The sequence below is a fragment of the Phoenix dactylifera genome, chromosome 11 (assembly GCF_009389715.1).
Source record: "Phoenix dactylifera cultivar Barhee BC4 chromosome 11, palm_55x_up_171113_PBpolish2nd_filt_p, whole genome shotgun sequence".
NCBI lineage: Eukaryota > Viridiplantae > Streptophyta > Magnoliopsida > Arecales > Arecaceae > Phoenix > Phoenix dactylifera.
Window position 1 is genome coordinate 19146024 of NC_052402.1, and position 71433 is coordinate 19217456.

At 41.0% G+C, this 71433-nt stretch overlaps 4 protein-coding genes across 7 annotated transcripts; 2 read left to right on the forward strand and 2 right to left on the reverse strand.

The window, feature by feature from the left end:
* Positions 1 to 5427: 5427 nt before the first annotated feature.
* On the reverse strand, positions 5428 to 6514 carry LOC120112558. Its single transcript, XM_039132137.1, has 2 exons — positions 5933 to 6514; positions 5428 to 5850 (listed from the first exon to the last, which is right to left on the reverse strand). Exons 1-2 carry the CDS (start codon positions 6512 to 6514, stop codon positions 5428 to 5430), a joined length of 1005 nt encoding a protein of 334 aa, XP_038988065.1.
* A 22534-nt stretch (positions 6515 to 29048) lies between these two features.
* Positions 29049 to 35756, forward strand: LOC103721939 (ADP,ATP carrier protein 1, mitochondrial-like). 4 transcript variants are annotated; one of them, XM_008812329.4, is made up of 5 exons: positions 29059 to 29177; positions 31308 to 31475; positions 33007 to 33520; positions 33607 to 33978; positions 34994 to 35756. In XM_008812329.4, exons 3-5 carry the CDS (start codon positions 33029 to 33031, stop codon positions 35291 to 35293), a joined length of 1164 nt encoding a protein of 387 aa, XP_008810551.1. In that variant the 5' UTR covers positions 29059 to 29177; positions 31308 to 31475; positions 33007 to 33028; the 3' UTR covers positions 35294 to 35756. The 4 variants fall into 4 exon arrangements, with proteins under 4 accessions (XP_008810549.1, XP_008810551.1, XP_008810550.1 ...); XM_008812328.4 differs by having other exon boundaries at positions 29060 to 29177; positions 31308 to 31480; XM_008812327.4 differs by lacking the exon at positions 31308 to 31475 and having other exon boundaries at positions 29049 to 29177.
* A 550-nt stretch (positions 35757 to 36306) lies between these two features.
* On the reverse strand, positions 36307 to 41727 carry LOC103721940 (3-hydroxybutyryl-CoA dehydrogenase). Its single transcript, XM_008812331.4, has 4 exons — positions 41489 to 41727; positions 40091 to 40312; positions 37250 to 37362; positions 36307 to 36948 (listed from the first exon to the last, which is right to left on the reverse strand). Exons 1-4 carry the CDS (start codon positions 41690 to 41692, stop codon positions 36582 to 36584), a joined length of 906 nt encoding a protein of 301 aa, XP_008810553.2. The 5' UTR covers positions 41693 to 41727; the 3' UTR covers positions 36307 to 36581.
* Positions 41728 to 56452: 14725 nt separating this feature from the next.
* LOC103721941 (protein FLX-like 1) lies at positions 56453 to 61271 on the forward strand. The gene is made up of 5 exons (XM_008812332.4): positions 56453 to 56974; positions 57087 to 57319; positions 57681 to 57844; positions 60690 to 60781; positions 60888 to 61271. Exons 1-5 carry the CDS (start codon positions 56612 to 56614, stop codon positions 60984 to 60986), a joined length of 951 nt encoding a protein of 316 aa, XP_008810554.2. The 5' UTR covers positions 56453 to 56611; the 3' UTR covers positions 60987 to 61271.
* The last annotated feature ends 10162 nt before the right edge of the window (positions 61272 to 71433 follow it).

Genomic DNA, 71433 nt, shown 5'->3' on the forward strand with positions numbered 1-71433 from the left:
GGATCGCCGCGAAACGCGTGGACGCATCGCCGGCACGTGATGACAGGTGCCCCGGCAACAACCCTCCGAGGCGCCCGACCTGCAGGCGCTCGACCTCCAAGCGCCCGACCTCGAGGCGCCCGACCTCGGCATCCCCAACTTCGGAAGGCCGAACCCAGCTCAGCAAGCCAAGCCGACCTTGTTGTCCACCTGCTGCGGCCATGCCCTGCAGCAGCTTCACCGCACCATGCTTCGCTCACTAGCTCAACCAGGAACCATGCCCTGCTACAACCGTCAGCAATTAATGCGCATGGTCTCCACAGATCTCCGGCTTACTCAACAATTAATGTGTATGGTCTCCACAAATCTCCTGCTTACTCAAAATCTCAGGCCATCCACGGCAACTAGCTGATTCACTCAACCACGCCCAATCATGACGGCGACTCATTAATTCGCCCAGTCACTTCTCAGGGAACATCGTATCCCTTCTATAAAAGGGGAACCTCTTCCCCTAGATCGGAAACTTTTGACTCTGAAACTCTGCCTGCAGTCTCTCTCTCTTTTCCCACAAAAGCCCCCTCTGACTTAAGCATCGGAGGGCCGGCACCGGAAACCCCGGCCACCGGCTTCTTGCAGGTCCCCCGGAAGATGCAGCCCGCCGACGTATCGTCCGCACCGGAGCTCCTCCTTCTCAGCCAAGTGGCCACCCCCGGGTCCAATTTTCATCAATAGTTGGTACTAGAGGAAGGGCCCGAGTCGTGACCATGAAGCTAAGAAGCAAAGGAGCCTCCAACACCTCCCGGCGTCCCGCACTAAGTCATGGACGTTCGGTCCAAAACTTACCACCAAGGCCCCCGGCGGACCCAGTCTCTCAGGTCCAACCAGAGCAGTTCAACACTCTGGTGCATCAAGTCCAAGCCTTGGCTGCAGTAGTCCAAGGCCTGCAGCATAGGGAGGCCCCTCCTACGCCTCCTCAAATTCAGATCCAATTGGTGCTCCCTCCAGGTGGATCGGTTCTCCACGGCCAGGATCCCCATGACTCCTCGCGGGTCAATAATGAGGAACGACGCGGCTACCAAGGTTCAACCCGGGTGTCTCCCCGGAGAGAGCCGCAAGGGAGAAACCTGGACAGATGGCCGCAGCCCTCAGAGGTCGAGTTAGCCCCGGGCGAACCAACACCAGAGCAAACCACCGTAACAGTCCCCCAGGGAGGGGAGCTCGACAGGAAGGTCGAGAAGCTCGAGCGTCAAATCGAGGCGCCCCACAGCCAGAAGGCAAGGCGTGAAGGCAATTTTGAGTTCACCACCAAGTCGCCTTTCTCCCGCCAGATCGAGAATGAATCGGTCCCACCCCGGTTCAAAATGCTCCAGGTAGAGCCCTACAACGGGACTATCGACCCCCTCGACCACCTGGAGAGCTACCGGGCCCTTATGGCACCGCAAGAGTCCTCGGAGGCCGTGCTTTGCAAGGCCTTCCCAGCTACACTCCGAGGAACAGCTCGGCTTTGGTTCTCCGGGCTGAAGCCGAGTACCATGTCCTCCTTCGAGTAGCTCGGCAAGCAGTTCACCACCAACTTTGCTGCCAGTCGACGTCAGCGGCAAAAATCGGACTCCCTCCTCGACATTAAGCAAAAGGAGAGAGAGTCTCTCAAAGACTACCTCGACCGCTTCACCGCCGTAACCTGGGAGGTCCGCGAGCTCGATCAGTCGATAGCCATGTCAGCGCTAAAGACTGGAGCTCGGTCCTACAAGTTTCTTTTCTCTATTGAGAAGAACTTTTCCGCCGACTTCACTAAGATACTGGCCTGAGCTCAGAAGTATGCGAAGGCCGAGGAGGCTATCGCCTCCAGATGAGGCGCGACCGAGCAGACCTCGAAAAAGCAGAAAAGACGCCGCGAGGAGCGCGACCGTCCGAGGAGTCGGTCACCCCGCCGTGAGAAGACTCTACCCCGCCTAAGGAGTCCAGCTCGACAGCGGGCACAGCTTCGACCGAGATCCCCGCCTCGACCGAGGATGCCTCTGGGGAGGTACGAGAACTACACTCTCCTCAACGTGCCCCGAGCAGAAATTCTTATGGAGATAGAAGGCCAAGATTATTTTCGACCTCCACCACCGATGCGGGAGTCAAGGGCCCGACGCCCCTCTGAGAAGTATTGTTGCTTCCATCGGGGCCACGGCCATGACACAGAGGAGTGCTTCCAACTCCAAGACAAGATCGACGCACTTATCCGCCGCGGGGTGCTCAACCGGTTTGTACAGAACCAACGGGAGGAAAGGAGGTCGGCAGGGAATGCTGTGCCACCCGAAAATCCAAATGATAACAGACCCATCGCTGGCACCATCAACACCATAGGAAGAGGCCTAACCGAAGGGAGCTCGGCCGGAAAATTGACCCGGAGAAGGACCCCTCTGAAGCATATATGCATTTCTGAAGCCATCTCGTTTTCGGACGAGGACTTAAAAGGAGTTGAGACTCCTCATGATGACGCTGTGGTCATCTCCATGGTCATGAACAAGTTTGATGTAAAGCGTGTTTTAGTTGATAATGGAAGCTCAGCAAACATTCTGTATTATGATGCCTTCCAAAAAATGGAAATGACAAAAAGCCAGCTCTGAAGAATGAATGCTCCACTGGTCGGATTCACCGGAGACTCCGTCCCGGTTGAAGGCGAGATCAGCCTACTTGTTACCATCGGGCTCGCCCCTCGAGAGAGCACTATGAGGATGGACTTCCTAGTGGTCCGCCTGCCCTCGGTCTACAATGCCATCCTTGGACGACCAGGGCTCAATGATCTCCGAGCTGTGGTCTCGACATATCACCTGCTCGTGCGGTTCCCTACCGAATAAGAAGTAGGCGAAGTTCGTGGGGACCAAATGACTACCAGACAATGTTACATGGCAACCCTTAAAGCAAAGCAACCGGCTGAAGCACCAAGTCGAGCAGAGCAGACAATTGAGGCGCAGGCCCAAGTTGCGGACCAGGCGCTGCCCATTGAAACCCTGAAAGTGCGGAACGAGCACCAGAAAGAACGGGTAGAACTTGGATACCCAGCCAAGCTCGGACGCCCCAGCCTAGTTCGAGATGCTCCATTGCGGCAACTTCGAGTTCGGTCTCCATCTCCATCAAAAACTCCGACCAAGCTCGGGATGCCCCGCTGAGCCGACAACGAGCCCAAGCTCCCTCGGTCTTGAGAAGCATCGTAGGGTCGATAGTGAGCCTCTCTCCCTCGACCTCGCGCATGATCCTCCGACTAAGGTCAGGATGCCCTGCTGCGTCGACCGTGAACCCCGGCTCCCTTGACCTTGGGAAGCATCGCAGAGTCGACAGCGAACCCTAGCTCCCTCGACCTCGCGTATGATTCCCCAACTAAGGTCGGGATGCCCCGCTGCGTCGACCGCGAGCCCCAGCTCCCTCGACCTCGGGAAGCATCGCAGAGTCGACAGTGAGCCTCTCACCCTCGACCTCGCGCATGATCCCCCGACTAAGGTCGGGATGCCCTGCTGCGTCGACCGTGAGCCCAAGCTCCCTCAACCTCGGAAAGCATCGCAGAGCCGACAGTGAGCCCCAGCTCCCTCGACGTCGCGCATGATCCTCCGACTAAGATTGGGATGCCCCGCTGTGTCGACCGCGAGCTCTAGCTCCCTCGACCTCGGGAAGCATCGCAGAGTTGACAGCGAGCCCCAGCTCCCTCGACCTCGCGCATGGTCCCCCAACCAAGGTTGGGATGCCCCGTTGAGCCGACCGTGAGCCCCTGGCTCCCTCGATCTCATGATGCCCCGCTGAACCGACCGCGAGCCCCCGGCTCCCTCGGCCTTGGGAAGCACTCCTGGGCGCTGCCAAGTCGACTCCGAATCAAGTCTCCCTCGACCATGAGTTAAATCTCGCTCGTTCTTGTGGCGATATCTCCACGACTCTTCGCCAACATTCAGTGCTCCCTCGACAACACGCCTCGAGCTGAGTGGAGCCACCGTGCTGAGTCAACCATAGGTTGCTGAAGTCGACCTCGAGGTAGAATCGCTTAGCTCAGCTCGGACAACCCGACCCGAGACACTTAACTCCAACTCCACGAGAGGTACACCCTGCTCGGCACAAATATCTCCCTATGCTTACCTGGTTATATTACAGGATGATCAACGGGCGAAGCTCGCCTCCTACATGTATCTCCAATGAAGCCCCGACCAGGCTTGGGGCCCCCCGACCGAGGTCGGGATACTTTGCTGAATCGACCATGAGCCCAACCTCAATCGATCTCGAAAGGCATCGCAGAGTCGACTGCGAGCCCAGGCTCCCTCGGCCTCGCACGCGAGCTTCCGACCAAGCCCGGAATGCTCCATACCATCAATCTCCGGCTCGATCTCCACCTACTTCGGACTTCTCCAAATGAAGACCCGGCTAATTTCGAACGCCGACCTAGGTCGAAGTGGCCCGCAATGACGATCTCGAGCTCTGCCCAGTCCCGACCGAGCTCGGGGATGCCGAGTCATTGGCCACAAACTCAAATTCCACCTCATGGCGCGTCGACCAAGTTCGAGATCAAAGAGCGTGAGAGCTCCGACGACAGCCCAACCTCATCCTACGCTGCCACTGAGCCCGAGCTCAAAGTTTTAACAAGGTTCTTCTGAAAGCCGAGCCCAAGAACTTGGCGAAATTTTCTTGAAAGATAAACCTAAAGTTTTAGCAGGACTTCTTCAGAGCTTGAGCCCAAGGACTTGGCGAGTTCTTCTAAAGTCTAGGCCTAGAGCCTTAGCATAATTTCTTGGGGAGCTGAGCCTAAAGGCTTAACGAATTCTACCGGAACCTAGGTCTAAAGACTCAGCCGAGCTCGAAGACTTGGTGAGATTCGCCAAACGGGGGTTCAACTCAACCAGCCGGGATAAAAGTTCATCAATTATGCAAATAGAAGCAAACACAAATACACACGGAGTCTGAAAGGAAGATGCTTCATTAATTGAAAGCCCGAAGACTGTGTACAAGTTTTGATTTTGAGGACCGACTCGTCTGGCCGCACAATGGCCGTAGAGGCCGACCTCATTTACAAAAGAAAAAGAAAAAAGAAAAGAAAAAGGAGGCTAAGTCCTCAGGGGCAGCAGCCGCTTCGGCATCGACCTCAGGGTCATCCACAATAATCATGTGGGGGTCCTCAGCAGAAACTGCCTTAGGACCATCCGCGGTAGCCTCGGACGGGGCTTCACCAACAGCCTCGGGAGCGCCCCCAGCGACTTCCGTAGAAAGAGCCTCTTGTGCCGTCTGTTCGGCCGCATCAATCTTGGCCTCAACGGCCTCCTATTCGGCCTCGAGAATTGCGAGAATGTTGCCGATCCCATCGTCGGAGCTTCCGGGCTCGCTCTCGTCTTCACCGACTTCCATCCTTGGCCGAATGCCCTTGAGGTCGAGCTGGGGGCAAAACCGCTACATTTGCCTCCGGAAGTTCTCGAAGCCACGGATGAATCAGTCCACGGCCTCCTCCTCCATTAAATCAGGAAACTCTTTCGACTCCTGCAAGAGTTGCACCGCGTCTCGAGCCTCCTCCAGTGCCCTTTTTTCTCGAGCCTCGAGCTGCTCGATCTTCAGGCGAAGGACCCCCTCCTCATACTTACGGCCGGCAATCTTGAAACGAGCCTCGACTAGACGCGCCTCGGAGGCGCGCAGCTCCGACTTCGCCAAAGCGTGCGAGGCCTTCTTCTCCTCAAGTTGGTCGATCGCCGATCGCCGCTCGTATTCTGCAGCCTCCATCCTCGCGACGGCCTCCCTCCGCGCGGCCTCGGACTCGGCGAGCCTCTTCTCGGCCCCCTCCTGCTGCCTTTGGCTCCTTCGAGCCTTCTCCTGGCACTCCAACGCTATGAGCACCAGCATGTTGATCTCATGAAGATGCTGTAGGAAAAAGTTGATGATAAGTAAAGGTCAAGGAGATGCGAAAATCGGGGCAAAGAAATAAAAACAAAAAATAACTTACTTGGATGGCAGTACAGTAGATCTGATCAACAAGGCTGTCGGGATCGATGGTCTCAAACTCGGCCCAGTCAGCTGGGAACAACACGCGGCGAAATATTTCGCGCGCGACATTGCTATCATGGAGGGCCGAATCGCCCTCACTGGTCGGAGACTCCGGGCCATCAGGCCCCCTCTCGGAGCGGCCTCCGACCTCGGGCAAGCTTGGGACGTCAGCCCTCGATGAGCTTGGCCGGCCGGAGCTCGGAGCAGAAGGATGAGAGGGGCTCGGGACTCCAAGGCTGTGGCCCGGTTTGGGACCCGAGCGCCGCAGGAGGACAACTTGCCGACCCGGCCGCTGGGAGATGGAGGCCGGGCAGGCTGGGGGCACCGAATCCCTTGCCCCCCTAGAGCCCGAGCCCGCGTGCTCGGCAGATGGAGTTTCCTTCTGGACGAATCCGGAAGTCCCGGCTTTAGGACCCGCCCTCTCGGCGGGAGCGGAAGTTGAGGCCAACTTGGCCTTCTTCTTGGGCTCGGGAGGAGCCCCACCAGCCTCGGCCGCCCTCTTCTTATATCGGGCGAAAAGAGCCGCATTACTGGTCACCATCTGAGCGACATCTGAAAAAGAGAAAAATTCCCAAATATCAGGTTAGCAAAAAAATGATGATAAAAAAGAAGAAGGAATAAATAAGGCAAACGATGACAAGACAGGCGAGGAGCAGTGCAGCTGCCCTTACCCTCGGGGGGCGCCGAGCTCAGGCCAACATTCACCAAGGCCTCCTCGCTCAGGCCAACATTCACCAAGGCCTCCTCGCTCAGAAGGTCGTTCAGAAGAATGTCTCCCCCGAGGCCGTGAAGAGCGTCAACGACCCTCTACTCGTCCGCCGAAAGTATGGGGGGCTTGTTAATGGCCCTGAGTCGGGGATGCCCCCATCTCGGGTCAAATCCCCACGAATGCTTGGAGGAAAGAAAGAAAAATTTCTCCTTCCACCCACGAATGGAGGAAGGGGCACCTCGGAAGAACGACTTACCGCCTCGAAGAGCGAAGTAGAGCCATTCCCTATCCACCGGGCTGGACTTCAGCATGAAGCACTGGCGGAAAACATTCACCGAAGTCGGTATCCCGTGCGCGAGGCAAAGGGACAGGAACCCCGATGATGGTTCTCCACGAGTTTGTAGCAAGTTGTGCTGGTACGAGCTGATACGCCACCAGGAGCTCGTTCATGGACTCGTGTAGAGGGAACCGCAGGCCGGCCCAGAGTGTCTCTATGTACACCCCGATCCGACTCGGAGGAGGTCTCGTTACCTGGTCCTCCGACCCTGCGGGCTCAAGACGAAACCCACTCTAAGGGAAGAACCGGGAGCAGATCAATTCCAACTCCTCCTTGGTCAAGCTGGACCCAACTTTGTTCGGGCCGTGATCCATCCCCAAGAGAAAAATGAAGAAGAAAGAAAAAGAAGAAGAAGCAGAAAAACAAAAACCCTCCGAGCAAACGTGGGTAGAAGACCTACTATGGGTTCCACCGAAAATGCCGCCGACCACAAATAAGGGACCAAAACAACCGCCGGAAATCGCCTTAAGGCACCGCCGGGAAGAACTGGGCAACGACTGGAAGAAGGAAGAGAAAAAAAATGGAGGAAAGAGAAGGCGACAGCAGTGGCGGCCAAATAAGGGCTTTTAGGGCCAAGTCTGGGGTTTATATAGACCCTTCTGACGGCCCAGATCGGTAGGACCAGATCCCGCCTTCCATCCAAATCGCGTCACGTGTCAGCTCCGGAAATCGAAGCGGCGTATCAACCTGGATCGACGCTTTAAAAGCAGAATCGAGGCGGCGTCCTCTCAAATCCCAGAGCCTCATCATGAGCCCACGGCCCGAAGCAACCTCGAGAAGCAGAAAGGCATCGCCCCATCGTCTCTCATTAAAGATGCCCCAAAGAGCATGGAACGGCGGAACGATTTAAAGCTGCCTGGCCCCACCAGCATAATAAAGGCAACTACTTCCTTCGTCCGAGCTCGTAAGCGGCTCGAACTCGAAAGTCGGAGGGTAGTGTTGGAGGAAAAAAAGGATCGCCCCGAAATGCGTGGACGCATCGCCGGCACGTGATGACAGGTGCCCTGGCAACAACCCTCTGAGGCGCCCGACCTACAGGCGCCCGACATGCAAGCGCCCGACCTACAGGCGCCCGACATGCAAGCGCCCGACCTACAGGCGCCCGACCTGCAAGCGCCCGACCTCAAGGCGCCAGATCTCGGCATCCCCGACTTCGGAAGGCCGAACCCAGCTCAGCTGGCCAAGCCGACCTCAGAAGGCCGACCTTGTCGTCCACCTGCTGCGGCCATGCCCTGCAATAGCTTCACTACACCATGCTTCGCTCACTAGCTCAACCAGGAACAATGCCCTGCTACAACCGTCAGCAATTAATGTGCATGGTCTCCACAGATTTTCGGCTTACTCAGCAATTAATGTGCATGGTCTCCACAGATCTCCGGCTTACTTAACAATTAATGTGTATGGTCTCCACAGATCTCCTGCTTACTCAAAATCTCAGGCCATCCACGGCAACTAGCTGATTCACTCAACCACGCCCAATCATGACGGCGACTCATTAATTCATCCAGTCACTTCACAGGTAACCCTGTATCCCTTCTATAAAAGGAGAATCTCTTCCCCTAGATCGGAAACTTCTGACTCTGAAACTCTGCCTGCTGTCTCTCTCCCTTTTTCCACAAAAGCCCCCTCTGATTTAAGCATCGGAGGGCCGGCGCCGGAAACCCTGGCCATCGGCTTCTTGCAGCTTCACCGGAGGACGCAGCCCGCCGACGTACCGCCTGCACCAGAGCTCCTCCTTCTCAGCCAAGTGGCCACCTCCGGGTCCAATTTCTAGCAACAACAACATTTGTTCGTTGTTCTAAATTACAAAAACATCACATCTCTTTCTCTAAATCCAAAACTGTTTTTCTTAATCATATCTTGCTATGGAGCTTCTCTTTATTAAGCATTTTTGGATCCTTGTGAGTAAGAAATTTGGAAAACGGAGATCCTTTCCTTGTTATTCTTTTCTGATGGTGAATCTGACCTTGGAGATGGTGCGGACACCAATGCCCAGATGGAGGAGTTTATTTGGTTTGTCTAAAACTTGTAATTACTGGGGGGAAAAAATAAGAAAAGAGAATTGTATTTCTGCCTGTCAATTACAATGTACGGGAATAGCCTTTATATATAACTAGGAGGCTGACGAAGTTTGGTAGGGCCGACTAAGTTTGGTACAATCAATCAATTAATAGTCCTACAATAATTTCAACATCCTCTCTCAAACTCAAGGTGGTAAAGTGGATACCATTTTGAGTTTGGAAACTGGATCATGAATGTACCGAAAAACTGACGTACTAGATAAAGAGCTGACACTACAAAAAAAACCATCTTTTCCGACTTTTGTCTGCCGACGCCAAGTAGAAGCGTCGGTAATTTTTTTGGAAGTCTGGCTTCCGCCGACGCTTATAAGCGTTGACGAACCCCGTGGCTTAAGCCGACGCTTAAAAGCGTCGGCGAAAGCAAAAATCCTTTTTTTTAATTTTTTCTCCCAGGAAGTCTGGCTTCCGCCGACGCTTATAAGCGTCGTCGCATCCCGTGGCTTTTGCCGACGCTTTTAAGCGTCGGCGGAAGCAAAAATCTTTTTTTTTAATTTTTTCCTCCCAACGACGCTTTAGAAAGCGTCGTCGGAGGCCATTATCCCCCCCCCCCCCCCCCCTCTCCCTGCAAATTCCTCCCGATCCCCTCCCCTTCTCTCTCCGCCGCTCGCCCCCTCCCCCCTCCTCTCTACAAATCCCCTCCCCTCTCCCGATCCCTCAAACCCCCTCCCGATTCTTGATTAGGTTCCTTCCAAGAAGCGAGAGAGAGAGAGAGAGAGCGGCCACCCAGGCCCCCGATCCCTCTTCTCCGGTTGCCATCCCTCGAGCTCCAAATTAGAGGTTTGGCTTCCTTCCTCGCAATTCTTTTTTCCTCTGCTTTGGTGCGCTTTCCTCTCTTCTCCCTTCGCCATAAACGTCCCCTATCTCTTCTTCACCCCACAAGGTAAGCCTCTGCTAATTTCTTTTCCCTGGAATCGATTTCTTTCATGTCATTGAAATTGTGGTAACGTGGATCAGGAAAGGAGAAAAATCCCAAGTTCGTGGAGCAGGTCTCGTTGGTTTGCGACAAGGATGATCACATAGTTGTGGTAGCTCATCTTCAATTTTTCCTCTCTTTTATTTCCCTTTTCTCCTTTCATGTGGAAATAATTTTTTTTCCTTCTTCCTGAATAGGGATGTCTAAGCGGAGTGCGGTCCCTCCAAGCTGCTGTGGATCTTCTCGACGTTGTGAGTGGTTTCTTCCCTTCTTCTTACAGATTTCGGTGATGAAGGAGCGAAAGGAAGAATGGCCGCGGCGGATCGGGCGCAGCAGAGGAGGCGACGGCCCTCGAGCACTCCGCGCACTCGAGCGCGCCGACCTTCCCGCCCTTGATCTTCTTCACCGCCGCGTACTCCATGGTCGAGAACGACTCCAGCACCTCCGGGTCGAGCCCCCGTCCTGCTGCTCTTCCGACGGCGCCTCCATCCACGGCGGCGGAGACGGCGGAGATGTCGTCGTCGCAGGTGTTGAGCAAGACGGCGAAGATGCCCACGAGGAAGAAGGCACAGATGAAGACGACGATGACGATCGCCAGAGAAGAGTTGATGTTGGTGTTGTGGGTGCCAAACGAGCCGTCGTCGGTGGACGCTAATTGTTGGGCGTCGGCGTAGCGGGGGGTGACCAGAAGCACTAGCACGACGACTAATGGCATCGGGAGGAGGATGGATGGTGGCCTGGTGGGGCACTGATCGTCATAATTTTTTTTTCTGTAAAAAAAATTATGACGACGCTTTAAAGCGTCGCTACTTGAAGGAATTTTAGCTACGCTTAAAAGCGTCGCTAAAAATAACTTTAGCGACGCTTTCCAAATGCGTCAGAAATTTTTTTCCACTCCGACATAGCCGACGCATTGGTGACGCTTTGAAAAGCGTCGGGAAGAAAATTACCGACGCTTATAAGCGTCGGTAAAAGCCTCAAAAAGCGTCGCCAAAGCTCCTTTTTCTTGTAGTGTGAATTAGTAGCTCAAAAGTTGATGTAATAAATTAGGAGTTGAGAGAGAAGCCATGTAGATGTATGCCTCCATGATCGAGAGTAAGACCGTGCCTGTCGAGTTTACCTTCGCCAAGCTTCTGACGATACGGTGTGGCGTGCTGCTCCATGCTCATATGGTCCTGTGGGGTTTGGAGCAGAATCGCGCTCTACCAAGTTCTTCTTCGCCAGGCTTCTAACGGTACGATGTGGTGCACTCCATCATCGCCTCTATGGAGGAACAGGAGCACCGGAAGCAGGTGCTTAGAGAGCTTACTCTCTTATCTCCAAAGAAACAAGAGCACCGGAAGCGAGTGCTCAAGGAGCTTAACTCCCTCATCTCCAGAGGAACAGAAGCACCAAAAGCTAGTGCTTATGGAGCATAACTCTCTTATCGCAGGAGGAATAGGAGCACTAGAAGCTGTGCTTAGGGAGCTTAACTCCCTCATGTTTGGAGGAACAAAAGCACCAAAAGCAGGTGCTCAGGGAGTTTAACTCCCTCATCTCTTGAACCCCAACAAGGTGCGCGGCAAAATTGTGCTCTGCGATTTGGAGAGATTGGATCCCGTGCTCACCAAATCACCATCGCCTGTAGCCACAACAAATCCGAAGATTCCCCGAATTAGCACTCCGATCGAGGAAATTGGGAAGAGAACGAAGAGGTGAAGAGGTGGCTCTCCTTTTGTTTTTGCTCCCCATGAGCAGTGTGAAGTAGAAGAGCACTCTAAAGAAGAACCCCCAGGCCACGGTTACCCACAAACAATTCCACTTGCTGAGGTCGGTAATCCCCTGCTGCTTCAATATATCAGAGCCGATCGTGATGCATGTGTTGCCGGTTAAGCTATATCCCAGAGTGTTGTTCATGGCCTTCAGAACGTTTAATTTCACCACCGTCGGCAGGCTCCCCAGCAGTGTGTTGTCGATACAAAGAAGGACGCAAGCGAGCTCGTCGGTGAAGATGGCGTCGTTGCGATCAAGGTTGAAGACGGAGAAGGCATGACGGAAATCCTCGAGGGCGGCAGAGTCGTCGACGGTGCAGACCTTGAGGTCGACGAACCCGTCATAGCTGATGAAGCGCCACGGATCAAGGGACAAGCGGCACCGTGGAGCAGCGGCGTGGTCCCCGTCTTCATTGAAGAGATCGGAGATGGGGCATGTGGAGAGGTGCCACCACTCGTCTTCATCGAGGAAAAGGAAAGAGCACGAAGAGGAGAGGAGGAGATAGATTCTAGCTGAGTCAAAGGTTGGTAAGAAAACGGACAGATGGTTTTAATATAGAGAGGACGGAAGGGTTCATGAAAGCGGAAGAGGAAGAGTTTTGTATGGTATTAATATAGAGAGGATAATTTAAGAGAGAGTGAAAGGTCGGGACAATTTAATGGCAAGGCCACGGAATACGAGAAGAAGTTGAATACGAGAAGAACTCGAAGGCTATGGAAAGATCCCGACGATGGAGGTTTTTCCTTTCTTCCATGCGGAAGCCTAGATCCGATGAATCGCGCTAGTCGGAGAAAGATCAAAGCGGACGAAAGGTGGCCACTGGCCAGGGTCGCCGCTGGGTGGACAAGCTTGCTTGCAGTACCTCCTCTCCAAAAAAAAAAAAAAAAAATCAGAGAATTGGAATTTAAATACCTGTCTTATTATTTTTTTTTTTTTTTGATTTGGCTTGGCTCCGATAACATGTTGAAAAAGAAGAGCGGGAGAGAGAATGTATTTCTAAAACTTGTAATAATGACAAATCATGTTTCCCTGTCAGGGATATAAAAGAAAAATATAAGTGAAACGAATTGCCCTTCAAGGTACAGAGCTGTAATAAACATGCAGAACCTTTTCGCTGCAAACAGTCCGAGCAAGCATAAAGCCCACCTCAAAATTCAAAGATTAGGTCCCTAAGCTGTACGATGTATTAGCCCGCATGCTGGGCATGCCCCTCACGTGAGGGTCGACCCCGCGGATATATATATATATATATATATATATATATATATATATATATACACACACACACACACACGTACGTATATATGTATGTACATATATATGTACGTATATATGTAGGTACATATATATGTACGTATATATGTAGGTATATATGTGGGGGGGGGACCGCGGATATATATATATATATATATATGTACGTACGTATATATGTACGTACGTATATATGTACGTACGTATGTACGTACGTATATATGTACGTATATATGTATGTATATATGTGGGGGGGAATGGACCATCCCACAAATACAATCAGAGCATCCGAATCCGATGACAAGCATGACCCCGGCAAGCATGATCTCGACATGCACGACCTCAGCATGCATGAGCTTAGAAGGCTGCCAAGCTCAAAAGGTTGCCGAGCTCAGAATGCAGAGCTCAGAAGACCGAGCACATAAGGCTACCGACCTCAGAAGGCCGACCTTGTCGTCCACATGCTGCGGCCATGCCCTGCAACAGCCTCACCGCACCATGCTTTGCTTTTCGGCCACGCCACGACATATCAACTAGGGACCATTCCCTGCTACGACTGTCAACAATTAAATGCGCACGATCTCCACGGACCTCCAGCCTGCCCAAAATCTTAGGCCATCCACGGCAACTCGTTGACTCACTCAATCTCGTCCAGTCATCCACGGCAACTCATTAATTCACACGATCATGCCCAATCATGACGGTAACCCATTAATTCGCCCAGTCACATCACAGGTAACCTTGGCACCTCTCTTATAAAAGGAAAACTTTCTCTCCTCAGGGGAGGGAGGACTTATTGACTTCTGACTTTGAGCTTTACGTGCCATCTCTCTCTTTCTCCACAAAAGCCCCCTCTGACTTAAGCATCGGAGGGCCGGCGCTGGAAATTCCGGCCACCGGTTTCTTGCAGGTCCTTCGGAGGATGTAGCCCACCGATGCACTCCCCACCGGAGCTCCTTCTTCTCAGCTAGTGGTCGCCCCCAGGTCCAGTTTCCAGCAACAATATATATATATATATATATATATATATATATATATATATATATATATATATATATATATATATATCAATCAGTCATTTTAGACTTTTAGTTGCGTGAAAGACAATATATTATAAAGTTATATTTTATTTGGTAAGCGCAAAACTAATTAATCAAATGATGAGTAAAAAATATTTAAACTAACCTCATCACATAGATAGCTACCACCAACTTACGCATAGATAGCCTCTACGAGTTTATGCATAGGATAACCTTAACAGACTTACGCGTAGGATTGTTACCACAAGCTTACATATAAAAACTATATTTTGCTAGTTACAAACTAAGATATAATCTTGGTTAGTTTAAAACCAGAAAGTTAATTATCACTAGATTCAAATCGTGATAATGGGAAATAGAAAATAAGACAAATGAAACCATTGTTGAACAAGAAGGTTTTATTTTATGATATTTGTGATATGTATTATTTTCGAATAAAATGAATATTTGATAACAGATGATGTACATTTATGTATATATATGTATATATTGGTTTATTTAAGATGTGTTGGATAGTTAGTATGCGATTTCATAATATTTGCATTTTTTTTGTTATTAATATTTTCTATTTTTTATTCTATATTATTTATACAGGAGTGGATGTATAGGAATTCTTATGGAGTTGTTAGCTCACACCATCTCTTCACCTTTTCTTTTAGAGTTGTAGGATACTTGGTACCTAGGTACACTTTGGGATCCTGATAAGAGGATTGAATGGTCAGAACGCTATTGATACCAGTCAAATAATGAAATTTGTAATTGGACAAGTCATATCACTTGTGCATAATGTATCATTTTATCTTTTTATAAAATGAGGTTCATATTATCTAATAATATTGAGGTTGTATGAAAATAAGAATATGTGGAAGAAAAATATTATGGAAAACTTTTTCTACTTACCTCATGAGATAGTCATCATGTATATTTATAGTTGAAAATATACAAGAGATTACAACTAGGATGATACAAAGATAGAAAAAAATAATAAATGGATCCCCAGAATCAATCCTAAATTTATGCTATTTAAAATTCAAAATTCAAAATTCAAGATTTCTAGAATCATAGATCCTTGATATGAGGTTTGATATGGGGCTAAGATGAAGATATTGTCAATACCTCCTCCGCAAGCCTAAGTGGGTACCACTAAGGGCTTGGAGCGCAACTATTGAAAATGTTGGGAGGCAAGCCCTTTAATGAATTTATCAGCGATTTGGTCGTTGGAGGAGATGAATTGGACATGAAGCTGACGACGAGTCATTTTCTCTCGAACAAAATGAAAATCAATTTCAATATGCTTGGCCCGAGCATGAAAGACGGAATTGACAGTAAGATATATGGCAAATAAATTATCACACTAAAGTATAGGGGCTTGAGAAAGTGAGATACTCAATTTTTGTAGTAAAGATTGAATCCAAATTAATTCAGCAGTAGCATTGGCAAGCCCTTCATATTCGGATTCGGTACTTAAATATGCCATAGTGCGTTGTTTTTTAGCACTCTAGGATATGAGATTACGCCAAAAAAAAATTGAAGCCATTTACATAACACCAGTCATCAGGATCACCGGCCCAATTAGCATTGGAATAGGCATAAAGAGAAGAGGATAGGCCTTTGGTTAAATAAATACCATAGTCAATAGTATGCTTCAAATAGCGAAGAATACGCTTGACTACAAGCTAGTACATGAAAGTGGGCCTACTCATGAACTGACATACTTGGTTGATTTCAAAGACAATGTCAAGACATATAAGAGTAAGGTACTGAAGCACACCCACCACACTCCAATATTGAGTTGGATCAGAAAGTGGCAAACCAACATAATAACAAAGTTGGGACGCAAAAGATATAGGTGTCGAGATAGGCTTAGAACCATTTATGTTGGTTTTGAGAAGAAGATCAGAAATATACTTTAATTGGGTCAGATGAAATCCAAAAGTAGTAATCTTAGCCTTTTATCCCCTTGTCATGCATAGTCCTCCACCCAAGAACATTCTAATCTAAATTACCATAGAAAATCCATCAGCACTAAATTGTTGCTATAAGAAGAGGATAATCACTGTTGCTGGAAATTGGACCCGGGGGCGACCGTGGGCTGAGAGGGGAGGAGCTCCGCTGCTGGAACAGTAGTTGGCGGCGCGTCAGCTGGTGGCGTCCTCCTCGGAGAGTCCTGCAAGAAAGCCGGTGGCCGGGATCTCCGGCGCCGGCCCTCCGATGCTTAAGTCAGAGGGGGGGCTAGTGTATATATGGAGTAAAAGAGGAGAATGTTTGTTTTTGTGTCCGTCCCTTTTCTTTCCCCCCAGGTTTCCTTTTCTTTCCCCCCAGGTTTCCTTTTATGGAAGGATATTATGTTACCTGAGAGGTGACAGGGTAAATTGTCTTTTTTTGTGATAATTGGGCACGATCATGCTCATTAATGGCGTTGTGGAGAATAAGACTGGATCAGACCGGAGTCAGCGAACTGGCGTGGTTGATCGGACCTGTTGGAGTGGTTGAACTGCCGGCCGTGATGGGCCTGGGGTTCGTAGATAGCAAGTGCATTAATTGCTGAGTGAACCGGTGATCAGGGAGAGTCATACGCTTTGATAGTCTAGTGATCCGGAGATCATCTTGAGCTGTGTTCATTTAATGGTTGAGTGCATTGGAGGCCCGCAGGGATCACACGCATTAATGATAGGGCGTGCCGAAAGCCTGCTGAGGTCACGTGCCTTAATGGCTTGACAACAACAGAGTACGGTGGAGTCAAGTATCTAGTTGTCAGATTCTCTAAGGGATTAGGCTGGGGTCGAATATTTGGACAAGGCATGGGCTCGGCACCTGGTCGAGCCGAGCCGGTCGCTCAGCGGAGTGCCTCCAATTTGAGCGTTGAGGTCGGGCGCTTTTCTGGTCGGCGCTCCCTGGCCGAGCGCCTTTGGGCTGGCACGACTTGGGTTTTCCCCCAACAATCACAACCAACAATTTTATTAACAAGAAGTTACAAGAACCATAAAAAATGCAATTTGGCATACGAGGCCTTAAAACAATTCGGAGAACATAGAAATGATAATAAAACAAGAGCAAACAGAAACAATAGAAAATATCTAAAATAGTGAGATGAAAATGAATTGGAAAAACAGGTTTGGTCCACCCATGATGGTTCAACCAAACCGGTAACCAAAAGACATGATCTCATGTCGAAAAGAGATGTCTTTCCATAGACATCTCTCCAATCCTGAAACTGTCTATTGACAGTTATACATAAGGCTTCATTTAAAAAGTGGGTGGTTATGAGATTCTCACAGAAGTGACTTGGGCATTTAGGTTGTGGAAAACAGTAGATTTTCATTGGTAAAATCCACTCCTTGATCAGTGAATCGAATTCAAGAGAAAATCTGTAAGTGATCCGAAATTCTTGTTTATGTTAATGTGTTTATCCTACATTGGTATCAGAGCATGTTTGTTCGATTTCTGAAATGTTTTGGAGTGGATATTACATGTTTTAATATCTTAAATCCATTGCTCTCGCACTCACCACCTTGAATGTCCATTAATGGCAGTTTTGTTTACACATAGAGTTAGGCCGTGATTTTTTGCATGAAGATACTATATGATATGTAGATGATATCTTGAAAGTTTGGTGATGTTTGGTGCACTGGTTTGAGAGATATAAATTCATAAAGATCAAAAACCCGGAACTTTGAACCTTGATAACTTTCTCCACAGTTTGTTTTAGGAAACGAAATTTATATCAATGGAAAGCCCTTGAAACAAGCTTTCTATCCATATATAATACACTTAATTTCGTTCACTATGGAGGGAGAAACGAGGCCCGAAATTTTCAGGCTTGTTTCTGCAAAAAAAATTTTTCATGAGAAGAAGATCTTCCCTTTGCACAGTGGCGCAGCCTCTAAACGGCTCACGGATGGCGTCTCCCACGCGGCCACCTCATAAAAAAAAAAAAGGGAAGCCCAAGTGCCCCAAACCATTTTTTTTCTCCCCTCCTCATCTTCTTCTTACTGTTTTTTTTTCTCATCCAAACATCCTGAAGAAGAGAAAGGAGGAGAGATGGGTTACGTTGGGAAGAATATAATATTTAAACAAAGAAGGCAGTGGGAGCTTATAACCCAAACGGGGGCATTTGGTGGTTTGGACGTTGGGTTTCGTCCTCGAGTCTGGGTGCAATTGGTGCAAAGGGCTGGTTCGCCCAGTCCAAGTTGGGTAGTGGGATGCGTGGCCTGAGCGAAAGCTTGGGGTCGCGCTTCCCCTGAAGCGGAGGGGACCGCGTGAGGCTGGTTTAACAGAGCAACGTACACCTCCCGCTCTCAACGGTGGAAGTTTAACGGGCGGGCCACCAATTTTCTGGAGAGAAAATTTCCAAACATGGTTTGGAGAAATATATTAAGACGTAGTTTGTACCGTTGGATTCAAAATAATAATAATTAATTTCCTAATTTTCTGTAATTTTTTTTTAAATATTTTTTCGAATATAAAATAATTTTATTATTATTATTTATATTCGAAAATGAGTTAAAATTATAGAAAAATATATATTTTTTTTCTGAAATTTTTCCAATCATACCGTGATTGTATGTGTGACATTTGGAAATTTTGAAATTGAATGTTCCCGCATCCTTTAATTGTGTGTTATTATATTTCAGTGTTATGCCTAAGCATTTTTTCCACATTTGTTGTAGAAAATAATGCCACCAGTACCACTCTTAGTGAGGGTTCCGAGGGCAGCAAGGACCCCGGAACAAAGGGCGAGGTTTAGAGATTTGTTGCACACATTACGAGTTATAAGGATGGATCCTAATGATGACATAATTTTACATGTACAAACTATTCATTATATGATGGAGGAAATCATTCATCTAGGACATGCATTATGTCAACATCAACGGTACCAAGTGTTGTATGATTCTCTATTTGGATCATGGCAACAAGTTCTAAGAGATATTTGGAATTCCTTAGCAGTGAGAGATTATGCTCAATTGGTGAGAGCATTTATGAAAGAGTACTTAATGCATGAGATTAGTGGAATTTTAACAGTAGCAGGAGGTCATACCATTAGTAGAATAATGGTTCCGTGGATCGAACAAATAGTATCAACTATGATTCAAAAAGAAATTGAGGATACTATTCCAAGGAGGGTTCGGGTTCTTAGATGGCAAAATCACTAGTTGAAAACTAGTCGAAGCTAGAATGACTTATATTCTTTACTTGTGTATTAATTATTTAAATTTTTTTTTATGATAATAAATGTCTCCATGTTTATATAATTTTTTAATATTTTAGTATCATGTTTTAAGTGGGAGTTCTAAGACTTACTATATAATTTGTCTTAAGAACTAAAACTTTGTCTGCTAAGAATCAAAATTAATGTTTATAGTGAACTTTCAATTCCATGCCATTATGTGAATTAGCATTAATTTTATTTGTGTTTAGTGGCAAAGAAAAATATGTGTTGTGCTTGGCATTAATTGTGTGCATGTTTGTCTTTATGTAGAAACTTAGTTTTCTGCAATGGCTTCAGCATCTAAGAATATAGTAGCTGAACTTAATAAGGGTGAGAAATTGAATGGTGAAAATTATGAAATATGGCAAATGAAAATCCAATATGTATTGGAGGAACAAGAGGCGCTGGAAGCCTTAAACCATACCATGAATGAGCCTGAGGATGGAATAACGGTTCAACACATAAAGGATAAGGAGGCTTATATTGCCTGGAAAAAGAAGAACTCAATTGCTCGGATTACATTGCTGAGTAGCATGGAAAATGATATCATGCGAGAGTTCAGGCCTTTTGAGATGGCAAAGGAAATATGGGAAGCATTAAAAGAAAAGTTTGGTGGAACTTCTGTCACCAAACTTAGGCAGCTGACCATCAAGTTCGACACATATAAGAAACGCACTAATAATAATATGAAGCAGCATTTAGGAGAAATGTCGAACATGATAAGTGAACTGCGAGATGCTGGACATGTGCTAACTGATGAACAACAAGTTCAAGCTATAATTCGATCTTTGCCTCATAGTTGGGAGCACATGAAAGTTCACTTAACCCATAATGAAAGCATTAGAACTTTCATTGATGCTGGTCGTCATCTGGAATTGGAGGAAGACCGTCTTGAGGCAAATAAAACCTCTAATGAAGTGTATATGGCTAACACTAGTTCGCAAGGAGCTTCGGGCTTCAAGCGAAAACATTTTAGTGGTCATTTTAAGAAAGGCAATGGTAACGGCAAGACCTCTAAGAAGCTCAAGCATAGCCAGCCGGGTAAAGGAAAGCGTCCTTTTAAGAGGAACAAAGCAAAATTGAGATGCTACAACTGTGGCAAGAAGGGTCACTTTGCTCGTGAATGCTCCGAGGCAAAGAAGGTAAAAACCCTTAGCACAAATATAAGTATCTCTTATGTTTCTAGTTCTGTGTTTTTAGCTGAATCTCATCTTTTGTGGACTGTAGACTCAGGGACCACAGACCATGTAGCAAGAGATCGAGACGCTTTCGTGGAATATCGTCGAATTCCACAAGGAGCAAGATGGATATATGTGGGAAATAATTCAAGAGTTGAAGTAAAGGGGATTGGCACCTGCAAATTGAATATGCGAGGTGGTCAACCCTTAATTCTACATGATGTATTATATGCTCCAGATATTCGGCGAAACTTAATTTCTGTTGTTATGTTACTTAAGTTTGGCTATATCTTAAATTTTCATGGTAATGGTGTAGACATATTGCTAGGGACAACTTATTATGGATCTGGTTATGTACTAAATGGTTTTATTGTACTTGATACTGATTATAATATGTGTAATGTAATAAGTACTGTTTTTTCCTTTGTTACATCTACTAGTAATCCAAACATGGATGAAAATATTTGGCATGCTAGGTTAGGTCACATTGGGCAACAACGAATGAATAGATTAGCCAAAGAGGGATTATTAGGCCCTGTTGAACAGGTTAATCTAGCTATATGTGAATATTGCTTAGCAGGAAAAACAGCAAGAAAACCATTTGGTAAAGGAACTAGAGCCGATTTTTCATTGCAATTAATTCATTCTGACATTTGTGGGCCGATGAATGTAAGGGCAAGACATGGAGCTTCTTATTTCATCACATTTATTGACGATTATACACGTTTCAGTTATGTCTATTTGATATCTCACAAATCTGATGCATTAGATTGCTTTATAAGATATTTAAACTTTGTTAAAAATCAATTAGACCGGAAAATCAAAGTATTAAGAACTGACCGTGGACATGAGTATTTGTCTGATCAGTTCAAACAAATTTGTGATGAAAAGGGAATAGGTAGACAGTTAACTATTCCTAGTACTCCACAACAAAATGGTGTTGCGGAAAGAAGAAATAGAACCCTATTGGAAATGGTTAGGTCTATGATGGCACAAGCTAATTTGCCGATCACCTATTGGGGTGATGCATTATTAACAGCTGCATATGTACTTAACCTAGTACCCTCAAAATCAGTAACTTCCACCCCTTATGAATTATGGACCGGTCGCAAACCTGACCTAAGTAATTTAAGACCTTGGGGATGCGCTGCATATATTCATGATTCTTCTCATAAATATGGAAAATTGGGTCCAAGGGGCAAAAAGAGTATTTTTATTCGATATTCTGAAACCTCCAAAGGATATGTGTTCGTTGGTAACACTGACAATGGAAGTATTACTGAGTTTGAATCTCGTAATGCCACATTTTTGAAAAATGATTTTCCAAATCAGGGTGAAATAAATAAAGGTTTATCTTTATTTGAGATAGAGGACCATGATAATTTGTTTAATCAAACTCAATTGGTAAAAAATCTTGAAAATCCATCAACAACATCCGGTTCAAGTGGGAGAAATTCAAGAAATGATGAATTTATTTCACAACAATCTCAATTACGAAAAAGTAATCGTGGATTAGTTCCCCGTCGACGATTTGAGATTGAAGAAGAAGCATTTCTTGTTACACCTCAAGAGGAAGGTGAACCGAGAAATATTGATGAAGCTCTTAAATGTCCTGCAAAAGAGCAATGGATGAAAGCAATGGAAGAAGAAATGGAGTCAATGAGATCAAACCAAGTTTGGAAATTGGTTGATCTTCCGAAAGGTCGAAAAGCAATTGGGAACAAATGGGTTCTCAAAATAAAGCGCAAGGCAGATGGCACAATAGAAAGATATAAGGCACGCCTTGCAGCAAAAGGCTATACACAACAAGAGGGGATTGACTATGAAGAGACATTTTCTCCTGTTGTGAGATTCACCTCAATTCGCATAATTTTAGCCATAGTAGCTAGTTTGGTTCTTGAATTACATCAAATGGATGTAAAAACAGCTTTTCTCAATGGAGAATTGGAAGAAGAAATTTATATGGAACAACCTATCGGTTTTATTAAAGAAGGCCAAGAGCACAAAGTGTGTAGACTTTTGAAGTCGATTTATGGCCTTAAACAATCTTCTAGATAGTGGAATATAAAATTTCATCAGGCTGTCATATCATATGATTTTGCCATGATTGATGAAGACTACTGTGTCTATATTAAAAGATCCAAAGACAAATTTGTGATTTTATCACTTTATGTGGATGATATACTAATGGCTGCTAATGATAAAGAATTCTTAGCATCAGTTAAGAATTGGTTGTTCACGAATTTTGAAATAAAGGACATGGGAGAGGCTAACTATATTCTTGGGGTTAAAATTGAAAGAGATCGTTCAAAAAGGTTATTATCTCTTTCACAGGAGCCTTATATAAAGAAAATTCTTGAACAGTTTCATATGCAAGATTGTAAACCTATTGATACTCCCATTGCAAAAGCTGAAGCGTTAAGCCAAAGAATGTGCCCGAAGACTCCACAAGAAGAAGAGCAAATGAAAAGAGTTCCTTATTCCAGTGCAGTTGGAAGTCTTATGTATGCAATGATGTGTACAAGGCCAGATATCTGCTTTGCAGTTGGTATGGTAAGTAGATATCAATCACACCCTGGCCATGACCATTGGAAAGCGGTCAAAAGGATATTGAGATATCTAAAAGGTACTGCGGATTATTCATTATGTTATCAAGGAAATGATTTGCGTCTTGAAGGCTATACAGATGCTGATTGGGGAGGTGATTTGGATGAAAGAAAATCAACCTCTGGTTATGTTTTCTTACTAAGTAATGGGGCAATTTCATGGAGTAGTAAGAAACAAACTTGTATAGCTTTGTCCACGATGGAAGCTGAATTTGTAGCTTCTTCAGCGGCAGTACAAGAAGCAGTTTGGTTAAAGAGATTTCTTAATCATTTGGGGGTTATGGAAAATGCTGCATATCCAGTACTAGTACATTGTGATAGCCAAGCATCGATAGCTTATACAAAAGATCCCAAATATCACTCAAAGACTAAGCATATTGATACAAAGTATAACTTTGTGAGAGACATGGTTGCACAAAAGAAAGTGAACATACAATACATATCTACGAATCAAATGATCGCAGATCCGTTTACTAAATCTATTCCTAGAGATGTATTTATGAGATATGTGAAATCTTTAGGTCTTCGTAGACTTTGATGTACATAATGGTTTGAATAATGAGATATTTTAATTTCTTATTTGGGATTCACATGTATGTATTTATATTAATGCTAAGATCTTATTTTTTTTTTAAGCACACACATATGCATATATATATATGCGTTAATGCTTAGTGCAAATGATTAGTTCATTTAAAGAAATGTATGTTGGACAGAAATTAGATTGGCCTTCTCACACGGGCAATCGCCTCTATAACTTGTGGTTGATAGAGATGAGACAATTTTAAGCATAACGTATTTATGAGCTCAAGCTTAAAATTAATGTCGCCTTGATAGTAAATCAAGATGAGGTCACTATGTAATATTTTGTGACCGAAGGTGAGTAAACCCACAAATCACCTTGTCTGTTTTAAATGCCAAATGTGAGTTCTGTAGTAATGATGAGAAAGAAAGTAGAGTGGTGAACTCAAGTTGGACACTAAGTGTGTCTGAACTATCATTTGTATGGTATTTCATATAATGAGAATCAACATACGCTCCAAGGAAAAGGAGAAAAATACCATAACATGCGCTTCATACCACATGTGCATAATTCGACCAATAAGGATAACGAGAGAATTGATCTCTTCTCTCTCGTTGTGTGAGCCCTGAGACTATAATTACCTCTGTTAGTACCCTTATTACTTTTACTGTTTCTTGAGATTTAGTTCAGTGTATGCTATCTTGGAATGTTACCTGCAATCATGCTTGATTCGATTTATTGGGACATATCTGGAAAAGCAACTAAACTACAATTAAGAGATTCGAGATAGAAAGGAAGATCATTTTGTGTCTCATTTCTTTGTTGTATTCACTGGTTGACCAATCATCTTGACTACGTGTTAAAGCATGATTGTGAATACAAAACAGAAAACAAGCAATGTGATAAGTTAAAGTGAGATCATGAGGTACTTGAAATGTGACTTAAATGTTCTAGGGTACTGCATACTTACTCTACTGAACTACTATATATTCCTAACAGATGTATGGTGGTGTGAGCTCGTTATTTTTTTTATTGGTATGCTGGTCGCACGATCTATTTGCTTGTATGAAAGTCGCAGAGAAAAGACTTATTCGTAATGGTTAAAACTCACACTGTTGAACCCATCATGTGTGAGTGGGAGATGTTGGAAAAACAGGTTTGGTCCACCCATGATGGTTCAACCAAACCGGTAACCAAAAGACATGATCTCATGTCCAAAAGAGATATCTTTCCATAGACATCTCTCCAATCCTGAAACTGTCTATTGACAGTTATGCATAAGGCTTCATTTAAAAAGTGGGTGGTTATGAGATTCTCACAGAAGTGACTTGGGCATTTAGGTTGTGGAAAACAGTAGATTTTCATTGGTAAAATCCACTCCTTGATCAGTGAATCGAATTCAAGAGAAAATCTGTAAGTGATCCGAAATTCTTGTTTATGTTAATGTGTTTGTCCTACAGAAAGATATAAGCACCAAAATACTCGATACTTTGCTGGAATTTTCCTGTTTACCAGTACATAGAAGATGCATGACCTGCAATCAGATGGAGGAATTTCATGCAGAATTATCCATGATGTTTTCTTGGAATTCTCTTTGTCAGTATCCGTATGTAAGTATAGCTACTAAGTACTCCTACCTACCAAGAGGCTCTCCTGAAACAAAATACAATGATGTTGCAGGAAGAGAACTCGCTTACGGAAGCAAGTCTTTTTAAAAATAAAAAGATGTCTAAAACAGTAGTTAATTAATATCTCACACACAGCCACACACACACACACACACACACACACACACACCCACAGATCCTTCTGGACTTTCAAAACTTCTCAAGAATTCCAGCCTTTTCTTGTTAGTGAACATCTTCTATTGTTGCATGTATTGATGATATCTTTATCTGGGCAAATTTCAAGCTCTATGAAAGATCTTTCTCCAGTGTACTACCTCCAAGGTCTATTGTTGATAGACTTGTCGCCAATCCATTTTATCAATCTCATATATCCTGCACATCTATGTTGTTTCACCCTTTTCGTTATTCAACTTTCTGATTTCATTCAAAGCATATGGTGCTTGATTAATATTAGTCCTCTAGACTTGATATCACACCACCCTGCAAGCACTTTTCTTCTCACCTTCCTCTAGTTCTGCTAGAAAGGCTTTTGTCTGTCTCACAATCTCAGTAAATGAGACACAAGTCTTGGAATTAATCGCTGTGGTGTATTTACTGAGACTCCTTGTGATTCCATTATCATCAAATTAAATGCACATTCTAATTTGGGTTGGCTAGTTATTACTCATTAAACCTTTATCTGCCAAACCTTTCTTCCACAACACATACACACACAGCATTGTCTAGTCAAAAGTTTAAGCTTTTTTATCAAATATAATGTCGAGGATTTTGCACTGAGAATAGCAAATATTGCGGGCCACATTAAGAACACGAGTAGTGAGATATTTGTATCTCGTCTTTTTGTCAATTATAAAACATTTGAGAGCTGCCTTTCTTATATTCAAAGTGCATCAACCGCAGATTGAAATGTGCTCTTGTGAGCGCTTAGGACCTGCAGGGTGCAGGAATTACCGAGGACATGTATCAGTGTTTCCTCTTAGTTGATTTGATAGCTAGATGACAATTTTTGTGGTCATGACGTACAAGCTAATTTTAAATATTTATTATCTCTATGATCACCGCTACAATTTTTGACCCAACAGATTATTCAGGTCGGGTTGGATCCATGTATAACCCGGACCCAACCTACAAAATTGGGGCCGGTTCAAGTTCGAGGCAGGTCCAATTCGGATTCTAGGCAAGTCCGGTTCGGGTCAACCCATCCATGGTTTCAAAACTTATGCTTACACCCCCCACGGGCTGCAGTTCGTGGGCCCAAATAATTTTGCAGATTCGGGTTGGATCAGATCTTAGGATTGAAAATCTAAAATTATCCAAATTTCAAATAAATCGAATCAGGTCAGAAAATTCATACCCGATTTGAAAAATGGAACTGGTCTAATTTTAGAATCCTATCCCGCTCTACGGGTCCTCCAAAATAGGTTGGGTTGGGTCTAAGCTGGTCGGGTTAAGTTATGAGTCAATCCGACCCATTTCCAGCCTTACATGCAATAAAACTAAAGCAATGGCGAAGAGTATTTTTGTGATATGAAAATTGGCATGGCTTTGTAAAAGATTGCAACCTAACGTGGATTTCATGAGTAACCTTACTTTTGTCCTTTCTCACGAGTTGTGGTTCTCAACCATCCACGTTATAGCTGATGAGATAATTATTGTTTGCTCTTGAAACCCTATTTCCTTACCAAATAAACTTATTCTTTTTATACTTTTCGGTTAGATTTAGAATCCACAATAAATTGGATATAGGTCAGGTCGGCCAATTTTTATACTCATCCCGCAATTAAAAATTCTGTACCCATATCCATCTTGTACCCATCTCAGGATCAGATAAAGTAGATAGGGTGGGTTGTGGTGGATCGGGTTGCATAGGCAAGATGGCTTGCGTCGGATAATTATAGCTTATAACTATAACTAATAAGACCGCATTTGCTATATAAATGGGAGAAGCTTACAACTTATTATTTTATGATCTAATTTTGGTCTAGATAGAGTGAATCTCAATGTACATCAATAATTACAATATATTTTAATAAGAAACAGTTATACAAAAGTCAAATTAATTGAGGGTTTAAAAATAAGATAAATAAAAATAATAGGATGTGATTTTTACAAAATATATATGTTTTCTAAATTCCAACAATAATAATTTTCTAAGTAAAAGAGGGAGGAATGACCGAGGTGCATGGGGTTGTGATGGCTATCATCTATCAAGTGAACAAGGAGAGAAATGGTGGATTAAGGTTATATTATTTTAGGTCAGGTTTGGAGTAGGGCATATCATTACTTGTATCCAAACTGAACTTGCTTAAGGTATTACATCTAAAACTCATATCCGCCCCCAAATTTAAACAAGTCAAGTAAAACCGCCTCATTTGAGTCGGATCGGGCTGGGTACCTTATGGACTAGCTAAAGTTGCCACTCTGCTAGATTTATTCAGCCAAAACAACTTGGTGACTTTAAAAAAAGCTACAGTGATGAAAGATACTCTTAAAATTTTGAAAAATTGGAATTTATCTTGTTTATTTATTTTGTTTTAATTAGCATTAAAATTATTAGGAAAGGAACAAACAAATAATTTTACTTGATGGATAAGGAATAAGCTTTTAATAAAACTATTGAGATATCCTGATTGAAAGGAATGGAAACCAAAGAAGAAATAATTATAATTGTAAAGGCTCTAGGCCACCTCTATATTATGGGCATATCATTTCGGAGTAGGGCATTACATTACTTATACCCGATCCAAATCTGCTTCAGATATTACATCTAAAACTCATACCTGCCCCCAAATTCAAACGAGTCAAGTAAAATGGGTTCATTTGAGTCAGATCGGGTTGGGTACCTTATGAGCCAACTAAAATTGCCACTCTGTTAGATTTATTTAGCCAAAATAACTTGGTGACTCCAAAAAAATTTTGACGATGAGAGAAACTTTTAAAATTTTGAAAAATTGGAAAACATCTTTGTTTATATTTATTTTGTTTTAATTAGTATTAAAATTATTAAGAAAGGAACAAACAAATAGTTTTACCTGATGGATACTGAATAAGTTTTTTAATAAAACTATTGAGATATCCTGATTAAAAGTAATTGGAAACTAAAAGAAGAAATAATTATAATTGTAAAGGCTCTGGGCCGCATCTATACTATAGTATCTTAACATGATTTGATTCTATTTTATTTCTATACTCAAATATTAAATAAGCTTAAATAAACTATGAACCCACGCGTAGAGAGCTGAATCATAAAAAGTGGGGGAACAAATAAAATTGGTAAACAATCTTAACAATTATAATGGCCAAATTTAATACCTATGATGTATGTAGCTATAGTATATAATGTCACGGGACCTTTGGATCTATTATAATAAGAGATGAAATGGATCGGATATAGATCTTACATATCAATATCTATTTTATTTAAAAAATATAGATATAAGTATAAATATTAGTCAAATTAAATAGATATAGATACATAATAGATATGGAAAGTTAGATACAAATATGGATATAATTTGAATAATTAAATTTTATGGTCATAGAATCAAAAATATTACTAAATAGATGAGAAATCAAGTTAATAACATATTAATATAATTATTTATTTTTTATATTAAAATAAATTTTAGATAGTGATAGAGTAGTCGTCTATATATAGCAATGAGATACTCAATTATTTATTTATATTCAAAAAGAGTTGAATATAAAAATAAATTTAAATACATTGGTGGAAAGCATCGAAAAGCCTGGAAAAAAATTTAGAAAAAAGCAGAAGGGTCCTCGAAGACGCGAGGGTAAAGTAGTCATTTAACATCCCAGCGGTGTGCAATAAAGTGTGCGCGCAAGTAGGGTTCTGTCCCGAAGGTGCTCGCTATCCCTATAAAAGGTGCTCGCCGCTCCCAACTTTTTCCTTTCTTCCTCCTCACCAGTCAGAGATAGAGGGGGGAGGTTGCGCCCTCCTCGGCCTTCTCCAGGTGAGCTTGCACTTCCCTTCCTTTTTTTTTGTGGTTTTTTCCGCATATTTCGCGTTTTCGCCTTAGATCGTAGCGTCTTTCCTTTTGAATCAACGTCTGGAAGGGTTTGATCTCTCAATACTCGATTTCTACTGGCTATTGGTCGAAAAACGCTTACAATTTTAGAGGATCTGGCCGCTGCTTGTGTGTTTTTTGTTACTGATTGTGATGATTCAGTCATTTCTTAGACTTTTTTGTTTTGGGAATGTAATTCCAAGGAGTTGCTTCATTCATCAACGGCTTGATTTTTCTTTTAATTTTCTAGGTTAGTTTTTGCTTCTTTCTTCTAAGATCTTGTTGCTCGTGTTATATGTCTGACTATGATGCTATTGATGGATTGATACTCTTGGGAAATTTGTAGAATTAATATGTTTGAGCTTGATTACTCTTGGGTTTTATACTCCGTTTAGATTTCTTTGTGTGTGTGTGGGGGGGGGGAGTTGTTGTTCCGTTGATGGGAACAGGGCATGTGACTTAGTCTGCAGTCCACCCCAGTCATCAGGATCTTAGTGGCTTAAGTGTCTAGAGAAAATATTTCGAGGTTTCTGAAACTTGTTAGATGATCAGATTTCGGCAACAGGTGGTGAGGCTTGTATTGATCTACCGTGGCAAAGTATCCAGACTATTTAAATTTGGTCTTTATATGTTCTATAAGATGTGGGAATCTGATAAACACTGGGTCATTGACTTAGATTGTCCACCGTGTGTCTTGATATAGGACATAAGTAAGAAATTCATGCCATGGGAGCAGTAAAGCGATGCACTTGATCTTATTTGACATAAATTTGTTTATAGGTGTATGTTGGACTTTTGAAGCCTTTAGTTCCCTTGTCCTGACTCGAATTCTTTGGGATCTCAACTACAATCATCACTAATAATTTTTTTTTGCCATCAATTATTACTTAAGATCAATTTGACAAATTCATCGGGGCGGGTTGGGGGGGGGGGATGTGGAAAAGTAAGAGAACAATATGGAAATCTTATTGCCTTTATCTTAAAGAGCAATAACCATGTCGATGAAAAGAAAGAAGTCAAACACATTTTCTTGAGTAAAAGTCAGATCAAATTTTTATTGAGGATGAATATGGGTTAGAAATTCTGACACGGATAAAACTCTGGTTGGCTTCAGGTTGGAATCTTGATCCAACTTGGGTCATGCGGGTGGCCTCATAATAAGAGAGTTGGGACTGTTTGGTTAGATTAATATATGAAGAATAGCACTCTGTCTTTTGATACAAGTTAATGGCTATATTGAAATCAACAAACACTTTGGGTTTTCAAAGAATATGTAACCATCCCAAGATACTCTCATGAACACCTCCTCGATATCACCCACCCACATATCCTCTTTATGCTATTGTAAGCCCTAACAGAGCATTCCTTGGACTCTCTTTCTATTCTGATTCGACCTCCATGAAACCCACCATACACTCCCTTTATTTCTTTTCCCACCATGAAACCTAACCCATGCACTACATCTTCTACCACCATTAGAATCAAATTGCATGAAGATTAGGTGGGTCGGGTCAGGTCAGGAGAGCTGACCCATGGGTGTGCTTGGGTCAAAGATTCAACCCAATCTTCAGTACGGTTGAGTATGGGACAGGTTTTTATGTGTAACACTTTTATCTCGATTTGGCCCAAACCCAACCCAACCCAATCCATTGATTACCCTATTAAGGCTTTTATTTGCTACAGGGATAGGTGATAGTTTTTCGTATTATCAAGAACCAAGGAATGTTCACACTTCTCAATTAGGTATTTAGGAGTAAGACCATTATACAGATATGGAGGTGAAAACAGATTTTGGACTAGAGGAAGTCATCTTCATTCTAGCAATCCTTGGATCTTGCATATACTCCCCAGACCTATGTAAAGACTATGTTATTGGCTAAGGATATATCTATGAACTGAACACCACCAACATGGGAAAAAAGTGTTGTCTATAAGATATGCATGTTGGTTTCAATATCACACTATCTTATCATTGAATTGGAAGATAGAAACTAGCATGATTCCTAAAAGTAAATAACGTCAGCATTACATGATTACTATAGTAGGTTTTGGTATCAAATGTGCTGTTGTTTACAGATCATATCAACTAGAGTCTACATCAATCCAAGAGCTGCTGTATATGTGAGTGATGGGGACATCAGAGCTGTTCGTTCAGACGATCGAGCCATCAGAGCCGCTCGCTTGCGCCTGCACCAGGGGATGACATCATTATGGCTACGAGAGGATCCTGAGCCATCGGATTGAGTCAGGTCCAGATCGGGTCCATTCGAGTCTGCGTCATGTTTCTTTGATTGCCTTATTAGTTGCTTTTGTTTGAGTCGATTTGGTTGTTGAGTCAAGTAATTGGATCAATTGATCAATGTAAGACCTAATTATAAAGGTTCAATTTTGGATGTGATCAATTGGTTTAATGATCTAATGTTAGTAAGATTTAATTTGGTATGTAATTAATTAATTGACTTAGTCAATTAATTGAAGGGTCCAAGTTTGGTTAGTTATTAATTGTTGACTTGGTCAATTCATGATGTAAGGCCTATATAAGGGCCACCCCGCTCATGAATTAGGGATGGAATGATTAAATAAAAACCCTAGCCTCCTTTCTTCTTCTTCTTCTTCTTTTCTTCCTCCTCCTCCTCTATAACCTCTTCTTCCTGCGTCTCTATAACCTCTTCTTCCTCCTCCTCCCCTTCTTCTTTCTCTTTCTCTCTTCTCCCTGCAGTGGTCCGCCATCAGTGAGTTTGGACATAAAAGCTCATGGGTCTCACAACATGGTTAGAATTTATAGCCTCCATCTTTTTGCATACAGCCTGTAAAACAACATACAAGATGATGTTGCATGGGTAGCTTGTCATGATGGTCAAGTCTGTAAAGTATTGAAGATGAAAGATATAAGAAGCATGCTTCCTGTAGCGATCATCTATATGAGTCATTAATACAGTTCTAAGTGTGCTTTTTGCATCATCTGGCATTGAAATATTGGCAGCATTTTTTTTTTCATTCAAACTCCTTTGGCCAGCCCTATAGATGTTTGGGAGATTCCCTGTTCAGCAAGGACCTGTTTGGATGCTTTGCATCCACCATCACCGGATAGCTCACCATCTTACGGCAACATTAGAATGACAGAAGGGAGGAGAGGAGGTGGAAGAGGAGGAGGCTTCATTTTTTGTGTAGGCAGAGATTATCTAATCCCTAAATTTTAGGGCTAAGATAAATCACCTCTGATGAGGAATATGTAATCCCTGCGATTTCTAGATTGGGAGACAGTGGCGTATCATGCAACAATTGTTTTCTCTCCCTGCCACTATTCCATACTTCTCACTTCCTGTCAAACAGTAAGTTATCTGCAAATAGTGCATGCAAAGCATCCAAAAAGGCCCTAGGTGGTACTAGAGCTTTGGAACAATGACCTTTTTTAAAACTTGGTAATCATTTTTAGTAGTAGAGACAATCACAAGAAAATGGTAATCCAATAGCTGCAAGCAATCACTTGTGGCAATGTAGTTAGATTTTTGAGATATTCTCTGTTGACCAAGCAAAATCGAGAACTTTGGAACCATGAATGTCTATAAGCATGATACTTGTAAGCTGTAAAGACAATGACAAGAAAAAAGTAAGACAATAACTACGTGAAATTATCTCTCTTTGTATGTGACAATAACTTGTGCATGTGTTTTTAGTTACATTTTGCTTTCTTCAAGCCTTTTATATAGTGAATTTTAATATAGATTTCCTGTACTATAGCCTATTTATTTTGATTGTTGTTCATTTCTTGTAGGTCAGCTCATTGGTGTTCCAAAATGGCCGACGAACTGCATCCTCCATCTATAGTACAGAAGATACATGGGGAATCGTACTTGTTCTCTAGACTGTCTCCCTATTCGCAGGCCAGGAGTGCCAGCTTCCACAACTTTCCTGGCACCTACATCAATGGGGGCCTGAACAGCGCCTTGCTGAAATCATACCACAGCAACATTGAATCCCTTGGTTTCTCATCTTTCTCACATCTTTCCCCCATCTGTGCCTGTGCCCCCCAGGAGAAGGGTATTTCAGGATTTCTTATGGATTTTCTTATGGGAGGAGTTTCTGCTGCTGTCTCCAAAACAGCAGCTGCTCCAATTGAGCGGGTGAAACTCTTAATTCAGAACCAGGATGAGATGATTAAATCTGGCAGGCTCTCTGAACCCTACAAGGGGATTGGAGACTGTTTTGCCCGAACCATAAAAAATGAGGGCATGCTCTCATTGTGGAGAGGAAATACTGCAAATGTGATTCGTTATTTTCCTACACAGGTCTAGCTTCTTTTCTTCCATTCTTTTTTTGCAGTTGTTATTTGTCCTCTTCAATTATTGACTGATCCACTTATGTTACAAGCCAGGCCCTGAACTTTGCTTTCAAGGATTACTTTAAGCGTATGTTTAACTTTAAGAAAGATAGAGATGGCTATTGGAAATGGTTTGCTGGTAACTTGGCATCCGGAGGTGCGGCTGGTGCTTCATCTCTCCTCTTTGTGTATTCTTTGGATTATGCCAGGACACGTCTGGCCAATGATGCCAAGGCTGCAAAGAAGGGAGGTGAAAGGCAGTTCAATGGTCTGATTGATGTTTACAGGAAAACAGTAAAATCTGATGGTATTGCGGGGCTCTATCGGGGCTTTAACATCTCATGTGTTGGTATCATTGTTTATCGCGGGCTTTACTTTGGAATGTATGATTCATTAAAACCAGTGGTGCTGGTTGGTGCCTTGGAGGTTAGTAAAAGAAAGGTTGAATTCAAGCATATTTATATGTGCACATATGCCTGACACTATTTATTCTTAACACCCACTAGCCTGCTAGTTACAAGCTACAAAAACAATGTTCTAGTGAATTATTCTCTATACAGAATCTCTAAATATTCATAATCACCCTCACCCTTTAGTTTTAAAGATGATATTAGTATCAAAGTGAAATGCTTGCTTCAGCAAAGCTAAAGAAACAGCTAATGTCATCCAACAGGTGCCTTAGCTCAGAGCATTTTGATTTGTACAAGCATTTTTTGCTTGCACATAGTTAAATTTCTTGGTTTTAAATCAATTTGTAAAGGAACTTCCCTTGTAGTATTCTCTATTCATGTTTAAATCTATCTATCTATTAATTCTTAATGACAAAGCTCAGTTTTTCATTTTATTTTATTTATTTTATATATTTGGTTGGGGGAGTTGTGGCATATGGGTCAGATCTGGTCTGGTCCACTTTGGATCTGATGACTGATTGGTGTATACCCCTAATGCATGATACTTAGGGTCAATACATTAAATAATTAGGTTATGCCTCAGAAGGCTTTGTTTGTTGGGTCAACATGGTCAAGTTACCAAGCTGGACCTGGGTTTTTCACCTCAAATAGACCAAAATGTTGAACAGAATCAGGTTTTCGTGTGGGCCAAACTAATTCTTTTTCTTCCTTTTATTTCTTTCTTTCATGGTGGGAATTTTCATTTTGATTAGCAAAAAAACTTGTTATTATGAATCTTGTCACGCTAAGTTTGATCCAGCCATTTGCAAGTTGGGTCTACCAACCTCCGGGTACCCTGGCCTTTGATTTTTGAAGCAGGACTTGGACGCTGTTGGTTTATTATTTTTATTGGTTTTGGCGAGCATGTTGTGGGTTGCTTCCATATGCACATCTTCTGAGCATTAGGTTCCCCTGTCTGCATGTGCATCTATTCTCATGAATGCAGTGATGACATCATCTCTTATTTGTTGGGCTTTGTGATCTTGTTGCAGGATAATTTCTTTGCCAGTTTCTTGCTTGGATGGGGAATCACTATCGGTGCTGGTCTTGCCTCCTACCCCATTGACACTGTTCGCAGAAGGATGATGATGACATCTGGTGAGGCTGTCAAGTACCGTAGTTCGTTAGATGCATTCTCACAGATCATGAAAAATGAGGGAGCTAAATCCCTGTTCAAGGGTGCTGGTGCAAATATCCTCCGTGCAGTGGCCGGTGCTGGTGTTCTGGCAGGTTATGACAAGCTGCAGGTGCTGGTCTTTGGAAAGAAGTATGGGTCTGGTGGTGGTGGCTGATGCCATTTCTTGAGTTGCCGATGGCTAGATAATTTGATGATGATGAACAAGAGTATTAGGTGTTTGTGCTTCCTTCTTGATTCTGGTTCAGAATAATGTTCACAGATGAACACCCTTCTATTATCATCTTAGGTCTTCTGGAGATGCATGCGTGATGACTGGGTGTTGTTTTTATGTCCTTTTTTTGGTTAAAGAGAGAGCTAAAAGGTGTGTTATTGCTTAAGTATGTGTCTGGTTGAACTATTGTGATGAATTATCAGAAGTATGCCGCATCCTTGGAGTCCATTTTGTTCTTGATGTGGCTCTTCGTTGGCATTTGGTCTTTTTCAGCTTTCGGTTCATCATCATACTAAAACCATGTGTTTCTGTTCGAATAGTCCTGGAAACTAGTTGCCTGTGGGTCTGGTTATAGATGAGAAGATAAAAAATAAAAATGGTTCAGTGTATGGTCAGTTTTGTTCAAGACTGCGGCCACCTTGGTCTGTTTTGCTGTGCTAAGCCACTTGAGCATTTGCTGCATGGTTGCTCTGTTCTTAATTGAAATTATTATTCCATGACAGATTTTCCAAACGAATTTAATACTTCATGTGAATGCTATCATGTCGCCTGCCCACTTACAAATCATGAGTTCGAGTTCGGATGGACCTTTCTAATCATGATTTCGAATTCGGATAGACAAAGGACGTGTTAGTTCGGAAAGCGTGGAAGGTCAATTTTATCAATTTTTAAGGTAAACTTTCTACCATTTATAATCCTTTCGCTCTGAAAAGAAATCCAAAATGAGGTTTATAGTAATTTAGTCATTTTAAACTAAAATCGTCAAATTCGACTTTGATTTTGAAGGAAGCCTAGAGGACAATCTTCCAAATGGTAAGATTGTACAATTGCATGAGCTATTTTCTGAAAATCTTCTGTAACGACAATTAAAGAAAGCAAGTGAACAACAACCGAACATGCTTTATAACATTAATTTGGAATTGATGATCCAACCTGCAGTCATTTTGTTTTCCTGCTTTTCTCTTCCGATAACTTGAGTATTCATTAATGCCTTCCAGATAGATGCAAACAGCAACATGTTCCCCATTATTATTTTCAGTCAGACAGATGATCGGATTTGTGAGTAATACATACAAAACCCACCAAGGTCCAGTATTATTGTGGGAACATATCAGCAGAATTATCAGCCAAATTTACATATCTCTAGCTGCAACTTTCCCAAGCACAGTTCAGGCTCCGACATGCCCCCGAGGTTCCTTTATTTTTCTAACTTTAATCCTCCACGAGAATTTCAAAGTGAGGATGATCGTTTTGCTGCAAGCTTTTTCTGGTAAGTATACACACCAATCCCTCGCTTCCTTCCCAAGCGACCAGCATCAACATACTGAACAAGGAGTGGGCAAGGACTGTACTTGCTGTCTCCGAGTCCTTCATGAAGCACCTTCAGTATTGAAAGACATACATCCAAGCCAATGAAGTCTGCAAGCTCCAAAGGACCCATTGGGTGGTTAGTGCCCAGTTTCATCCCCGTATCGATGTCTTCTTTTGTTGCCACACCTGTGTATAATGCAAAGAATGCTTCATTGATCATAGGCATCAGGATCCGGTTGACAATGAAGCCAGGATAATCTTGGGAGCATATAACAGTCTTTCCAAACCTGTATAATTGAACTATCAATATATATAAGAGAACTGAAGTTGAATATAATAAGTGATAAGAAGCGTTTTGTTAATTTGGCAGTTACAGTCACAAATCAAATGAAAAATTTAGGTTGTCTGAAAAACAACCTATCAGCTCATAAAATTCGTAATTCAAAACAAATCTATTGACTCTTCCATATAACTGTAAAAACTAAACAGCTTCAAATTTCGACGTCATAGTGCGCTTTGCAAGTTCTCTGAAATCAACAAAAGACTTGTCGATTCATGCAGTCAGGCTGGACACAGTCTAGTGCTTACCTTTCTGCCAAGGCTTTTATTTTTGCAAAGACCTCATCCGATGTGTCTGCTCCTCTCACAATCTCGATCAATTTCATTATAGGAGGGGGGTTCATAAAATGCATGCCTATCACCTGCAAGATATGATAACTTTAACCCTTGTTTTAGACAATAAAACAACTTTAACAGCTCTATAGTTGTGTAAAATGTTTTGAACAGATAAGCTTAGATTTAACTGATATACAAATATCCAGCATCATAAATTGTTCCATGTATCCATGTTGATTTCTATAATGCGCATTTCAGTTTCAAGAGTTACTTTCCAAAGCAAAGTCACAAAAACCACAAAAATGTTGAAGCATTAAATAACATCAATGAGCACAAAACTTCCGGTACAAGCTATGGGGGAGCATGCAAATCCTTTTGATTAGAAAGAAGAAACACTTGCTCAACCTCTCATGCAAAAACACAGTCAATGAACCTCAAAAAAATTGACTTGGAGTTAGCATACGCTGCTCTGTCTTTTACACCAATCCTATTGAAAGTTCAAGACTTATACTTTCTTCATGACTATTTGGAATATTTTTGTACAAATCTATTTAGGTTGTGTTGCCTCTTTTATAGCCTCTTAAGATGATTCAGACACCTAACCAGATTACATTGTATATCCATACCTTCTCAACGATTTTGTTAACTTTTTTTTCCTTTCAATTCTCTGACCTACTCATTTTCAAGTTCTTGCTTCATAACTTGTACGACTCAATGAACTTATCTCTATTGTGCTCATTTGTTCTTGAATTAGATAGGTCACATTATATGCTCTATACATATACAATTAGATGGGCACACGATCTTGCAAATATTATGTGAGGAAATAGAAATATAAAACTAAATATCAAGGAAACCTCTACATAGAAGAAATCTCTATGCCCTTTCATTGCGCATGTCAATTTATAGAATGAAGTTAGAGTTATACTCATCTCATATTAGTTATCTTCAAAATTCCAAAAGCTACCCTTCAACAAAAACATAATGTTTTAGAAGCTAATCCATGCCATGAACTTTGCTACCAGACCAGTTATTCCGTCCCAATAGAGACCAAGATATGAATGATAATTATAGGAAGCTTAATTTTTCCTCATTAATGGATAAAAGACTAATTCATGCATGAACTTTGCCACCAGAACAGTTATTCCATACAAATAGAGATCAAGATATGAATGGTTACTATAAATAGGTTGATTCGTACTCATTAACAGATAAGAGGATGGTAAACATAAATTGGCATTTCGCATTGTTAACATTCCTAATATGAAGAGCAAAACTTCAAAACCCAAGGGGTGACTCTATAGTCAAAAGAGGCAAGGCCACCAAGCTGCCCCCCACCCGAACACACACACACACACCCCAAAAAAGGGGAGGGAAAAAGCATGCCGATTTTACAGTACATATTGGACTGACATGGACCAACATAACTTGATATGTACTAGCATGACTATGCACAACATAACAGCTAACAACGCTCTACCATTTTGGCTCTGTAGAAACCAGTTAATAAGGAGGGGTATCAGTATCACTTAAATCCATGCTTGAAACTTCTTGTGCTATATAAATTTTACCACAGTTGATTCTTCATAACCCATTTTCTTCTTTTCTTTTCATATTCTCTAATATTAATTTCTTATTCTCTTGGACATGCTCTTCATGTTTTGCATCATTTCATTATGGTGACAAGTACTTTATCATTTGGTATATGTGGAATGGGAGTGATTAAAATTATATCGTAATCATCCATATGAAATTGATCAGTCACGAAGATATATTCTGTTATTCCTCTCCTTACAGCACCAATTGGCAAAACTAGCAGTAAAGATAGACATTCAAATATTTATGTGCATATGCTTATAGAGTTATTGGTGTATAGCATCTGTTTTTTTTGGTTAATCATAATGGACCGAACCATTAAACTATAAAACCACATGCAATGATGAAGAGTTACACTTGATGATATGTAGAAGAATTATTTGTAAGATCAATTAAATAATGAAGCTCAAAATTAACTAGTAACTTCAAAAAGATGATGCTTATACTGCATCTGGCATAATGTAAAATATTCAACTGGAAAATATTTCTGGCATCATTCTTTTCGGGAGTGGTCAGGCAGGAATAAAATTAAAAACATGCTTGTGGTGTTTTCCTAGACTGCCTCAAATCATGCATAACACAAGCCTGGATAAGCATGTTTGAATTATGGAGTAGTTTCTACATCAGTCAGAAGAAAGTCTCCCTAGCCTGACATTTCAAAAAACAAGATTGACTATTCATTTAGAAGCGTTTGTCAAAACTTGAGGTGATTCTGAATAGGTGCCACCCAAAAACCTTAGTAAATGGGTCTCTTCACTCTGAAGCCTAGAGGATAGGCTCAGTGCTAGCAATAGTAAATTCATTGCTCACCATAAACACTATCAGTCAGCGAGAAACAAAGGTTTTTGAAACAATCCTACACACCAATTAAAAAGAAAAGATTCCTGTTGTCATTAGGCAAAGGTATCCCATGAGCACCTCGCACAACAGCAATAGGAACTGGTGAACGTGTTTAATTTTTTTCACCCCTCTGAGTGAATATGCAAATATGCCACGGATAGCCTCCAAGTGATAGGTCGAGAAAAATGTACTGCAATGATAAACATGTACAATTATCAGAATTCCCAAAATCAATGAATTAAGGCCTGTTGTTTCTGTTATGATTCATAAGATGCAATGATTAAACAGTTGACATAGCATTCAGTAAACCTTCTTCTGACCAAAATTCAGCATTCAGGTGAGCCTATGAAGTGAAACCAGAAGGGCGATGACAAAAACCTGTGTTGGCCGACTAGTCGCAGAAGCAAGACGAGTAATGGAGATCGAGCTAGTATTAGAAGCCAAAATTGCAGAAGCTTTTGCAAGTTTGTCAAGTTGAGAAAATAATTTCTTCTTTATGTCTTCAGACTCCACGATTGCTTCAATTATAACATCTGCACCTGCAAGCTCTTCTAAATTTGGGGTACATTTCAGGCGTTTTATAGAATCCGCACCTACAAGCTGCGAGACCAGTGAAAAGCATAACAGAAGAATAAGTATTCAAGACAAAAGCTGAGGCAAGCAGAGTAATACGAGAATTCTTGACATTGCTTGGTTAATTGCACGCCATATCTGGAACGGTAGGTGATTATGTAAGCATATTCTTATTTATTACTACATTCAAGTCTCCAAGAAAATGATGTGATTTCCCAACCACAGGTTTGATGAGGGAAGCAATGAATAAGATGCAACATGGTTACCTACCGTAAATTATCAAGCATTGAAGTATTTATAAATATTAGAATGTGTTCACAGTTCAAATAAGCGAAATAACCGCCCAGTCATTCACAAAGCATTCCAATTATGCATTCCTAGTTAACCACTGGGCATTTGAAAATAATATAAATCCAGGCAAAAGACTTCAAAAGTAGGCCTCAAGTAGTTTAATTATTGCAGCAGGAGATTATCTAATCTGACATCATCTGGACTTTATGTAGATATAGAAGCTTACTTGATTCCTGACAAAATGTATTCAAGATAAAGCTTTACGGCTTAGAACATATCCAGATTTACTAATATATATTTAACAAGGCCTAATGTTGATGTCCTAAAGGAAAATCTAGTCTGGAAAATGAATGAAAGAACGCTTCAACGAAAATGCTGCAATTACTCTTCCAATTAATAAGATCTGCATAAAAAGGGAACAGAATCAGGCGTGGCAGAGTGAACTGCCCAGCAAACTAAGCCTAGCAATCTTGCCTGCCAAATTACATATGAACTAAATAAACATGACAGGCGACAAACACGAATCATTGTTGTCCGAAATGTTTTTGTTTCATGTGCATAAAAGGAGCCTTCAAGTTTCTTTTGTTTACGTCGCATATAATGATGCATATTGATGATAAGCCCTCCCATATGCATGAGAAAAAGTTGCCATTTCTTTTCTTATGTTGTTGCTGGTGTGGGTTCATATAAACTCATTCATTTCTTCATTCATATAGTTCTAATTCACGCCATAATTATGAGATCAAGCGATCTAAGTTAAAAAAAGAAACCGATTAGTTCCAAATTGCCACACTCTTGATCGGTAGTGGAAGACAAGAATCACACGGCCCATAGGTAGCAACAAAGAGAAGGGGAGAAAAAGTCCATGACCAGCCTAAGTAACAGAAAATGTAAGAAGAAAGAGGATAGCACCTGGGAGAGCTGGCCCTTGGAGACAAGGCGGCGAATGGAAGTGGAGATGACCTGGGCCGCTCGGCCGAGTGCCCCGGGGTCGGAGTCGTGGAGCCAGACGTCGTAGCCCGCGACGGCGGCAAGCTGGGCGATACCCGACCCCATCTGGCCTCCGCCGATCACCCCGATCGCCTTGATCTTCTCCATCCCCTCCGGCATCGCCATGGCCGGCCCTTCTTCCTCTCATCATGATTTATCCTGTCCCTTGGCACGCAACTTTACAATGCCGCTGCCACGGAGGCTAGCTGATGTCAGCCTGCGTACAGCCCATTTAGGCCTGTTTGGGAAATCAGACAGGCAAATCCAAACGGATCGGACTAGATTTGCTGTTAGATCATAAATAACACGGTCTATTTAAGTAAGACTTATATCAGCTCAATCCATCTTCATATAAATTTTGTAGAAAAAAGAAAAAAATCTCTATTGATCTTTCTTTTCATTCCGTAGTCCAATAGATTTATAAATAGGATTTAGGCCCAGACGAGAACAGTTTTTTAAAAGAAAAAAAAGATGATTGGGCAAGCTAATATACTTGATTCATATAGAAAATCCAGTCTAATTTTGTTCGATTTGCCAAACAGACTCTCGGTCTGACCAAAACCTAACTCAATTCTTGCTCCAATCCAACTTGGAGTTGGGCTTGGAGAGGATATTTTGGTCACATTTGGTCGTATGCATTATATAGTGATTGCAAATGTAGTATTGTGTACAAAATATGCCTCGAGTTCGGTTTGGAGGAGAATGGATCATATCCAGATTAAGCTTGATTAGTAACAAATCATGTAAAAAATTGAACTGATTAGGGAAGAGTCAAGTTGTATAAGCTTTCAACTCGAAACCAATTTGATTTTGGATCAAATTGATGTTTACCTGCATAATTCCAGCTTAGCTAAATATACCATATGCTCACCCAAACACAAGCTATGGGCTAAGTCAAGTTCAAGTTAACAAATGGGCCAGGTGCAGCACAACCCTGAGCCCATCATGAGCTAAAATCCTATTTGAAACCCATTTTTTATTACCAAAATTTTTTGCGCAGAGCAAAGGTTTTTTTTGCTTATCATGCAAGCTTGTGAAATTATGTGGGTGGAGGCTAGTGCCTTTAGATTTCTTCTTAGGGACAAATTCGAAGCCAATATTGATAGTTGATGGACAAATATGTTTGCTATTATTGTATTTTCATTATAACATTTCTAAAAGAGAATCAAGGAAAGAGATCAGATGATAGAAATTAGAGAAACATTTGTCCTTTCGAAATTTAATAAATTTGCCATTACATCGCATAGAAGAAGTCATACAACTAAGACTATCTCTGGCTTTTAATATTCTTTTTTTCCTTTTTAGTAAAATAGTGGATGGAACAACCTTGCATTTTATATTCATTTTCTATAATGATCTTTTTATGCTCAGGTAACATACCCTTCTTTTCCTTGGCAATTAAAAATAAAAATCTTCCTAAATGAGCAATGAGCCTTATCATCATCTCTCCTGAATTGCACTGGGATGGTAACAATTGACTAATTTCAACAATACTATGAAAAGGAGAGTACATTAAAAGGATGCAGGATGGATTTGAGAAATATATATACTAAAAGTAACAAACAAATGCAAAGGGAACATATACATTCAAGGTAACCATATTAGAGACTACCAATGTCCAAAAAAGTAAAAAAATTAATTATATATATTGATAAGCAAGTTCAATTTATAGTTATATATTTTTATGTTTATCATCGCATATATATACATATATAAAGAGAGAGCAACGAGGAGATTAGCGGTGATTCTTGACCAGGAACTTGAGAATATTAATAATAAATTAAAAAAAAAACATTCCAAGCACATATTTCTCTCACATAGTTTGTAACGTAGTGAAAAACAAATGATTGTTTTACTTGAGATTTTCATAAGTTATTGAGTTAAAACTTAAAGCAATAACTTTTTATAATTTGAATCTCAGTTATTTTCAAAAAACAATCTACAATGATCCCCCAATAAAAAACATGACTATTATCATTATTTTTATGACCGATAGATTCTAATATAATGATCAATATTTTTTTAAAAAAAGAGCATGAAGATGAAATTGACAAATATTGATTATTACATTCATTACACTACTAAAGAATAGTCCTCCATGGAACCATCATCTAGGGGCATTGGTGTTGAAAATAATTATCATGATATGACTTCAATAAGTAAATAAGATAATAAAAAAATAAAATATTTTTGGCTCTTTAATCCAAGGGCTACGGTTGCAAGATCCCAATAACTCTAAGATAGTTTGTTGAAGTGAAAAAGTTCAGAATAGTTGGGTTAAATGAAGTAAGTTAGAGGGAAAAAAAAAGAAAGAGCTAAATTATCCCTTTTTTTTGTTAGTGGTGGATTAAATAGGATAACTATCCAGACATCACTCACTTCTCAGGGCAGCAGGAGGTATTTTAGAGATAGAAATTATGGGTTCAGTGGATAGCAGAGGGGGACAAGAACACAAGGTTCTTCCACCAGTCCACCATCATCCGGAGATAGAGGAACATAGTTGGCAGGATTAGAGATAGCAGCGGGCAGATGACTGAGGACCTTGATGCCATTTCATGGATCTTTGAGCAGTTCTTTGGATCGAGGTGGACCGATCTAGGTGGTGGTGTCGGCGCAGCTCGGGAGCCCCTTTAGCACGAGTCTCGAGGGCCGAGAATGAGGCGTTGGTTGCTAGGCTTGTTAACAAGCCAAGCTGCTCGGGCTCACCTCGAACTCGGCTCGTTAGTCAAATGAGCCCGAGCACGAAATGAGGCTCGTTTAAATCCAAGCCCAAGCCCGGCTCGAGCAGCTCACGAGCCCAACGGGCTGGTGAGCCTAAATTAAATTTGGGCTTGTGAGCCTAAATTAAAATTTTCAAACCCATCCTGTGTCGGGTTACCTCCGCATGCATTGTGATGATTGTAGGGAAAACACATGCGTGGGGTCGTTCATCACATGAATGTCCTAGGAAGTGTAGATTTCAAAAAAACTTTTAAATTCTCAAACTCAGAAAATTATGAAATCTAAAAGATAGATTAAAATTAAAACTTGATTAATTTCATATCTACAATTAAGAATTATAAAGATCCTATCTTTACCTTTGAGCGGATAGATCTTCACCATTATCTGATGATTAATGGATTTGGTTCGCTTGAAGCCGCACCATCGTCCGTCCTCTACAGATATCCACACAAGGTACAAATCGCTCCTTGATCTCACCGGAGTGCTAGCTCATTTGCAGAGATCGCTTTTGATGGCTGATTTCTCTCTTTTTCAATCAACTCTTTGATTGCTTTGAGAGAAAGAAGGAGGAAGAGGAAGAAGAGGGTGCGACTCTTCTCCTTTTTTTTTCTTTCTTGCTCACGGCTGGAAGAAGAGAAGGAAGAGGGTGGGGCGGCTGAAATCATTGGACATCTAATCCTTATCAGCCCTTATACCTCCCCTCCTTTTATAGGCATCTCATGCCTAGCTAAACAAGGAATAATTTTAGGAGAAATTGTTCCTTGATTCATCCCTCCAAATTCTTTCCAACCCCTTACTTAAAAGGGATTGGAGAGAATCAAGGAGAGGTAGCAGGGCCTCTCCTTGTACCATGTGGCAAGCCAAGAGGAGAAAGAGGAGGCATGGACGCCCCTCCCTTGGGCGTGAGGAGGCCATGAAGGAAAGGAGGGGCAGATGCCCCTCCTTTCTTTTGGCGTGTGACAAGGAGGAGGGGTGGATGCCCCTCCTGTTTCCTTCTTTGCTTCACACGTATGAAGAAAGGGATTCTCCCTTTCTTTCATGCTTTGATTTCCTAATCTAATTAGAAAACATGTGGTCCCTCTTGATTAATTGAATCCTAATATAATTAAGACCCAATTTGTCCTCCAATTTGACTCATGTGAATCCTAATCCAATTAGGATCTAAATTGGACTTTATGAATTAAGTTCCTTATCTAATAAGGAGTTCTAATCAATTAAGACTTCCCATCCTTATCCAATAAGGTTCAGCCTAATTGATTTAGTCCAATTGAATCAAATTAAATTGCAATCCAATTGCAAATCTTCCTTCTTTAACTCACTAACTCTTAGTGGATTAAACCAATTGTCAATCAAATTGACAATCTTAATCCATTGCGATTCTAAATCGCAATCCAACCGTTGGAACGATCAAAATCTCTTATGTGTATGACCCCATAGGTTCTATTCTGTCTGGTAGTGAAATATATTGTGATCTTCATCACAAGATCATTGAAACTCTTTTCAATGAGTTGAAACAATTTCAACTCTTCTCTTCAGGATGCACTGATCATCAAGTGAATGCCTTTGAGTCTCACAATCCACTAGTGACATCTAGCAGCATATAGTGGCAACCCAGCAGAACGAAACAGATGAACCTCTAAGTGCAGTTAGCGTATGATACAGTACCTCTATCGTGTATCCCAACAATATGAAGGTTATGGATAACTCGTCAAACCCCATCGTCTGTCTTGTGTCAAAATTTATTTGACTCAAGTTCGAGATTGGAAAACTCCTTTTTCCAAAATTGCCCTGGCCAAAGTCTTTCAAACTTAGTCTCATAAATCACATAGGATCACTCCTAATCTATCAAGATCGATAGATCCCATCTATATGCAACCCTAATCCAACAGTGAACCTATTGTAGTCAATCTGCACTACAAGAATCCTAATGGATAGGACCCATGTTCATGTGCTCGTCAAAATACAGCAATCTCACCGTGAGTAACTGAGGCATCATAGGTCTAAGTACTAGTCATACAATTGCAGTATCAAGTAAGTCACTGACGAGTGAATAGACATCCAAGTGACTTCTTGCTTTGGTCACGCTCAGTACCATTGTTCTCTAACAAGTATTTGCACAACTACTCCAGTGTCCTCACACTATGGACTTAAGACTCGTCCATTAAAGAAAGTAATATGTACACTAATCTTATCGGATCGATCACCGTCCTTCGTGATGATCCATTGATCATAAGTTATTCAGAAATTAATTACCAATATGACACATATCTTAAATTCTCAACTCTTGAGAATATGTGTCATCATCTTACTAATTCCTTGAACGATTCATGGATACATAATAACATGAATAAAAAAAATGCCCAATTTTATTGATTAATAAAAAGGTCAAGTACAAATTTTATATCCCAAAATAAATACAATGCATCTGTCAAATTAGCTTCTAGGACATACTTCTAACATCCTGGCCATCCATCACCCTGTTTGGCCATTTCTATTCTCCGACCCCCACCACCTCGCCCCGTTTTAGTCTAAAACCCTCGACTCTCACACAATCCCCGCTTTCCTCTAGTCTCTAGGGTTTACGTGCTCTCTTCGATCCGAAGGTTTTCGAAATGCTCGAGGAGGAGAAGAAGAGCTCAGAGGATGGATCTCCTCCGGTGGAGGGGGAGGCGGTGAGGGATCCGATGGTGGAGGAGGCGGCGGCTGGAGGAGAGGCGAGCAGGGAGGCAGAGAAAGGGGAGGAGGCAGAAAAGAAGGTTGAGGAGGAGAAGCGGAAGTGCAAGAGGAGGACGCGGTGGAGAAGGGTGAGGAGGAAGGGACGGAGAAAAAGGAGAGGAAGAGGCGCCGTTAACTGGGAGACCAATGTATGCTCCTCCCAGCACAAGAGCCTGAGCCAAGCCTGAGCAGCACAAGAGCCACATTCCACGTCCAGCACAAGATCGTCAAGGCCCAGATCTGGGACACCGCCGGCCAAGTGAGGTACCTCCTCGCAAACTCTAGACTTTCGATGTGGTTCTCATTCTCTTCTATTCTCGGATCTGTTCCCAATTGCCATTTTGTCTTCTTTGGTGTGGAACTCCTTGGATCTGACGGTCCCTGGATCCCGGTGGAGACGTTGGCACCCTGTTGGGGTGGGAAGGAGGTGGTGTTGGCGGCCCGCCTGTTAACGAGCCTGAGCCTTGGCTTTGCTAAGCAAGCTTGAGCTAGAGCCCAATACAGAGCTCGGTACCGAGCCCGAGCCCGAGCCTGAGGATCTGTGAAACGAGCCGAGCCCAAGCCTCCTCGACTCGTTAACAGGCCTACTGGTTGCACTAGTGTCAGAGTCTAAGGTCAGGACGATCCTATGGTCCTTGGGTAAGGACAAGGCCTCGAGGCCGGATAGTTTTCCCCCAGTCTTCTTCAAGAGGTATTGGAAGATCCTTAGGCAGGAGGTGACGGTAGCTGTCCAGAGTTTCTTTCAGTCTTCCACGATCCTTGGAGTGCTTTAGTTTTCACTTGCTATGAATCATGTAGATTCAGGGGTGTGTTCAGTCACCATTCTTTGCCATTCTGGTGAATAGCTCACTGTTGCCTTTCTTTGAGTCTTCGGTTGGGCTGAGACAAGGATGTCCCTTATCACCCCTTCTGTTTATTATTTGCATTGACTACTTATCTAGAGCATTGCAGCACGCCTCGTGAGTAAGGAGGTGGAGGCCTACAGGCCAGCGCCCGGCTCATTTCAGATCTCGCACTTGCTATTTGTAGATGATTGCTTGTTGCTGGCTCGGGCGACAAGACGGTCGACGTTGGGGCTCCGGAGGATTCTAGAGGAGTACTATGCAATATCTGGATAGCAGGTCAATCTATCAAAGTCAGCCATTTGCTTCAGCTCGAAGATCCTTTCAGATGTGAGGACGACCATTTTTGGCATCTTGGAGATTGGAGAGCAGGAGGGGACCTTGAGATACTTGAGGGTCTCGATCTCAAGCAGGCGGCTATGCAGGGCAGATTGCCTTCATATGGAGTAGGGCATTAGGAGCAGGTTGGAGAGTTGGCAAGTAGGTGCCCTGCTGATGATGGGTAGAGTCATTTTGGTGAGGTCAGTCCTGAGCTCGATTCCTGATTATCTGCTATCCCACTCCTTGGTGCCCATTGCAGCATTCGGTGTATGGAGCGACAGTTCAGGAGCTTCTTCTGGGGGCGATATGGGGCAGTGGTGGTGTGCATCTTTTGGCGTGGGACTCCATCTGTCAGCTAACTAGTAGTGGAGAGCTGGGGGTTCACTCCTTGATCGAGCAACGGGAGATTCTCACGACCCAGCTGGCAGCCAGGTTCATTCTGGAGCCGGAGTATCTTTGCGGCACCTTGATGAGGGCCAAATACGGAGATCCGGCGGTCTTTTGCACATGCCATTGCAGCTTCTTCATCTGGAGGGAGATTTGTGCCCGTGCCTCGGCAATCCTACTAGAGATCAAATGGGAGATTGGAGACAGGCATGCCATCCGAGTTTTGGAGGACAAATGGCTATTGGGGGTGCCACTGGGCAGCTAGCCGTCCATGATTGACACGGGATAGTTGGAGGGAGGCAGAGTATGTGATCTATTTGCTCCAAGTGGGCGGTCTTAGGATGAGGACCTCATACTATGGTGTTTTGGAGATGGATTGGCTAAGCATGTTCTGCCCCAACCGATCCCAGCTGAGGAGATAACGGACAAGAGGGTATGAAGTGAGATAGGGAGGTCAGAGGTGAGGGCCCGGGATTTGCTTCGAGTGTTCAGCGGGCCTGCGGCTCGGCAGATTGTTGGAGGTTGGATTTGGCGGCTTCGTATCTGTTGCCCAGTAGATACAACCCAAGAGGGGGGGTGAATTGGGTCTTTTAAAACTTTTCAACTACTTCTAAACTTTTCTATTAATTAAGCTAAGTTGTATAGATGCACGGTGGAATTTAAACTTAGCAATAGTTTGATTCTAATCTGATCAAGATTAAAACTATTAAGAAGCGGACTCAATAAACAATTAGTCTAGATTTTCCTAAGCGAGCATTTCAATATAATGAATCTTAATGCAGTTTTATTAAAAGAAACTTGAGTAAACAATTTGAATATACTTGCAACTAAAGGATGCGCGGATAAGAGTTAAGCAAGCAATTCAATTAAATATTTATCTAAGTAAGTGAGGAAATTAAACAATGAAAGAAAGCATCACAAACACACCAAACATATAGTGGTTCGGTGCACCCCAGCACCTACATCCACTCCCCAAGACCTCTTGGGAATTTCACTATAATTCCTCAGATTACAGCCGGTTGTTTTATAAGTTCACAACCCAACTTGTTGTTTTCGCGAGATCACAACGAACTCGGTCGGTTTTCACAGGCTCACCGACTAGAACCAACCGATTATTTTTTCGGGTTCACAATCAAACCCAGTTGGTTTTTTCCGGTTCACCAACCACAACCTTACACCGTTGGTTTTTCTTTTGGCTCACCAACAAACCTTAACCTCTTGATTCAATCCCTTGATTGAATCAAGTTACAAGATATTAGAACAAGAGTTTAAAGCAAATACAAGCTTCTTAAACAAGCAGATATAACAATATAAACAAATAGAGTAAAGAGAAGAAGCCCTCAAACAAGTTTTGTAGATGAAGGAACTCGGCTTCTTCTTTACTTGACCCTCTTCTGATTTCGCACGAGGTAGAGGATCATTGAGGCAGCACACAGTTGGAGATGAAGCTTTGGGATTCACTCGGATGCTCTTTTTCTCTTACTTTTGCTTTGAATGGCCCTTTTGTGCTTTTGGGAGGTTTCTCTTGAAATCTCTTTGAAATCTATTCCCTATGTGTTTTCCCCCACTTCCTTGTCTTCTCCCCTTGCTCTCCTCTTGATTTTATAGCTTTAGAGGGAGTGGGAACAAAAATCTAGCCGTTAGAGACAAAAATAGAGCCGTTGGAGTTGAGAAAAAACTAGCCGTTATGCCTCCCAGCGTGTTTGAGTCGACTCGACTGAAACAGGAGTCGACTCGTGAATAGTAGTCTGCCGGCATTGTAGCTGGGAGTCGACTCGAGCACTGTAGCGCTGAAAATCAACTCTCTATCTTTTTGTCTGTTCTCAGTCGGAGTCGACTCACAGAGTCTCGGAGTCGACTCGAGCACTGTTCCTTGAAACTCCAGAGTGCCAGAGTCGACTCTGAACTTCCAGGAGTCGACTCGAGGACTATTCTTTTGAATCTTTCTTTGAATTTGCTTCTCCAACTTGAATCCTTTGAACTTGAAACTTGGGCCAATGAAGTGTAGCTTTCTTCCAACTTTTTTTGAGAGCTTTTGAGGCCTTCTTGTATTTTTCCAACTTGCTATGTTTCTTGGAAAACAAATTATCTTTCTTCTTGCAACACAAACATTAGTAATTATACTTCAAGATTTTGTGATCATCAAAATCAATCTTTAACTCAATCTTTGGGTCATCAGTCTCCCCTTTTTTGATGATGACAAAACTTGGAGTATGTGCAATATAAAATATATTATGTTCTAGAACTAATGCATAGCTAAGTTGCATGAAGTAGAAAACATATATCTTTAAAATATACTTTACGATAATGCTTTAGATTTAATCAACTTAACATAATCAACACATAAAGCATTATGAGCATATACTCAGATATTTCTCCCCCTTTTTGACAACATCAAAAAGGTTGTAAGATAATGAAACATTAAGCGCAAAGATAATGATACTCAAATATTTCTTTTCCTTATTGTACTCTGATTTTCAGTTAATGCATGTCAAATTATTGCAAGAATATGAATCATATAACTCAAGACAATAATGTCAGAATAAGATTAATTAGCATAGATCAGAGCCAATTAAGATGATTTCAGAGCAAATTATAATGAGAGCACATCGAATGTGATTCCAAAGATAGTTTTCAAATCAAGTGTAGGTGGAACCTTTTTCAAGTTAATTCAAGGAGTATCAAAACTGATATTCAAAGAAGGCACGAATGGAAATCTAACCCCCTTTTAAAGACTTTCTTTTACTCCGTTAAAGAGAAACACATTTTGATACATATAAAAATGAATTGGCACAAAATTGAAGCTCTAAAGAGCAAGCCAATAAGAACTCTTTAGTGAATTAATAGATTTTCTAATAGAGACAGATGGAATTTGTTTTCAAATAATTTTCAAGACAGCTGATTTTCTGATTTTAAAATCTATAAATCTATCATATGTAGCAGCTACTTTTAAATTTATGTTCACAAGAGATACTCAAGAAAATCCAACACATTATTCTTCCTTTTTTTCATTAAACTAGAGACTCTTAAAATCAACTATTTGATTGCAATTTGGTTCATGATTGATGCATAAGATATATTAACCAAATAGCAAGCCTCAAGGTGTATAACAGAGATTTTCAGATTTAAATTTCAGATATTAGAGAGTATTAGGATCACTTCTCATTTAGTATTCTTTCTCTCGCCTTTAGTTATGGATTTATGCAATTAAGTTCCATATGATCCCTCTGAAATTTTCTTTCTCCTCCTTAATTGATCATTCCATTTAAGAGTTTAAAACTTAAAGATAATTTTCAATAAAACATTCAAATTATTAATCTTGAAAATATATTTTCTACAAATTTCAACATATTTTCAACTTAGTCCATTGAGAGCATATTTGCAAGTATCACATCATATTCATTTGAAATAATAAATGCTCTATAGAATTAAACTCAAGGTATAGGCTATATATAATTAAGACAAGTAATGGCAACATAAGGAGGTTCATCAAAATCAATTCATAAAATATTCAAGGAATGCATCAAAAGGTACATAATGCATTTAGATTAAATATCTAAAGCTCCCCCTCAAAAGATGCATTCTTCTATAATCATTCTTTTCTTTTTGTTGAATTTCAGATTTTGATGATAAGCGTGAATAAAACTGAAATTCTATGATATCAAGAATGTAGAGTGATCTAGAATTATTCAAAATTTGTAGCAATCACTCTTTTTAATCTTTCAAGAGCAAGTTATGTTTCCTCTTAATCTTTGAAAAAATGTTCTGAAATATTAATCAGAAAATAATTCATTTGAAGCACAATTTCTTTCACAAGCAATTACATTTTCTTCCTTTTAAGAGTCATTTGAGTGAGCTGAAATGTTTCTAACTTTAAGATCATTCACTCTTTTAAAAATAGCTTTTTCTTTTAGTGATGGAAGCAACAATCATGCAGAAAGAGATATAGAAGATCATTCAAGTGAATGTTTATACAATTTAATTTCTTACTCATAGATTCACAGCAATGCATACATGAAATACAATGAATCTTTTTAATATCAAAATAAAGTTATATATTTAGAAACATTTGTTTGCAATCAAGATCATTGAAAAGTACATCATTTAAACTAATTTTAGTACACTTTAAAGATAAGAAATGATATGTTTTAGATGCGTATCGGAGCAATCAACCAAGGCATCAAAATTAATTCTATTTTTCTTAAGTTAAGATTTTTATTTAGGAATCATATTGAGTTATTCTCCTGAATGTTACGATCATTGAAGTATATAACTAAGGTTATAAAGATGTAACGATATAAGCATTTTTAAATTAAGTTTAAACTTTTATACAAAATCGGATTATGAACTTCATAAAGATTTTCAAGGAGGCTTTCAAAGTTATAATTTGAGATATGTATCTTCCACATTGTAGCTCATCTTAAATCATTCGATTGAAAACACATATTTCAAATATATTAGAGCATATTCAGAATATTTGTATTTAATGTTGAGTTTTGGTACGAATTAGAATATTATGTACCAAAGTTAGGCAAGTTGAAAGATAAAACAAAATCAATTCATTTTGCCTAAATAGAGATATCCTTCTCTTCTCCTTTTAACAAATTTATTCAACTTTCAGATTTCAAAGATGATTGTGAGTGACAAATCTGAAATTTCTGTTCAATAAAACCAAAAAAATTTTATGTAGTATTTCAAACATTCAATCAAATTATCCAAGCATGGAGCATTACAAAATATTGAGAATCCATAATTCAAAACATCATGCCACATATAAAATATATTATGTGTTAAGTTATGCATTAAAATATTAAGAACAAGCATGTCAAGGATCAAAATTAATTCTTTTCAAATAAACTCTTCCTATTTAAATATAATCTTGCACTGATTTCATCCTTAAGGTGTGTTTCCAAGTGATTAAAACTTGACTTGATTCTTCTTATATACTTTCATTTACTTTGTCATTCATTTCTTCTTTTTTTTGAATTTCTCTCCTTAACCAATTAACGAATATTTTGATTTTATTTTTCGTTTTTTACTTTCTTATGCTCTATACTCTATTTGCTCCCTATCCAGTGGAGTTGGAAGGGGCACGAGGTACTACCACTAGCCTCCTTTTTGTGCCGTCCCTAATATATCCTACACCGAATAGTTGGGTCAAATAGTGCCGGACTCAATAAACAATTAGTCTAGATTTTCCTAAGCGAGCATTTTAATATAATGAATCTTAATGCAGTTTTATTAAAAGAAACTTGGGTAAACAATTTGAATATACTTGCAACTAAAGGATGCGCGGATAAGAGTTAAGCAAGCAATTCAATTAGATATTTATCTAAGTAAGTGAGGAAATTAAACAATGAAAGAAAGCATCACAAACACACCAAACATATAGTGGTTCAGTGCACCCCAGCACCTACATCCACTCCCCAAGACCTCTTCGGGAATTTCACTATAATCCCTCAGATTACAGCCGGTTATTTTACAAGTTCACAACCCAATTTGTTGTTTTCGCGAGATCACAACGAACTCGGTCGGTTTTCACAGGCTCACCGACTAGAACCAACCGATTGTTTTTCCGGGTTCACAATCAAACCCAGTTGGTTTTTCCCGGTTCACCAACCACAACCTTACACCGTTGGTTTTTCCTTTGGCTCACCAACAAACCTTAACCTCTTGATTCAATCCCTTGAATGAATCAAGTTACAAGATATTAGAATAAGAGTTTAAAGCAAATACAAGCTTCTTAAACAAGCAGATATAACAATATAAACAAATAGAGTAAAGAGAACAAGCCCTCAAACAAGTTTTGTAGATGAAGGAACTCGGCTTCTTCTTTACTTGACCCTCTTCTGATTTCGCACGAGGTAGAGGATCATTGAGGCAGCACATAGTTGGAGATGAAGCTTTGGGATTCACTCGGATGCTCTTTTTCTCTCACTTTTGCTTTGAATGGCCCTTTTGTGCTTTTAGAAGGTTTCTCTTGAAATCTCTTTGAAATCTATTCCCTATGTGTTTTCCCCCACTTCCTTGTCTTCTCCCCTTGCTCTCCCCTTGATTTTATAGCTTTAGAGGGAGTGGGAACAAAAATCTAGCCGTTAGAGAGAAAAATAGAGCCGTTGGAGTTGAGAAAAAACTAGCCGTTATGCCTCCCAGCGTGTTCGAGTCGACTTGGCTGAAACAGGAGTCGACTCGTGAATAGTAGTCTGCCGGCACTGTAGCTGGGAGTCGACTCGAGCACGGTAGCGCTGAAAATCAACTCTTTGTGTTTTTGTCTGTTCTCAGTCGGAGTCGACTCACAGAGTCTCGGAGTCGACTCGAGCACTGTTCCTTAAAACTCCAGAGTGCCAGAGTCGACTCTGAACTTCCAGGAGTCGACTCGAGGACTATTCTTTTGAATCTTTCTTTGAATTTGCTCCTCCAACTTGAATCCTTTGAATTTGAAACTTGGGCCAATGAAGTGTAGCTTTCTTCCAACTTTTCTTGAGAGCTTTTGAGGCCTTCTTGTATTTTTCCAACTTGCTATGTTTCTTGCAAAACAAATTATCTTTCTTCTTGCAACACAAACATTAGTAATTATACTTCAAGGTTTTGTGATCATCAAAATCAATCTTTAACTCAATCTTTGGGTCATCAGTATCTACGCGTGTTTTGCCCTGTTTATCTGAAAGGTGGCGTGAGGTTGCTTACTTACTAGGGATGTGCTAGCTCTGCGTGGGGATAAGCATCTCTTCGGATTGCATGGAGTGCCCGAGGACAGAGGAGTCTATTTTTCATGTCCTCATCGGGTGCCCGAGAGACGCATGGATTTGGGGGTGCACCTCGAGCCGATATGGTCCTTAGCAGAGATGGGCGTCGACTGAGGACTTTCTACATTTCTTGGCCACCTCCTCGTGAAGCCCTGACCGGGGAGCATCAAGCATCAGGGCTGCCTATCTAGCCTATCATTGTTGGTTAGATAGGAATGTCCGAGTCTTCGAGGACAACAGAGCGCTCCCGAGTTAGATGGCGGAGGAGCTCTTCTTCATGCGGCAGAGGTCATCCGCTCTACCACGTCATCGTCCCTTGGGATAGTCGGAGAAATTTGGGGCCCCCCTTTTGCTCGTGCAGCGCCCAGAACTGTGCTGGTCTCATGGGAGTATCTTCCACTGGTCTTCTCAAGGTGAACTTTAATAGGAGCGTTGGTGAGGGTGGGAGAACTGGAGGCGCCGCATTCGTCATCCGAGACCATATGGCCAGACTTGTAGCGACTGGGGGTCAGCTGATTTTTGACACGTCCGTGGTAGTTGTTGAGCTTCGAGCTGCATGGGAGGGGCTCATCTGTGCGAGGCACATGGTGGGAGCATATCATATTCTTCTTGAGGGCGATTCGACCACGGTCATCGACTGGATCCGGAGCCAGGGACGGAGAGCTGGCTCTAGTCCGTTTCTCCACGATATCCGCAGGCTTTTAGCTGACGGTGCTACCCTAAGGACAACACACATCTATAAGGAGACAAATAACGCTCCTGAATAGGTAGCCTCCTACGCGATCCATCATGCTGGGGGCTTCTTTTGGGTGGACTACATGTCAGTCTGTACTACATTGTATGATTTTCTCCTCTCCGACTCTGTTGGCTGCATTCATACCTGTCAGGTGTGAGCTGTTGTTTTACCAAAAAAAAGTATTTATAAAATTTTTCTAAATATTTATTTTATTTTTAAAATAATATTCATTTGATATACTTTAAATGATTGTTTAATTTGAGGAGAGAGAAAAAGTCAAGAGAATTTTCCAGCTTCCCGAATCATATACTCCCAAAAAAAAAAAAAAAAAAAAAAATCCGCGCTTGTCGGATGCCCTGAGAGCCAGCGCCACCGAGCCGAGAAACGGTGAAAGGGTGAAACAGCCCCATTTGGGTTAAAAGAGGACAGAGCCAAATAGGGACAGACCTCCAGGCCGTTCTACACCTGGTGCGCTCCCTCCTCCTCCTCCTCTCGACCTCCTCTCTTCTCCTCCGCTCCCACCAAAACCCTTGCATCTCGTGCTCCCCCCACCCCCCCACAGGGTTTCTCACCGGCGATGTCGGGAAGGAGCCGGATGCCGCCGCCCACGATGAAGGGCCCGCCGCCGATGCACGAGCCCCCGCCGCCCGCCTTCGGCCGTGGCCTTGGCCCGATGCACCCCGCCTTCCTCGACGAGATGCGCGAGGTCCCCCCCTTCGGCCGCGGCCCCCTTCGCCCCTTCCCTCCCCACCCGGCCATCATCGAGGAACGCCTCGCTGCCCAGCACCAGGAGATCCAGGGCCTTCTTGTCGACAACCAGCGCCTCGCCGCCACCCACGTCGCCCTCAAGCAGGAGCTCGCCGCTGTCCACCACGAGATCGAGCGAATCAATCACGCCGCTGCCTCCGCTCACGCCGAGAGGGATCTCCAGCTCCGCGAGGTCCGCTTGCTTACCCTTTTTTGATCAATTTCGTTGTTTAATTTTTTTTTTCTTTTTTCTTGATGAAATATTTTTCTTTCTTATTGAATTCTGGCTAAAACTATTTGAGAAGGCTTATGATAAGTCGATGAAGCTGGAATCGGAGCTCCAGGCAGTGGAGGCGATGAGGGCGGAGCTCATACAGATCCGCGAGGACATACAGAAGCTCAATGCCGTGAGGCAGGAGCTTACTGGGCAGGTACAGGCTTTCACCCAGGATTTAAGTCGGGCCTCGGCTGATTTGCTGCAGGCTCCTGCAGTAAAGGCAGAGGTTGAGACCTTGAAGCGGGAAGTGCAGCGAGTGAGGTATCATTGCCTTGATACTGCCCACTTTCTTTTTCAGTGCTCTTTTCTTGTTTTTAACATGATCTTTTTACCATTTATCTTAAGAAAATTGGGGGAAAAAAAAACTAATTTGTATTGGTACCAACGGGTTTAATGCGAACACTAGTTATAGGAGGTAATCTTTGTGAGGCCACAAGTAATGCTGGATGTCAGATACATAAATAAGGAGGGTTTTCATCTGGGTAGCTGTCACTGTAAAATGATGAAGGCATCACGAGTTAGAAATTTAAACTGTAGCTTGAACGGATAGAAAGGTACATTTTCCAATCTCTAACGTTGCAACATTTGCAATATTAACCTTATGACTAACATGAATGTCTAGGGCTGGTATTGAGTATGAGAAGAAAGGATATGCTGATAGTTATGAGCAAGGACAGGTGATGGAGAAAAATTTAATTTCAATGGCTCGCGAGGTGGAGAAGCTACGGGCTGAGGTTGCTAATGCTGAGAAGAGGGCACGAGCTGCAGCTGCTGCTGGGACTCAAGGCAATCACCTTTAGCTTTGCTTTGATTCTATGTTTTACATCAGTATTTAGACACAACATGAAAGGGCTTTGTTTGTTGTCTGGCTTCCTGCAATCTATGTGAACACAATACAGTCAGTTCATGTTTAACATGAATCATGCTCAGCTACTCGAGTAGTTGGTTAGCAGATTCCTCACTTCTCAAGTTCAGCTGTTTTAATTTGAGTTAATAATGCAAAAATAATTTGCATTAGCTTTTAATGCACTTAAGTTGTTGCATGAAATTCATTAATATTTGAAGAATCAGCTAATATGTTTGATTGGAAATCCAAGCAGAGACAACCACAATAGACATAAAAAATGGATATATGACATAAAGAAGGAGGAACAATAAAGTGTGGAAATTGCTCAACAACAAGAAAACAATCATGAATTAGCAGAAGATTTTGTCACCAGCTCCAACTCTTTATCTTATTGAAATTTTAAAGCAAGCTGTTGCTTAGATCATTGTATGATAGATGGAAAACCATAAAAAGGCAGCTTGAATGATCTAACATGATCGAACATAAGCAATTCAGTTCAGACAAATGATCAATGCCCTTCACAAGATATTCAGTCTAGTAAGCTTGCCAATATAAACTTTTTCAAAAACTGCTAAATGATCATTTAGCTGCACTGCACTAGAATTGACTGAATGTAGTCCTTGAAATCTGTAATAGAAATTCAGGATTTATTTTTATCACATATTTGGTGTCCAAACTGTACTTTTTAATGGACCTAAGTAAACTGTAGAATTGACTTTGGATATTAGAAGATCATTGGAAAAGCCCTGAAGACTTCTTTTTTATTCTTGCATGAGGAGGTGGTGCAAAGACAATAATGCATCTTTCATTGGAATAAGGGGAGTCTTGGGCATATTTTAATATCAAGGGTAGATTAGCTTGATAAAATGTCAATGATTTGTTACGAATGGTGTATTGGTAATATACCTGAACATCCCCTTGTACCCACATTTCTGCTAAATGATCATTTAGCTGCACTGCACTAGAATTGACTGAATGTAGTCCTTGAAATCTGTAATAGAAATTCAAGATTTATTTTTATCACATATTTGGTGTCCAAACTGTACTTTTTAATGGACCTAAGTAAACTGTAGAAATGACTTTGGATATTAGAAGATCATTGGAAAAGCCCTGAAGACTTCTTTTTTATTCTTGCATGAGGAGGTGGTGCAAAGACAATAATGCATCTTTCATTGGAATAAGGGGAGTCTTGGGCATATTTTAATATCAAGGGTAGATTAGCTTGATAAAATGTCAATGATTTGTTACGAATGGTGTGTTGGTAATATACCTGAAGATCCCCTTGTACCCACATTTATGCTAACTCATTGGTCTGTCTAGCCTGGTGTACCTACTAGAGGTATTCAATACCCTACTCCTACTAAAGGAAAAGTTTGGAATCAAGAGAATGATGGATCCTAGCTGCCTTAATTGCAGGAATCCCAATAACAGGAATAAGAGCTACACGCCGAGGTGACAGAGCGAGACCAACTGCAAAAGGGACATTGGGACCCTCTTTTGCAATTAGTTTCGCTACAGCACCTGCTGCTCTAGTTAATTGTCCATCCTTTCCTAGTGTGATTTCTAATGTATGGCCGTGCCTAAGGGCATATTGGTTGAAGTAGATTTTTCTTTTTTATCAATAAAAACCTCTTCCTAAACTGTACAAGCTTCTTCCAAGCGAAAGCTTGTGACGGGTTTCCAACCCTGCTTTTCTCATCGCCCCAAATTGCATATGCTTTAAACCGAACGTCCGGTACACACCACCGCCAAAAGGACAATTCTTAATTCTATACCTTGACTGAGAGCAAAACTATCGAAATTTCAACTGTATCGGGAGAACTTAGTTTATAGTACGTAAGGATGAATTAGGAGACATGCAAATTAGAGTACAGAGGTAAGTTTGGCCTTTTCTAGGGATGCGTTTTGCTTGAAAATCTTATTTTCTTTGAAGATTCATCACCATCAGGCGTCTAATTTAGTTTGACATCAAAATTTCCATGATACATAATGCTTATGGATTAGAGAGTATTATTATAATTGTCTTAAAGCTCACCTTATAGTTACAGGCTGATGGAGGGTGTGATTATAAGGAAATTTGTGGCTGGAAGTGATTATTAGTTTTTTTTCCTTATTTGAAGGTGTTTCACAGTAATTCATGCTGGAACATATTACTGAAAGTGTAATTCTGACAGCTTGAACTCAGAAGATTTTCCAATGAAAAACATATTGTTGGTTGTTATAGGACTCTGCTTTCTCACCCCTTTTCTCACAGAGAGTAGAGCCAGTCAAAATCTTCTTCTTAACGCTTCCTAAGAGCAAGAGATAAATGAGGCTTGAGTGAAGCACGGAATCCTAGTATACTTTGATATCTAAGCCATGTTGTTGTGATTAAAGATAGACACCAAGTTATGTTGTCCTAACTTCTAGATTAGGATTAAGAGAGCGGCATTTTCATGGTCAAGGATCCAAATCGTTGTGTATATAACACTATGGTGATCAGGCCGCTGCATTGTGCTTTTTCATGGGCGTTTGATGTAGGATGCATGATTCACAAATGATAATGATTTTCCTATAGTTTATTATAACCTACCACTTTATTTACTTCTATGAAAGTGAAATGATAAGCAATTTCCAAACAACTATAAATTAAAGTATTAAACAAAGATTCTTCATGGTTAGCTGTTTAGAATTATTTTTCTATGTTAAAACTTACTATTTTCTTGTATTTTGTTATGTTAAATCTAGTTCTTCATGGAAAAAAGCATGTGCTTATTGTTGTTTGGATTTTTTTTTTCTGTGTAGGGTCTGCAGCTGTGGGCTATGGTGGGAACTATGGCAATCCTGATCCCAGTTATGGTGGAAATCCCTATCCAGCTGGCTATGGCATGAATCCTGTATGACCTTTATTCCACTTTGCAATGACTTTCTATGTTTCCGGATATACCCTATGAAACCCAATAAATGAACTGCCTGTGATTAGAAACTCCCTCGGGATTTCAGGTTCCTGGAGGTGTAGATGTTGGTCCTCAGTATGGGACTGGATCTGGGCATGGCTCTTGGGGTGCCTATGACTTGCAACGGGCTCATGGACGTAGATAAAAGAATCGCCATGTCATGCAAGATGTTGATCCCCTTCTCACTTGCATAGATATAGTCTTTTCGAGTGCAACTTTGTAGCCACTTAGTTTACAATCTGAGGTGTTGTTAATCAGGAATGCATTGTGGTGGGCAGATTCTCAATATGAATATTTTTGAGTATTGAATATCCTGGATTTTATTTTGAGACTGATTATTATTCTGCTAAAACTTGGCTAGTGTATAACGGCATTTTTACATGAAGACTTATGTTTATGAACTCATTTATTTATCATGTTTTATTTGTTATTTTTGGACGTGTGATTGTGATCATCCATCACCATGACATGCCTCTTATAGCTATTTCTCAATGAGATCTTTATATCAACTGGAGTAGTCAGCAAGATATTTATTTATATTAGATTTCTGGAAACGATTAGACATGTTTATCTCCCTCTTAAGGAACAGTTGAGAAGGCTCTGTTAATTTTGTTGTCGTGGATTATAAGGCTGGTGTTGGCATCAGGGTATATTGAAAATTCGTACTGCAATCTTTCAAATTTTCAGGAATGTAGAGGTAGATTCTGGCCAACTGGTCCTATAAATCTCTTGTGCCTGACATTTGATCTTTGGTAGAGAAGTTTGTCAACTTTTCTTAATGTTTATGTAAGAACTTTTGGTGAATTGATTGCATGGATTAGTTGCTCTTTTGGAAAATGAAGCTGGTTAGCTGTTCTTGCTTAATTTTGAGTTGTTGATATGACAATATTTATGGTGCTAAGTTAGTTGTGCTTGGTCAGAGAAGTCACCATATTTAATAAAGTACTGCTAGTGTTGTGCCTTCCATTTAACATCAAATTTCTCTTCATTCCATTTAACATCAAATTTGATATGTTGCTAGCTCTAACATCCTTACATTTGTTAGTTAACAGAAGAAATGATATCTGGTTGTTGGGGCAGTGTTTTATGATTTTACACTGTTTGATTCCTAATTTTCATGCCCCTGTAGAATGTTTCTTAGATCATTTAGGTTTACAGTTGTTTATTTGTTCCAATCTGCATATGATCTGTATATGGATGTTCTTAGGTGATGATCTCATGACACCATTCAATTGGATGTTCTCATTTAAAGGTTGTGTCCAACGAGTTACGGATGGATAAGAACTAGTGATGTTGACTTGGTTTTAATGCTCACAAAAGAAGGTCAACATTTGCTGAAAGTTACTACAATGTATCTGCATGGTAACTTTGTGGGACACTGTACAAAGCAAATACTGGCCAAGTCTAATACATCTAGTGGCCGATTCAGTGGTTTGATTAGATGAGTTGGTTAAGTAGTTTGTTTAACAGGTTCTAATAGTGTGGGTTTTATGGTGTATTAATGTTCCAATTTTCTTTGTATGACACTTTAGAAGGCTGATTGACTTTTTTAATGGTCACACAACTTTGGAAATTTTAGATTGTAATCTCCGTAGTTGTTCTCACCGTAATGCTTACTAAATCCAACTAGAAAAGAGTCTAAACGAGTGTAGCAATGAACTTACCATGAACTAGCATCACAAATACCAGACCTCTTTTTTCAATATGTAAAACACCAACAGGAAGCATACTCAAACTTTGCATGCAGGTGCTTAAAGATTGTTCGAGTACCAAGCAATATACTGACACATGAATAAGTAGATGGTGTCAGAATGGATTAAGTTGTATAGGATAAGAAAATTGAGGGATTTGGGCAACAGTTTGATTCATTTCATTACTAAAATGCAGTCAAATTCTAGGTCCCTGGAGAATGATGCACCACAACACAGTGGGTGCACTATAAAAAGTGACTTGGGAGGAAAACTTGTGCTCTGGCAAGGCAGAGTTGCAGTTGAATCACAATGAATGAATTTCTTCAAGTAAGTGATCCTTTTTTTTCTAATTAATTATTGATTATTGCTTATAAATTTTTGGGAATCGTCATTTCTAAGTTTTCTTTGTGGTTCTTTTTCTTGAATAAGCTAGTGGTTACGTTTCCTGATCAATATTGGTTGCAAGAAGGGGCATTCTTAATTTACCTAATGATACTCAGATTCTGTGCTGGGGGTTCCTCTTTTGTGGTTATGTGTGGCATATGAAATTAAACCATACTTCTCAATAGGATTTATTGTACATTTTAGAACTCTATGCTTAGAAGCTGGAATTGCTGCATTGGTGTAAAACACAGTGTTGCTGTTGTATACTTCACCGTACTTTTTGCTTACCGATATTGGATGCCTGAACAAAGCAAAAATTTGTTGCATAATTTGCATGAATTGCGGGCAATAAATATATTTATTATATTGAGAGTTTACAGTTTTATGAAATTGCAGGTGTTTGCTGTAAGTTATTTTGTAAATAGAACAGTACTATTTCTTGGATTGGTATAAGAGTGCCTCATGACAGTCCCTTTCCCCTTGTAAAACTGGAAACTGTTTTTATTATGATAGATGCATAGTTCATTTATTGTAGACCATTGTAATAATAACTGGCAAGCTGTTTCTTGGTTTATCCATGGTGAATACTTTTTTGTCATATATTTGCATGGAGGCTACATTAGGTAGCCTCCTGATATCCTCTTTTATCAAAGTACGAATCTTTCCTTCTCTAAACTTCCCAACAAAATCAACCTCTCTTTCAATGTTAACTCTGGCTCTTTTCTGTGCATGATTTAACTATGTTTGTTGCTACTAGTCTTAGTCTCCCTGGTTTTCCCATCCATATATCCACATCAATATCCTCATGTATATCTTTACTCATTTTGTGCATGCCTCTATATCTCCCTCAGAAGTCTTAAATCTAACTAACTACGATGATCATTTTCTACAAGGTTTATTCATCTTGTTGTTGTCTGCTTTACTGAAGTTGCCCTGCTGTCTGTTTGAGCCAGGTCTGTTTATATGCTAATCATATTTCTTGCTATCTTCTTTATAAGGCAAATTAATGGTTTCTTAGGTTGCTCCCTCTTATTTTCAAGCTTACTATTGTGGTCATGAAAACCAACGGTGGTTTTTGAACACTCAGATATTGGTCATCTTGGTCAGTGATTGAAACCAAGCTGAACAGAGGTCGTGGTTTATCTTGGTCGATATGGAAGGTGGGGAAATTTTGGAAAGAACCAAGATAATCTGAAATCTTGGCCAGTATACAGTAACCAAGATATCCTGTGATCTTGATGTTCATTTATTAAAAGACTCATTTGAGATATTAAAAGGAGGGATCAGAATTGCAAAGATATAAGTAGTTTGGCATTTGCCTTCAACTTTTTTGTTTTTTTTTTTATGTTGAAAACTTCAGAGTGTGCCTAATTTTGAAAATAACACAAAACTTGTCATTTAAATAACAAATGACAAGACAGTTTTGTGTTTTTTTCACAGTTGTTATCCTCAATAGAGAACTCTTCAATGAGCATTCTGATCTTCTTATTAAAGTTCTGAAGACAAAGTTTTAGTGGTATGATTTCTTTGAAATGGCTCTGTGATGTGACTGCCACTTTGAAAAATATACAAGTGGTGGGCTCTCACCTTTCCTGATCCAGGGATCTTAACCTATGAATTGACGTAGCAAAGATAATGAGTAAACTGCCTATGGCTCTAGTCTTACATTATCCATTCTTATTCTTGCTTGTGTCTTGTTTCATGTAATTCGGGCTTAATTACCTTGGGTGACATGAATGGTGCACCCTCTGAGCAATAGATTAAAGCTACAAACTGGGCTCATGGGTCATCCTAGTATCAAATAAAAGAGACATATGACAGACCTCGTCGAGCTGACTGTGTACTCATAAGTTTCACACCATTTCTTTATCTCTTATTCTCTTTGTGTTTATTCTTTTATGCAGCGACTCAAGTCCTGGCGGGACGTCCTACGGCACACTGGGATTGGGTATCAACCCAAGTGTCGGGATAGGACCTACTCATCATTGTCCCAGTGTCCCGATCAGTATGCCTTGGGACATCATGTACCCCCAATATTGGGACCATCATGTATCCCCAATATTGGGATGGGGTAGGACGGTGGCGCATTCTATTCCATGGGAAAATAGGGATAATCCCGTCCCATAGGATTTAAAACCCTGCTTCTATGTTCTTTGACCTATGGAACACTCCTTTAAGACTGTTTTCCTAACATGTGTTTTCCTTATGATAGCAAACTCATGTTTGATCAGTCTATCCTGAAGAATCCACAGGGCTAAAGCTGTTATTCTTTGAGACCTCAAGTTCCAAGATGGTGTAGAGGCAACCAGATTCATCTGTTTGAAATTGATAATTGATCATCACTTCATTTTTTTCTTTTAAAAAAGGCCAAATCATTCTTAGCGGCTGACTCCAATTTTGCATTTGAAGAGTGCGATGGATGGTATTTGGATCTTACTTTGTATTTCTTGTGTAATTGCATTTGAGAATCTTATTAGAAATGGTAATCTGAACAAGTTCACTTGATATGATGCGTAAAATATATTCACATATTCAAGAAACTCTTTGACGGCAAACTAGGGCATTATTTACAGTCAGTCTGCTGAACTCGCTTGATTTCTTCCTATAAAAATAATAATAAATTTAACAAAAGGATCAAAGCAGACCTTGAAATATACCACAAAAAGACCAAACTAGACCATGAAATATACCACAAAATGTAATCTGCTTACTGCTTTATTGTTAGTTCATATCACTATATTCACATGTTTGAAAATTATAGGAAGCAAACGGAGGATTGTTGCTACGTGTTCCATTTTGTCCTCCTTGAGATCCCTTCAACATGTATGCTAAAAGTTGTCATTACTTTTTTATGGTGTATGAGTTCAGAGATAGATTACATGTGTTTCTTTGGTACTTATCAGTAAAAGCTAACCTTGCTGCTTCACTTACAGAGTACTTTACGCAATTGGAGTTTAGTTCAAATAGTACAAAGTCAGCTACTGATATGAGAAATTTTGACTTATCTAAATAATCTCTGGATCCCATTCTTCCTATTAAGTGGTGGACAGTCCATCAACCAACTTCCTTATATGCTGCCCATTCAAGTATAAGTCATTCATCTTATTTTCTTGCATTTTGATTGTCCATCATTTGGTAATTTGTTGAACTGTTTGTTGCATTGATGCACTTGAAAATTGAATACAATGTATGAGAGTTTTTAAGATAGGCTCTCAAATAAATGTAAAAGTTTATACTTTCTTTCATGAATTTGTACTTGTTTATCTCTAATTCTTCACTTTGTTAAAAATCTTATTTATGAATGTTGTTTGTTTTTTAATATTTTTAGAATACCAACCACATGGCCCCTGCATGTGTCATGTACTCTATGCAATATCCTGGTCACCCACCTAGTGTGGCTACTTTTAGAACCTTGATTACTCAAAAGTGAGAACCTCTTTGCTTTTGGACATAATGAGTTGACCCTTGTCATTAAAGCTAGATGAAGTGCTGATATATGACACATTGAGATCCTAATTGACAATACTTATGCAAAAATCTCTCAACTTCGGCAATCCTCCATTGAAGTTTCAAGAGCATACCAATTTGGAAGCTTGTAAGGTGCAGGTATGTGGAATCAGGTCTCTTAAAAAAATAAATAAGAAAACATTTAGGAAGCAGGTGCAGGGATGAGTTTCCAATGAGATTAGGTGCAGGTACGTAGCGGGTCTATTAAAAAAAATGAACAAAAAAACTTTTAGAAAGGACATGCATGGATGAGTTTCTAATGAGATTCGGAAGCTGGTGTGCCATCCTAAATGGAAGATTTCTGCTACTAAGTGGCAATCTTTCCATTATGATATATTTTGTAGGAAGCTCGTCGGTTGGAAGCTTCACCTGAATACCCATCTTGATCAAAATACTGATCCTCTAGTAATTGAGTGCATGAAGAGATAGTGCGCATGATTTATATATACCAAAGTGATTCCCCCAGCTTTCAATTGACAGTGGCATCATATGCAATGCTTTTTATTTAAGACTTAAGAGGAGTATGATGGTGATTTCCTTGCACTTCAAGAATTATAGTGGAGAAGAAACTGGACAAATTCGATGCTTACCTAAAACTGAATAAACAATGCCCGCACTCTAGCCAGATGCATATAATTTTGACTAGTGGGATATGTATGGTTGTTCTCGTATTAGTTGGCTCTCCATTTTCATTAGTTGGTTTCCATCCATGAGTTCCTTCAATATAATACAGTATGGCAAAGCACAATATAATGTAAACAACTATGGCTAAATCCAGCTTTATTTATTATTTATTATTTACATTTCTTTTTCTTATTTAAGTACAAAGGCTGTGTCAAATTTCTGCATGTTGAAGCTTTGTTTTTAGAAGGATGCTATTTTGTGACTCTGTCCATTGAACGCATTTTATTCTCTTGAAATTGTCTATTGCATGCAGCTAGTTTTAATAATTCGCCTTCTCATTTCATTCTCTTATTATAGCTGTGATTTATATTAACATCACCTTCCAGGGAGTAGTGATATTTTTCATTATGTACCTTGCATGCAGACAGTTTCAAAGTACAGTTCAAAGTGGCTGAATGCCGCTAGAACGCCCAACCTTGAGAGCGCATCATTGAATTGGCAAGTCACTTTCATGAAGAAGCGTGACATACATTGTCTTCTTGCCGCAAAATCTGAGCTGCTGGATCAAATGTTTGATTATACCAGGTTTTCACCTCCAAGTCTACTGGGATCACGATCATGCCTTGAGTACAGAAATTACTGAAACAGAGTCCTGTCAACTGGATTCTTTAGAAATATTATTGATGCTAACGATATTATATGTGAGCTGTGCTGATGGCCGAGTGAGATGGACTTCTGGTGTCAGTTATTTTTGGGTGAGAATAATGGCGGGAATGTCACCTACGTGAATCCATGAGTTTTCGAACTCAGAACCTTGCCGGTGCATGCACTAACTGGAGGGTGACAGCAGTGTGTCAACAGCCTGTTAGCAAATTCCATTGTCCGTATAGTTCATCAATGAGTGGTACAGATGTCATATCGTACGACCAAACTGAGTGGTATACAATACCGTATGGAACCAAATCGACTTCATACGTATTGATATAGTAATAACGTGGCACTGATACAGAATTTAATGTCGAGACGGCGTATCTTGGTCGTTCCCATATAGTCTAAAAGGCTGTAGATATATTTTGTGAACTGTTTCAGACGATGAGTCTGTTGACAAAATATTATCACACTTGTTCAGATGATATTAGCTCATCCTCTGAGTGTGTGTTTGAGGAGTGGGGTGGGAGGGAATGATATTACCTCCATTTGCAAGATCTTATTTCTCAATGACAGAGAAAAAAGTGTTAACATTTACCCGATTTAACTGTATAGCATCCAAATAGGATTAGACAATCTATGAATTGCATCTCTTTTTATTAATTTTATTTATTATGAATAAATTATAAATATTTTTTGAAGTTTATATTTATTACACTTACATCTAATAGTTGGTAAAATCTATACTTACACTTAGTTAAATTAGCGATGTTAGTGAACCCTTTTATCTTATATAAAAAGTCATTTATATCTTTAAGTGATGAATAAATTACAAAAATCTTTTGAAATTAAAGGTAAATTATACTTATATCTACTAGTTTGAAAAATCTATACTTATTCTTCAGAAGTTTATTTTTATTCAATATTTTAACGCATAACAGAATGTTAGTCAAACTATTAACTTAAATGAAACCTAAATATCATGTTAGAAAAATTTTAAAAAATAACTAAATTAACCTTAAGTGATGTAACATCTATCTAAGGAGGAGAATAGTCGTGAGGTGCAATAGGTTTGGAGCTTGATCTTGATTATTAAAAAAGAATCAGAAAAGAGTCATGTGCCAAGAGAAAAGCAATTTATATTTTCAGGCAAGTAATTGCTTCTAAAATTTCTGATGCAGAGCATCAAGAATTTTGTCACTTGAGCCAACCTCTTTATGGTCCTAACTAGGCCATGGAAATGCAACTGATGCACCATCTAAAAAGAAGAGCTCATATATGTATTGATTTGGATCCTTTTGATGATAGGCTGCTAGAGTTATCATAGTTTCATGTGTAGATATAAGAATCCTCATCTACAATGACCATGTTAAGGAATAATGTCTATGGTATTGGACTCAGAATTAATAAATATTATACTTGCATCTCCAATCTCTATGATGTCGTGGGCAGAGAAGCTAGAACAAAACCTGAGTAGAAGGACGCTCGTTGTCAGATGTCGACCAAGAAGGGTGCTCATCGCTGGATGCCCGTTGAGAAGAAAGCTTATCATCGGTCGCTCGTCTAGAAGGAACACTCATGGTAGGGTGGTGAAGTAAGAAGGAAACTTTAGCTGGTCAATCTCAAAGAGAAGGAAACTCTCGAAGATGGAAGACTTCAAAGAGATCCAAAAGTCGAAAAAGTGAAAGTGATGCCTTATTCTTATAGAGGTAATTTTGGCTTTTATAATAGATAAATGATTTTATTAATGCTGTCAATTTAATTGGGTGTAATATAGGTTTTACAAAATATTAGGTGTAAGTGTAATAAACATAAATCTCAAGAGAGTTTTTGTAAAGTTATTTTGGTTATCTTTATTTTTTCCGACATGATGTTTGAGTCCCATTAAAAATTCTATTAAATTATGGATTAAAATAATAGATAAAAATAAACCTAAAGAAGGGCAAAGTTTTTTTGTACTATTGGGTGTAAATATCATTTACCCTTAATCTTAGGAAGCTTTTTGTAATTTACTTTTTATTTTTTAGACCAAAATGATCCTGGGATACATCAGATGAATGGCTAGTGATGTTTTGAGAGCACCGATCATCATAACGCTCGATCAACGTTTCACCGTCTTCAACTTGCAAGGGAAGCTGATGCTCAACATTATCAGCATTTTCTAATGAATCATATATCACTGTTAAACCATAATCTTAGAATGTCTGAGGAGAATAAGAGCAAGGCACATATTAGTCTCATCAAGTGTATGTAATTCCCCAGGAATTGAACTTATCCCATTATTAATTCATATGAAAGGAAAATGCCCAGAGGGAAATCTTAGTTATTTTTGTAAGAAAAAGATCCAAAATAAATTTCCCTTTAGTTTCTTTCTGTATCCCTCAAGACATAGAATACAACAATTTGCCATGGCTGCAATATTTCCCAGCAAAGAATGAAACAACTCCAGTGCTTGGGATGTTATATGTTGCAGAAAATGGTGATTTTCTCATCTCACCTTCCCTGCCAATAAATATGCAATGCTTCATATTGCTGGAAATTGAACCCGAGGGTGACCACTTGGCTGAGAAGGAGGAGCTCTGGTGCGAATGGTACATCGGCGGGCTGCGTCCTCCGGAGGACCTGCAAAACGCCGGTGGCCGGGGCTTCCGGTGCCGGCCCTCCGATGTTTAAGTCAGAGGGGGATTAATTTGGAAAAGGAGGTGGACTGTATGCAGGAGTCTAAGAATCAGAATCCTCCTTCAAGAGGAAGAGGTTCTTTTTTTATAGGAGGGGTACAGGGTTACCTGTGATGTGACCAGGTGAATTAAATGAGTTACCATCATGATTGAGCACGATCGTATGAATTAATGCATTGCCGTGGAGGGTTAGACTGGAGCCAATGAGTTGTTGTGGATGACCGGACGTAGTTGAGTGAGTCAACTGGTTGCCGTGGAGGGCCTGAGATTTTGAGTAGGCTGGAGGTTCGCGGAGATTGCGCGCATTTAATTGTTGACAGTCGTAGCAGGGTATGGTCCTTGGTTGATGTGTCGTGGCGTGGCCGGCAAGCAAAGCATGGTAGGTGAGACTGCTACAGGCCGTGGCCGCAACATGTGGACGACGAACTCAGTCTTTGGAGCTCGGCCTTCTGGGCTCGGCCTTCTGAGCTCGGTCTGCATGAGCTCGGTCTGCATGAACTTGGCCTGCATGAGCTCGGTCTGCATGAACTCGGTCTGCATGAGCTCGGTATTTTGAGCTCGGTCTGCATGAGCTCGATATTCTAGGCTCGGCCTGCATGAGCTCGGTCTTCTGAGCTCGGCTAGCATTAACTCGGCCTGCATGAGATCAGGCTTGCTGTCAGATTTGGATGCTTTAATTGTACTCGTGGAGTGATCCATTTTTTCCTCCAACACTTCGTACTGGAACTTAGCAACCAACTGAAGGTAGATACGGAACTACAGAAATCTAGAATGTTTGGGTAAAGACTTTGTTGGGGGGATGTTTTGACGTTTTGCCACATGCCGATGGAGACCACCCAGCTTTGCCTCTGCATTCTCCTTCAGACCAGCCAGATTCAGTGACCTGAGTTGACAATGCAAAATCTTAAAAGGTAATATATAAATCGTTTGAACTAAGTAGGCATCGTAGTATAATAAAGTTTTTTTTTTCCTTTTCAGTGAATGTGAGTATTGTTTCTAGAAGTCATGAAAAAGCACCTCAAGAACATTATGAGATATTTTGCATGTCCCAGCATATAAA

What these genes read in the sequence shown, in the direction of transcription:
- LOC120112558 (XM_039132137.1), bottom strand. Translation starts at nt 6,514, where the DNA reads ATGGTGACCAGTAATGCGGCTCTTTTCGCCCGATATAAGAAGAGGGCG. An exon ending in TCTACTGTACTGCCATCCAA is followed by an intron (nt 5,851 to 5,932) that starts GTAAGTTATTTT and finishes TTTTTCCTACAG; the next exon opens with CATCTTCATGAGATCAACAT.
- LOC103721939 (XM_008812327.4), top strand. Translation starts at nt 33,029, where the DNA reads ATGGCCGACGAACTGCATCCTCCATCTATAGTACAGAAGATACATGGG. An exon ending in TTCGTTATTTTCCTACACAG is followed by an intron (nt 33,521 to 33,606) that starts GTCTAGCTTCTT and finishes GTTACAAGCCAG; the next exon opens with GCCCTGAACTTTGCTTTCAA. An exon ending in TGCTGGTTGGTGCCTTGGAG is followed by an intron (nt 33,979 to 34,993) that starts GTTAGTAAAAGA and finishes ATCTTGTTGCAG; the next exon opens with GATAATTTCTTTGCCAGTTT.
- LOC103721940 (XM_008812331.4), bottom strand. Translation starts at nt 41,692, where the DNA reads ATGGCGATGCCGGAGGGGATGGAGAAGATCAAGGCGATCGGGGTGATC. An exon ending in CCAAGGGCCAGCTCTCCCAG is followed by an intron (nt 40,313 to 41,488) that starts GTGCTATCCTCT and finishes CTGGTCTCGCAG; the next exon opens with CTTGTAGGTGCGGATTCTAT. An exon ending in ATAAAAGCCTTGGCAGAAAG is followed by an intron (nt 36,949 to 37,249) that starts GTAAGCACTAGA and finishes TCAATTATACAG; the next exon opens with GTTTGGAAAGACTGTTATAT.
- LOC103721941 (XM_008812332.4), top strand. Translation starts at nt 56,612, where the DNA reads ATGTCGGGAAGGAGCCGGATGCCGCCGCCCACGATGAAGGGCCCGCCG. An exon ending in CGGGAAGTGCAGCGAGTGAG is followed by an intron (nt 57,320 to 57,680) that starts GTATCATTGCCT and finishes ATGAATGTCTAG; the next exon opens with GGCTGGTATTGAGTATGAGA. An exon ending in AGCTGCTGCTGGGACTCAAG is followed by an intron (nt 57,845 to 60,689) that starts GCAATCACCTTT and finishes TTTTCTGTGTAG; the next exon opens with GGTCTGCAGCTGTGGGCTAT.